General features: G+C 44.7%; 1 protein-coding gene across 6 annotated transcripts; it reads left to right on the top strand.

Moving 5' to 3' along the window:
• Nucleotides 1-36,880: 36,880 nt before the first annotated feature.
• LOC100381825 (ARM repeat superfamily protein) lies at nucleotides 36,881-55,727 on the top strand. 6 transcript variants are annotated; one of them, XM_008674876.4, is made up of 21 exons: nucleotides 36,904-37,273; nucleotides 37,509-37,573; nucleotides 42,030-42,236; nucleotides 42,554-42,628; nucleotides 42,707-42,822; nucleotides 43,110-43,224; nucleotides 43,331-43,459; nucleotides 43,859-43,906; nucleotides 44,310-44,509; nucleotides 44,604-44,800; nucleotides 44,935-45,227; nucleotides 45,328-45,477; nucleotides 45,555-45,989; nucleotides 46,090-46,239; nucleotides 46,708-46,780; nucleotides 53,034-53,161; nucleotides 53,711-53,908; nucleotides 54,005-54,139; nucleotides 54,234-54,359; nucleotides 54,467-54,613; nucleotides 55,098-55,727. In XM_008674876.4, exons 3-21 carry the CDS (start codon nucleotides 42,096-42,098, stop codon nucleotides 55,245-55,247), a joined length of 3,006 nt encoding a protein of 1,001 aa, XP_008673098.1. In that variant the 5' UTR covers nucleotides 36,904-37,273; nucleotides 37,509-37,573; nucleotides 42,030-42,095; the 3' UTR covers nucleotides 55,248-55,727. The 6 variants fall into 6 exon arrangements, with proteins under 6 accessions (XP_008673100.1, XP_008673099.1, NP_001308302.1 ...); XM_020549837.2 differs by having other exon boundaries at nucleotides 37,191-37,273; nucleotides 44,310-44,490; nucleotides 44,916-45,227; XM_008674878.4 differs by lacking the exon at nucleotides 37,509-37,573 and having other exon boundaries at nucleotides 36,881-37,273; nucleotides 44,310-44,490; nucleotides 44,940-45,227.
• Nucleotides 55,728-72,089: the final 16,362 nt, after the last annotated feature.

Below are 72,089 nucleotides of genomic sequence, written 5' to 3'. Positions count from 1 at the left end.
CCTAGGTTCTCTGTTACATAAGCAAACTAGGGAAAATAATCTCAATCACTGTTTATTTATTTCTAAGGCCTTTCTGATTTTCTCTAAGTTTTGGGCAAAATAGCTTTAAATGAATAAGCACATCATAATTTCTAATGCTGGGGTTCCTACTATTTTTAAACAGTGTCTAAATGAGGTTTAAACATCTACAAATTTTCTTAAGTTCAGCACAGAAGAAAAACTAATTTTCCTTAATTAAACAAGGTTTAGTGGGTTTCTGTTTTAGTTTTAAACTCTAAAACTTTGAACAGAAAGTATAAGGTCTAGTATTTTTAAATGATAGATTATAATATTCAGGAGCTAGCAAAATTGGTTTGACAACTTTTTATTAAGATTTCATCAAGTTATGGATTTTCTAAGTTCTCTGGTTATTTAAAAGAATAACAGAATTGGTTTAAATGGAAATCCACTTTGCACTGGGGTCCCTGGCGGGTTTTCTAAGTTTTCCTCGCGAATCAGTCCTTAGGTTACTATTCACATGAGTCACTGACGTTACAGAAAACCCCTCGGGTTGTACAAATCCTAACCCGAGGTCCTTCTTCTACCTTAAACAGTAACCGCGGCGGAAGAAAGGGCGGAGGGGCTTACCGGCGGCGAGATTGCTCCGGTGAAGTGGTCGAGGATGAAGGGGAGGTTTCAGGGATCACAACGGTGTGCGGAACGTCGTCGGAGATGGCCAGAGTCGGTCGATCCACGCGCGCAGGCGGGGATGCTCGTCGGCGGCGAGGAGACCGGCCTGGTCACGGCGAGATAGTTCAATCAAAAGGGTCAGTGAGGTCCACGGGATGCCAGAGAAGATATGAGCGCAAAGAATTGGGCGGGGACTCACTAGACAGCTCGGTCCACATGCGGCGGCGAAAGACCGAAGTCCGGTGAGGTCGATCTCGGGCCTCCGGTGAAGTCTGGTTGGGTCCGAGGGCTTGGCGAGCTTCACGGGCTACTGGCGGAGCTAGCCGAAGCACTGGCTTGCCCAGAGGGTGGCTGGAGTGGGCTGGCCACGGTGGCCGAAGCTCTGGCGGCAATGGCGGGCGGAATTAAGCTCGCCGGAGCTAAGGAAAAGTGGTTGGCCGGTGAGGGTGAGTGTGGGGCGAAGAGAGGTGCGCCCGGGGAGACTTTATAGGCGCGGGCGGGCATGGCCGAGGGCGTGGGCGCGCGGCGGACTTGACCGGACGCCGGGGTGAGCGCGCGCGCGGGTTGGGCGAGCTCTGGCGTGCCGACCAGGGTCGAACACGTGTGCCCGTGCGTTCTGCCCAAGCTATGGCGCGTGTGGTCGCTCATCTGAGCCTGCTCTCGCCTTAGTCAGTGCACAAAACCTCTTCTCCTCCCTACAAGCTACCATTCTTGTGTGGGGGTCATAGGATTTTGCCTACTGGTTGCAGAGATATGGAGCCAGGAAATCTGGTCTGTCTCCCTGCCCAAACCCGAGGCAAATCCAAGGTTTTGTCGTGTCTAGGGCTCGCGTCCCAATGCCATCTTCTGGCACACGACAGAGGGGTTAGTTAGACACAATTTTGTCAATGGGGCCATTAGGATTCGAGTTAGGGATCAAGGTGAACATCCCTGATCTTTGGCTCAAGGTCTGAATTTCAGAATTCTGAAATTCAGAAATCCCATTAAGTCCCCACATGAGAAGCTTGATTTGGGGTTTTATTTGAGTTATTTTGGCTAAGTTTTCTCAACATTTCTTGTTGCCCATTAAATGTACTTCAATTTTTATAATTGGCTCAATTCATAATTTTAAACTTTTCATACCCTTTTTCTTATTTTCCTGAGTTTTGCTCATAGGGCTCACTTAGGGTCTTTAATTAGGGTTGCACATTCTTATCTTTTAGAAGTCTCAATTGTTTGATCATGATACTTTTAAGTATATACTTTGTGAGTTCTTTATTACTTAAGTTATTTTGATGCTCATGCTCTCTTTGGCTCACATAAAATAATGATTCTTGGTTTGTCATTTGAGAGAAACCCTAGGTGACACTGGGGTGTCACAGGTAACAGCTATCTTGGACTGGAAAGCACCAAAAGATGTCCGAGGAATCAAGAGTTTCATCGGAATGGCCGGTTATTATCGGCGTTTCATTGAGGGTTTCTCCAAGATTGGCAGACCAATGATAGCTTTGTTGGCAAAGAAGGTTGAGTTTAAGTGGACCCCAGCATGCCAGAAGTCCTTTGAGACATTGAAGGAGAAGTTGACAATGGCACGGTACTGATTCTGCTAGATGTTCACAAGCCATTCTCAGTGTATTATGATGCTTCGTATACCGGACTGGGATGTGTGTTAATGCAGGAAGGGAGGGTAGTGGCATACTCGTCCCGACAGTTGAAGAATTATCCTACTCATGATCTGGAATTAGCAGTCGTGGTTCATGCATTGAAGACTTGGAGGCATTATCTTTATGGGCAGAAGTGTGATATCTACACAAATCACAAGAGTCTCAAATACATATTCACTCAGTCACTAGAGTTGATCAAAGACTATGATCTGGAGATTTATTATCATCCAGGCAAAGCAAATGTGGTTGTAGATGCTCTGAGTAGAAAGAGTCAAGTCAATATGTTGGCCGCTCACCCGATGCCATATGAGCTAGCGAAGGAGTTCGACAGATTGAGTCTCGGATTTCTAAACAACACCCAAGGAGTGACAATTGAGTTGGAACCCACTCTAGAGCAAGACATCAGGAAAGGTGAGAAGGATGATGAGAAGATCAACGAGATCCGGTAGCTGGTCATAGATGGGAAAGGCAAGGATTTCCGTGAAGATGCAGAAGGAGTGGTATGGTTCAAGGACAGACTGTGTGTTCCCGATATCAAATCGATCCGGGAACTGATTCTCAAGGAAGATCATGAGACAGCATACTCTATACACCCTAGCAGTGAGAAGATGTACCAAGACCTGAAGAGAAGATTTTGGTGGTATGGAATGAAAAGGGAGATAACAGAGTATGTGGCTGTGTGTGACAGTTGTTAGAGGATTAAAGCAGAACATCAAAGACCTGCAGGTTTGTTGCAACCGTTGCAGATTCCTCAGTGGAAATGGGATGAGATCGGGATGGATTTCATAGTCGGTTTGCCCCGCACTCGTACTGGTTATGACTCCATCTGGGTAGTAGTGGACCATTTGACAAAGGCGACCCATTTCATACCAGTCAAGACCACCTACAACAGTGCAGTGTTGGCCGAACTATACATGGCCTGGATTGTGTGCTTGCATGGTGTTCTGAAGAAGATAGTATCAGATAGAGGCACTTAGTTCACCTCTCATTTTTTGCAGCAGTTACATGAAGCCTTGGGCACACATTTGAAGTACAGCTCAGCTTACCACCCACAGATAAATGGCCAAACAGAGAGAACCAATCAGATTCTAGAGGATATGTTGAGGGCTTGTGCTTTGCAAGACAGGATCGGTTGGGACAAGAGATTACCATATGCAGAATTCTCTTACAACAATAGCTATCAAGCCAGTCTGAAGATGTCACCATTCGAAGCGCTCTATGGGAGGAATTGCAAAACTCCATTGCGTTGGGACCAACCCGGCGAAAGACAGGTGTTCAGACCAGATATTTTGCTTGAAGCCAAAGAGAACATTAGAATGGTCCGAGAAAATTTAAAGGCAGCGCGGTCCAGACAGTGAAGCTATGCTGACACCCGAAGAAGAGAACTCAGTTTTGAAGTGGGAGGCTATGTCTACTTGAAGGTGTCACCCATCAGGGGAACCAAAAGGTTTGGAGTCAAAGGCAAGCTAGCACCTCGCTATATTGGACCGTATCAGATTCAAGCAAGGCGCGGAGAAGTGGCTTATCAACTCAGCTTACCAGAGAATCTGTCAGTTGTGCACGATGTGTTCCATGTGTCTCAGTTGAAGAAATGCTTGAGAGCGCCAGAAGAGTAGTTGCCAGAGGATCTTGAAGTTCAAGAGGATCTGACTTATATTGAGAAGCCAACCCAAATTCTGGAGATCAGGTCACTCGAAGAAGTACCATCAGGATGTGCAAAGTCAAATGGGGTCACCACTCAGAAGAAGAAGTAACCTAGGAAAGAGAAGATGATTTGAAAGCCAAGTACCCTGAGCTCTTTTCTAGCCAGCCCTGAATCTCGAGGGCGAGATTGTTTTAAGGGGGATAGGTCTGTAACACCCTGATTTTGGGGGTATAAAATTTCTTTCTATTTATCACCAAAAATCATGTGTTACTCTTCTTTCTCTCACTCTAGATTTTCTCTCTCTCTCTAGATTCTTTCTCTCTTTTTCCTTTTGAGTAGAAATAGCTTAAACTAGTGGAGGTTAATTATTTATTTTTGCCAAAACCTTATGGGTCATGACATGTTGTATCATGCTGAGCTTAAAATATTCTTTGAAGTGTTGCACAAGTTTGAATTTATTTGAATTTAAAACCTAGTTTGAATTTGGATTTGAAAACCCTATAGAAAAGGAATTAGAAAATCCAGAGAAAAAGAAAAGGAGAAAGCAGCCCAGCCGGCCCAGCTCGGCCCAGCCAGGCCGCGCGCCCGCACCGCCTGACAGGCGGACCCCGCCTGTCAGCGGTAGTTCCCCCTCGCGCGCGCCCTCCCTCTCTCGCTCGCTGCCCAGTGGGGCCGATCTGTCGGCGCCAGTTTCCTTCACCCGCTCGCTCCCTCTCTATCCCTATGTCTCGCGGGCCCAGATCGCCAGTCACCGAGCCGTTGCCCCGAGCGCCCCTTTCCTCTCTCTCTCTCTCTCTCTCTCTCTGTGTGTGTCGTGGGCCTGCCTTGTTAGTTCCGCCTTCCCCGCGCTTGCCGTGGACCGGCGCGTGCGCACTCGCGCACGTCGCCGGATTTCTCGGCCACGACGCCCGCCCACGCGCCCAGCTCCCTTCTTAGAGCCCCGCTAGTGCCCCGCGCTCGCCCCTCACCTCATTTCGCAGACCCTCGCCCTCTCTCGCGCTCTGTCCTCGCCGCCAGACGCCGCCGGAGACCCGCGCCCGCGTTCTCGGCCAACAAGCTCGCTGGAGACCGCCCCAAGCCTTCCTGAGCTCCACCCCGAGGTGAGACACCCGTCCCCGTGCCCAATTTCCCCTATTGTGCCCTGTGTTCGGCCAATTTCACCTTCACCGGTTCTCGGCAGCGGCGGTCCACCGTGCTCGCGCGGTGGCCGGCCGATTTAGCCCGGTCTAGTTCACCGGAGTAGGTCCCTGTGTTGTCCCTGCCTCTGCTAAAGTTAGCCAAGGCCTTAGCCCGGTCTAGTTCACCGGAGTAGGCGGAGAGGAGCGGCGCCGCCTGCAGCCATCTGTTTCCCCCTGGTCTGATCCCCTCCGTTCGATTCAGATCGAACGGCCCAGACCGCGGGATACCGCTTCGCGCACGCGCGCCCTGGCGCACTGGCCCGCCTGTCAGCGCCCAAAGGGCCAAACCCCTTGGTGTTGGGCCCGCTCGGTCAACGCGCTCTCCCCCTCTGTCGCTGACACTCCCTGGCCCACCTGTGAGCATTCGCCAGCCCCCGCACGCGCGCCCTCGGCCGTCGGTTTCTGATCTAACGGTTAGATTCACCCGATACCCCTTCGTGCGGTAGTTTTCTTAAAGAGACCCTCGGTTTATTGGAAATCAACCCAGCCTTTTTCCTGAGTACCTCTCCGTAAGGACCTGTTCGTGGAGTGACCACCCGGGATAACAGTGCAACCATGAGGGTAGAATGGGACGCCCTTAGCTGATTAATTAGATGAACCTAGGGGTATAGTTGGCTTTGCCGGAGGGCCATCAATGGGGGTCGGGGCGTAGTGCTCGCTCTGCCAAGGTTGGGGTGCAGAGGTTCTTTCGATTTGGTTTTGTTAGTCACCCACATTGGGGAGGTGTACTGCGTTTGTACGACTGGCGAAACCTAACAAGCAGCTATGCACCAGGGGAGTATTTGTAAAGGCTACATAGTGTATCCCTGGCCATTCACCTTGGTAGTGAAGATCGGGTCTGTACAACCCAGGCTGGAAAGGGATCACGACTTGTGGGTAAAGTGTACGACCTCTGCAGAGTGTTAAAAACTGGTATATCAGCCGAGCTCACAGTTAAGAGCAGCCTTGGGATCTTCTTTGATTAGAAGAACTTTGGATACTTATATGATGATGGTTGATAATGATGTTATAAAATCTGATCTCTGGTATTTCCTCTTTTGAGGAGGTACTTTTGGGTAATAACTGGGTTTATTACTAAAACTTGGCTCTACTAATAATAACAAATACTTGACCAACTAAAAGCAACTACTTAACCTCAACTCCATATATAGCTAGTCCACTTTAGTCAAATGGGACATTTGCTGAGTACGTTGATGTGTACTCACCCTTGCTTTACACACCACCCCACCCCAGGTTGTCCCCAGTGTACCCAATGCTCAGGAGGTGATGCTAGCAACATGGATGACTTCGAGGAGTTCTAGGAATATGACGAGTTCTAGTTCTTTCTTAGTGGAGAACCCCTAGTCAGCTGCCTGTGTAGGCTTAGCATCTACGTTTTGTATTTCTGCACTTTGATAATTATGTTGAACAATGGTAATGTAATAGACTCTGTGGATGTCTTGGACATCTTGATGTAATAAAATACCTTTCCGCTATTTATTTCGAGCATTGTGTGATGATGTCCAATTATGTAATCGCTGTGTATGTGAGTTTCTGATCCTAGCACGTACATGGTTCGCATTCGGTTTGCCTTCCAAAACCGGGTGTGACACTCATGCTACTTGGAGATGGCAAGGAGTTGTACCGACACATCCCCTCGGGATTTTTCCAGTGGTGCATACCCATCGGTCATGGACAAGAACTGTTAGGTGAAACCCAATGGGGCTTAGGGGCACCACACGGTGCCCCGAACCCTCATTGGAAACGCCTTCAGGCAGGGGTTTTACTGGCCAACTACGGTTGCCGATGCCACCAAGATCCTGCGATCCTGCCGAGGATGCCAGTTCTACGCAAGACAGACACACATGCCAGCTCAAGCCCTATAGACGATCCCGATTACGTGGCCCTTCGCTATGTGGGGCTTAGACCTCGTTGGCCCTTTACAAAAGGGGTCTAGGGCTTTACGCACCTACTGGTCGCCATCGATAAATTCTCCAAGTGGATTGAGGTCAGACCCCATGCCAGCATCAAATCTGAGCATGCGGTAGCATTCTTCACGGACATCATCCATTGCTTCGGGGTCCCCAACTCCATCATCACGGACAACGACACACAGTTCACAGGGAAGAAGTTCCTGAGTTTCTGTGTTGACCACCACATCCGTGTGTACTGGTCAGTCATAGCTCATCCAAGGACAAATGGGCAAGTAGAGCATGCCAACAACATGATCCTACAAGGCATAAAGACCGAGAATCTTCAATGAACTAAACAAGTTCGGCAGAAGATGGCTCACTTAGCTCTCCTTGGTGATCTGGAGTTTGAAGACAACCCCGAACTGGGCCACGGGGTTCATGCCATTTTTTCTAGTCTATGGAGCTGAGGTTGTCTTGCCCACAAACTTAGAACCTAGTTCCCCGAGGCTGCGGGTGTTTAGTGAGAGTTACAACCAAGTCAACTGTGAAGACTCGCTCGACCAGCTGGAGGAGGCTCGGGATGTAGCACTTCTTCACTCGGCCAGGTACCAGCTGTCGCTCCGACGTTACCATGCAAGGCTCGTCCGTCATTGGGGGTTCTAGGAGGGTGACATGGTGCTTCGGTTACAACAAGACAACCCAGGGCGCCACAAGCTTACTCCCCTTGGGAAGGACCCTTCATCCTCACCAAAGTGCTGAAGCCTAGAACGTACAAACCATGCAACGAGCAAGGAGAGGTCTACCCCTAGAGTTCCAGAACTATTTGTACTCAAAACTTTCATGAATAATAAAACCTGGCCTTCAAGTGAGGCTCAACCCTGTCTTCAAGACCGAGCTTCCCTCGAGGGCTGGAAGGGGGAGCCCCTTTGTGTCATTCTTCTCGCAGTTTTTTCTTTAAAAACAAGTTTTGTGCCCTCGCCCTAGTCAAAAAATGGAACCCTAAGGAACGAGAGACATCACAATTAGAAAGGATAGCTGAGTCATGGGAGCACCTATGATAGAGTAAGACCCGGCAGGAGGGGACGACACCGACGGAACCACCGCATCCTCGAAGTGACACGCCAACGCCGAGCCCAGCTCCTCGACAGCGTCGGTGAGCCTCTGCATCTCAGCCTCGACAAGGTTGCGCTCATCAAGGAGAACATAGCCCTCGCACACATGCTCGAGATTGATCTCGTAGTGGGAGGCGACTATGGCAAGCGCCCCGCTTCACCCCTGAGATAAACGGCCTCGCGGAGTTCGCTCCGCACGTAGATACTCAGGGATTGCATACGGATCCGCGAGGACTCACCCGAGGGGACATCCACAGCACGGAGGTCTCGGTTGAACTCTGCCACCGTGCCGGACAACTCCTTCAGCTCGGCCATCTTTTGGTCCACGACCTGAGAAAGCATCAGAGAGGTCTGGATGGAGGTGTCCAAATCCTTCTGGAGCTCTAAAGAAGAAAGAGACGTTGAGACATGGCCAGGAGAAACCCAAAATAAAATAAAATAAGGCAATAGGGCTTACCTTCCATTTGGACCCTCAGGCTTTAGCCCTCAGACCGCTCGTCCTCCAGATCCCTCGCAAGGGAGTCGGCGCAAAGAGAGGCCTCGGTGGCTTGACGCCGAGACTCGTCTCGCTCATCGGCCAGCACCCGAAGGTTCTCCTTCAGTTGCCACACTTCCTCCTCCAGTGGAGCCACTTTCTCCCTCAGCGATTGCGCCTCCCCCTCTAGAAGCACCACCCTCCCGCTTGCGGCCGCGGCCTCATCCTTTAACTCCACGCATAGCGATGACAGGTCTGCCGCCTCAGCACTCTTCAAAGCCAGCTACTCGTTTGATCGACACAACATGGCCTCATGGCGCTGCAGCACGACCCATACGTCGCGCTCATGACGGAGGAAAATCGACTTGGCCACAGACTTTGCCATAAGCCCCTATGAGGAAAAAGAGCCACATCATCAAACCACTCGAAGGGAGGAATCTCTAGCGCTAAGGAACGATCACCTTACTCCGACCAAATTTGCTTCTCCCTCTGCATCGTCAAGGACGAAGTAGGGGTTGCCCTTGGTGTCCGTCCACGTCAGGGTCGGCCCTCCCCACGTCGAGAGGTCCGGGCCGGCACGGACGAGGTTGCCACTCGCCACGACAATGGGGCGGGATGGTATGCTCATCGACCGTTTCCTCGGGTTGCCTCGAGGGACCGACCTCCTCAACATTCACCGCCTCTGGGCTTCTGGCGGCATCTAGAGTGTTGGGGTTGGCGCATAGGAGGTTTGAGACAGTGGGCGACGCCACGGTCGATGTTGCGTCCTCCACCCCCGTCCTTGCCTATGCCCTGAGGTGCTTCTCCGATGTGTCTCGGGCCATCATTTTCTTGCGAGTCTGCTTCTTGTCCACATCTTTCTTCTTCTTCTCCTTAGTGACAAACCGACGCGCCTCCCGACCAGCCACATCCACCAGAACTAGGTGTCTGGTGGTTCGATAGCCCCGCAACCCCCGCGAAAGAGACGAAAGGGGTGAGATGAGAGGGAAAGGACTGGAAGCAGAAGGAGAAACCGAATAATTCACCAGAGACACATAGCCTTGGTCGGTACGCATCGGGACGAGAGTGGTGTAGTCAGTCCTCCCCACCATCCCTTTCACCCGCCATAGGAGCTCATCGGTGAAGAGGGCGGTTGAAGCCATCCGGGAGCTTTCCACGAAGGCACCAACGTCATCTTGTCCAGACGAAGTCGGCACTCGGTCAGCGGCACTACCCTTCTTCGGTGGAAGGCGACGATGGCCCCGGCCATAGTAAGACCGCGCCCCGAAGCCTCCGAAGGGTGTCCAACAGTGGCTCCATCTGGGCCTAAGGCTCCCGAGGGGAGTCCCACCGCCGCAAAAACAACGCGCTGTGTATATGCCGGCAGTCGCCCATCATCGTTGAAGAGTTAGAACCATCGACCCTGCCACCCCTTGTTTGATGAGGTAAGGGTGGCAGGGATGTACAGCTGCCCCCGGTCCGAGCGCTGCAGGAGCGTGCAGCCACCAGCCGGACCGCGTGGCGCACCTTCTTCACGTTGGAGGAGAGGGTGAGCGCCTCTGCGTGGAAGAGGTGGAGCTACAGGTCCCAATGGGGCTCAATTCCAAGGTACCCTTCACAGACGACGACGAAGATGGTCGCCTGCGTGACGGAGTTGGGGTTGAAGTTATGGAGCTCCACCCCGGTAGTAGTGTGGGAGCGCCCGCATGAAGCGACTCGCCGGCACCCCGAACCCCTGCTCATGGAAACCGGTGAAGCTCACCACATAACTGATGAGGACATCACTCCCATACAACCAATGCACGGATTGACAACACGAGCACGTGCACGACATCTAAATCTCCATGTTCATTCTAACCTAGTCAATTATGTTTTAGAGCTTACGCTAGGTGCTATGGATGTTTTAATGATTAGGAACCTTGGAGAGGACCAACAAGGACTTGAGAAAGGCCAAGATATCAAGGAGGAGAATCTAGGACATTCACAACAAGAGAAAGCCAAGTCCGACTCAACCTCGTCTCCACCTCAAAGTTCAGGATCAGTCTGCACTAAAACGAACGCCCAGGAGGTATCCGAACTCCAATTAGGTTGGGCTTTATATGGATGCAAAGCTAAGGAGATAATCTTTCCAAGCCAACTGGAACCACCTTAAAATTCATCCAGAACCAATGGGAATCGTCGAAACAAGTCAGCATTCAGATTCTATTTTGGTGATGCGACACCGCCTGTTGGGCTGTTGGGTCGTATATTGTGTTGGAGCCCATTAGGGTTGCGACCAGAGGTCCCGCACGCCCCTAACCTCTATTTTACTAGTAGCCGCCACCACATTAGGGTTTGAGTTTTGCTTAGATCATATCTGTCATCGAACAATTCGTCGTTCATTGGTTTGTGAGACCCCAATTTGTAATCAACAAAGTTTTGGTTGCGTTGTACCTGTTCTTGCTTGTGTTATTAATTGCGCTTACAGGGATAAGCCTTCGTGGCGAGGTCACTCATGTGTCACGGGTGATGACCAATAGAGTGGTGGTGTAGTGATTGTGAGGATCCGTTCGCTCGAAGCCATGAATCATCAACGTCGAGATCTCCACCCAATCAAGTTATCATACCTCATGGAAGATCGGGCCTTATCCTCTATCAATAACCCATTAGCGGGGATGGCTCTTGCTCGTCGCTCGGCGCAATACACTTATGTTGCGGGCCATGGGAGTGAGGGCGAAGCAGCCCCGCGTCCACCAACACCTCCAGGTCCTCGTCGACAACCGAGGAAATGGACCACGGGTCGCGAGGAGGAAGAACGTTGAACTTCTCAACCATCGGGGCTAAGGAAGAAGAGGAGAAGAGCACAAGCGTTTTCGCGGCGAAGGTAGAAGGTGGCTAGGGCAGGAAGGCAAGAGCGGGAAGTAAAGAACCAAAGAGCCCCTCTCGGGTGAATTTATAAGGGCGGGCGGAGTCGCCGAGGCGTGGGCCGAGCCATCCCGAGTCCAAACTAGGAATGGGCTGGGTCTCTTCGAATTCCACGCACACGCACGATGCAACGGTCGGCCTGCAGGCTGAAGCGTCCCGTCGCATTAAATGCCCTCTCTTCCTGACGTTAGCCAGCCAGCGCCGCTTCACATAACGCATCAAAAGGTGTGCCTCTCTCTCTCTCCCTTTGCCTCCTTTTTCCACTACTTCGCAGGTAGAAGAAGAAGGCGCCTCCACCTCAGGCTTCCTCCCTCGAAGAAAGAGGAGAGACATCACCTACTGCTTAGGGGTTTGAAGGTCGAGCCCTCAGCAAGGCTCAGGAGACTACTCCAGAACATATGGGCTCCAGGCCCGTTACTGATCAGGGGTTCAAAGTTTGGCCCCTCAGAAGGGTATCACAACCGCCCCTAAACATAGAGTCAAGGATTATTCCTTTAGAAGGCTTGGGGGCTACTATCGGGTATGATAATTAGGGGTACCCAGATTACGCCCCTAAAACGCGCTTAAAATCCTAAGAACTCCATCAAGTTACGTCCCCCGAGGGCAAGGAACCAAAATCTCGCCTCGCCTAAGGTCCCCCTAAGGAGTCTTACTAAAACCCCACCTCGCCCAAGGTCCCCCTCAGGGGTCTTCCAAAAAATTCTGCCTCACCCGAGGCCCATATCGAGCAGGACAGAAGCTCGGGAGAATCTCCGTCCCGGTCGAGGCTCCCTCACCCCAGGACAACCATGCTTGTCTTGTCCGAGCCCGCCTCAGGCGGTAAAGACAAAGCTCACCCTAGGGTTGTTGGGAGACATCCGCATTCAATGTGTGCATCTACCTCACGTTGGGCTGCATGTGAATCTTTCAACAGGACCGCGATCTTGTCAAAGATTCACCTACATCATTATGTGTGCGCACGCTGCCTGACAGCTCCTGACGGGACGCGTAATACGACAAGACGCGGACCAAGACCTCAGACACTAGTTCCATCTCACCCGACGCTAAACTCAATCTCGGGCACAAGCTCCACCTCGCCCGAATGAGGCCTCGACTACCTGCTCCCCCATGAATCCCGTGGAAGGCAACTCCGTCGATTGTGGCACGTGTCATCAAGTTTCAAGACAAGGCTCGATAGCAACCTCGAACAGACCTCCACCTCGTCCGAGCACGGCTCTTACCTCAATATCTATGACAAAGGACTTCCCAACGTCATAAAAACAACGAAGATGATGCACCCCGTAAGAGCCTTTCTCCCATAACGAACACTGTGTCAACCACTACGGTATGAGCAACTCCATGCCAGGAGAGCTCGGATACGTAATCGAGCCCTGGTCCTCGCCCTCGATCTAAGCGAAAAACAAGCAAGTACAAGTCAACAACAAAGTACCAGGCCATACTGTCTACAAGACATGAAGACACTCCTTCACGACATGTAGTCGGCTCCCATCTACAAGGTGGCTCTCCCTGGGCCTATAAATAGGATAGTCCATGGCTCCACAAAGGGTGGGGGCGAACACTTGACAGTTTTCTCCTTCATTTGGTATTGGCACCTGCCTCGATCACTCCTAGGGACTTGGGGTCCTCACCTCTCCCGCTGTTCTTGTATCCCCTACTATGAGCATTTTGGTGTGAGTAATATAAGCCTCATCCCTTCTCTTCTAGAAATAGGGCCCTTCATAGCCCAAACCAGGATAAATCGCTTGTGTCAACTCACATCACCATCTGGGTCCGGGGCACGCGACACTATTTCACTGGTTGGTTAGGCCCACGGGTCCGAACAACGACATATAGATAAGGTGAGACCTACTACTACTTCGCTAGTTGTTTCAACCTACTCAACAATCGAAACACAACAACGTAGAGCCAAGAAGAGCTCAACAACACATATGGTTGATTCCTTCAATTATTTTAGATTCATACCACTTGCTTGTGTGTATCTATACAAAGTAATGTTTTATGTACATGGCCCATGTGTCACCTACCAAAAAAGTTGCAAAGAAGCTTTTAGCGAATGAGGATGCCAAAAACAATGATGAGTGTTGTTTTGTTGATGCCGCATCTAAACCTAGGTACCTGCCTTTACTATGTACAATGTTAGGTGTTAACTATTCTTAATAGCCTTTGATTGAAGATTGAGCAAGGGTGGTGCTTAACCGCAAAAGAGGGGACATCTTGCTTTTGTTCTCGTAAGGAGGATACAAAGGATATGTGATGATCAGTTGTATATGTTTAGTTCTTAACATTATATGTTCGACAAACTTTCCATCGTGATTAGGTTTATCTTTTTACATCATCACATTCAAAAACTGCATGCTTTGGTCACTCTTTTGTCAAGACTGTGCCACGTACGTTTTACTAGTCAGTTGCCTGTGCTTTGCTAGGGTTTCTGTATATCATATAGATAAACATTAATTAGATGAGATACGTATTCGAACATGATTACATTTTTTTGATTTTCCAAATATTAGTATTTACATATTTAAATTATCATTCCTTTCTAAACATAAACAAATGCATGGTCTGGTGGTAGGAGCTAGATGTTCAGAGCCAGAGGGCTGCATATTTGAGTCCTCAACACCGCACCATTTTTTTCGCAGGGCAGCGTAGGAGTGCGCTAGGCTGGGAGCCCATAGGACAGCGAGCGCGCGTCCTGCGCGGGAGTTCTTTGGGTGGGGGTGAAAGGGAAATGTGCCCTTGGACCATTTCTAAGTGTTTTGGTGATCTAGTGTCCAACACAAGTGCTTAAGTGTTAAACTATACCAAATGGTGGGCAAAGTGCAAATCAAGTGTAAAGGTATGTTTCTAAGACTTAGTACATTATTTTGGAGACTAATGTATTGTGTCTAAGTGCTGGAAACAGGAGAAATCAAGTTGGAAAAGAGATGGCTTTGTTCAGCCAAAGACAGCTCGGTCTGGGTGCACCGGACTGTCCGGTGCGCCATGCCGGCGTCTGTCAACTGGCTGCTCTCGGGAAGAAATTAACAGCGTACGGCTATAAATCACCGGACTGTCCGGTGGTGCACCGGACTGTCCGGTGAGCCAACAGCCGGCCGGGCCAACGGTCGGCCGCATAATCCGCGCGCGACGCGTGGCAAGAGCCAACAGTCAGAAGGGGCACCGGACTGTCCGGTGCGCCAACGGCTCTGAAACTCCAACGGTCGGCTTCGCTAAAGAAGGAAAGAAATCCGCACCGGACTGTCCGGTGCGCCAGGCGACAGAAGGCAAGAATTGCCTTCCTGGAATGCTCTCAACGGTCCTAGCTGCCTTGGGGCTATAAAAGGGACCCCTAGGCGCATGGAGGAGTACACAAAGCAACCTTTGAGCATTGTTGATCATTCACACTTCATTCTTGCGCACTTGTTCGACATTCTTAGTGATTTGAGCTTCGTTCTAGTGAGAACCTCGAGATATTGTTTTGAGCTCAAGTCTTGATCTTGTGTGTGCGTATTTGCTGTGGATTTGGGTGTGTTGCTTCCCTCTCTTACTCTAGTGCTTCATTTGATTCTTATTATAAGGGCGAGAGACTCCAAGTTGTGGAGATTCCTCGCAAACGGGAAAGAGAAAAGTAAAGAAGAACACTGTGGTATTCAAGTTGATCATTGGATCACTTGAGAGGAGTTGAGTGCAACTCTCGTCCGTTGGGACGCCACAACGTGGAGTAGGCAAGTTTTGTACTTGGCTGAACCACGGGATAAATCCTCATGTCTCTTGTGCTTGTCCTTATTGTGTCTATTGTGCTTCACAAGAGTTCTCCTCTCCACTCACTTGATTTCATTGATCTAACTCTTAATCAAGTTTGTGGTGTTAAGTTTTAAGTTTTACAGGATCACCTATTCACCCCCCCTCTAGGTGCTCTCAATTGGTATCGGAGCCGTTCTCTTCAAGAAAGGGACTAATCGCCCGAAGAGATGGATCCTAAGGGCAAGGGGATGGTGGTCAATGATAAGGAGAAGGAGTCCTTCGTCAATGATCCAAAGGATGACAAGCCTACTGACTCAGGCTCGGGTCACAAAAGAAAAGACGGGAGAAAGAAGAAAACAAGGCGCATCAAGGAGATAGTCTACTACGACAGCGACGAGTCCTCCTCTTCCCAAAAGGACGACGACAACGACTACGAGAAAAAGAAGACGGTTAATTCAAACTTTTACTTTGATTATTCTCGTATTCCGCAAAGTTCCAATGCTCATTTGCTTTCCATTCTCCTCGGTAAACCCCCCCCCCCCCCACTTTGATGGAGAGGACTACGAATTTTGGAGTCACAAAATGCGTAGCCACTTGTTCTCTCTCCATCCAAGTATATGGGAGATAGTAGAAAATGGAATGCACTTTGATAGTACGGATAGTCCCATGTTCATTAATGAGCAAATTCACAAAAATGCACAAGCTACTACTGTTCTTCTAGCTTCATTGTGCAGAGATGAATACTATAAGGTGAGCGGCTTGGATAACGCCAAGCAAATTTGGGACACCCTCAAAATCTCACATGAGGGGAACGATATCACCATGCTCACCAAGATGGAGTTGGTGGAGGGCGAACTTGGGAAGTTCGCAATGATCAGGGGCGAGGAGCCAACTCAAACGTACAACCGGCTCAAGACCCTCGTCAACAAAATAAGGAGCTATGGAAGCACGCGATGGACGGACCACAACGTCGTCCATCTAATGCTAAGGTCTTTTACTGTCCTTGATCCACATCTTGTGAACAATATTCGTGAGAATCCTAGGTACACCAAGATGACGCCCGAGGAGATACTTGGAAAGTTTGTAAGCGGGCGGATGATGATCAAGGAGGCAAGATACGTTGACGATGCGTTGAACGACCCAATCCACGAGCCTCAAACCATTGCTCTCAAAGCAACAAGGAGCAAGGAGGCGCTACCTAGCAAAGTGGCACAAGTTGAGGCGGCCGAGCTTAACGATGAAGAAATGGCCCTCATCATTAAGCGTTTCAAGACGGCGCTAAGGGGTCGCAAGGAACATCCAAACAAGACCAAGACAAAGGGGAAGCGCTCATGCTTCAAATGTGGTAAGATTGGTCATTTTATCGCTAATTGTCCCGATAATGATAGTGGCCAGGAACAAGGGAACAAGAGGGAAAAGAAGAAGGCTTACAAGAAGGCTAAGGGCGAGGCACACCTTGGAAAGGAGTGGGACTCGGATTGTTCGTCGTCCGACTCCGACAACGAAGGACTCGCCGCCACCGCCTTTAACAAGTCTGCCCTCTTCCCCAACGAGCATCACACCTGCCTCATGGCAAGGGAAAAGAAGGTAAGCACTCATAATACTAGTACTTACGCTTCCTCAAGTGATGAAGAATCTAGCGATGATGAAATAGACTATTCATGTTTATTCAAGGGCCTAGATAGAACTAAGGTTGATAAGATCAATGAACTAATTGATGCCTTGAATGATAAAAATAGGTTATTAGAAAAGCAGGAGGATCTTTTGTATGAAGAACATGATAAGTTTGTAGAGGCACAAAAATCCCTCGCTTTAGAAATAAAAAGGAATGAAATGCTTTCTTGTGAATTGTCTACATGCCATGACTCTATTTCTAGTTTAAAGAGCATAAATGATGACTTGAATGCTAAGTTAGAAATAGCTAGTAAAACAAACTCTCGTAAAGAACATGTTATGATTTGCAATAGATGCAAAGATTTTAATGTTGATGCTTGTAGTGAACACCTAGTTTGCATCTCTAAACTAAATGATGAAGTGGCTAGTCTTAATGCTCAACTTAAGACTAGCAAAAATGATTTTCATAAACTAAAATTTGCAAGGGATGCCTACACGGTTGGTAGACACCCCTCAATTAAGGATGGTCTTGGCTTCAAGAGGGAAGTCAAGAACTTAACAAGCCATAAGGCTTCTATCTCCGCCAAGGAGAAAGGGAAGGCCCCTATGTCTAGTAGTGCTCAAAAGAACCATGCTTTCATGTATCATGATAGGAGACATTCTAGGAATGTTTATAGAAGTTATGATGCTTTTGACTCTCATGCCATGATTGCTTCAAGTTCTTCTATGATGTATGATAGAAGTTTGGCTAGGAAAAATGTCATTCATCATGTGCCTAGGAGAAATGCTCATGTATCTAGGAAAACAAGTAATGAACCTTCTACAATTTATCATGCTTTAAATGCTTCCTTTGCTATTTGTAGAAAGGATAAGAAGGTGGTTGCTAGAAAATTAGGGGCAAAATGCAAGGGAGATAAAACTTGCATTTGGGTCCCTAAGGCTATTTGTACTAACCTTGTAGGACCCAACAAGAGTTGGGTACCTAAGACCCAAGCCTAAATTGCCTTGCAGGTTTATGCATCCGGGGGCTCAAGCTGGATTATCGACAGCGGGTGCACAAACCACATGACGGGGGAGAAGAGGATGTTCTCTTCCTACGTCAAGAACAAGGATCCCCAAGATTCAATCATATTCGGTGATGGGAACCAAGGCAAGGTGAAAGGGTTAGGAAAAATTGCTATTTCATCCGAGCACTCTATTTCTAATGTGTTCTTAGTTGAGTCGCTTGGATATAACTTGTCTGTGAGTCAACTTTGTAATATGGGATATAACTGTTTATTCACAAATGTAGATGTGTCTGTCTTTAGAAGAAGTGATGGTTCATTAACTTTTAAGGGTGTACTAGACGGCAAACTTTATTTAGTTGACTTTGCAAAAGAGGAGGCCGGTCTAGATGCATGCTTCATTGCTAAGACTAGCATGGGCTGGCTGTGGCATCGCCGTTTAGCACATGTGGGAATGAAGAACCTTTACAAGCTTCTAAAGGGAGAACACGTGATATGTCTAACTAATGTAACCTTCGAAAAAGACAGACCTTGTGCAGCTTGTCAAGCAGGTAAACAGGTGGGAAGCTCTCATCATGCCAAAATTGTGATGACAACATCAAGACCCCTGGAGTTACTTCATATGGACCTCTTCGGACCCGTCGCCTATCTAAGTATAGGAGGAAGTAAGTATGGTCTTGTTATAGTTGATGATTTTTCCCGCTTCACTTGGGTATTCTTTTTGCAGGATAAATCTGAAACCCAAGGGACCCTCAAGCGCTTCCTAAGGAGAGCCCAAAACGAGTTTGAGCTCAAAGTGAAGAAAATAAGAAGCGACAATGGGTCCGAGTTCAAGAATCTTCAAGTGGAGGAGTACCTTGAGGAGGAAGGAATCAAGCACGAGTTCTCCGCTCCCTACACACCACAGCAAAATGGCGTGGTAGAGAGGAAGAACAGGACGCTACTAGACATGGCGAGGACGATGCTTGGTGAATTCAAGACGCCCGAACGGTTTTGGACGGAAGCCATGAGCACGACTTGCCACGCCATAAACCGGGTCTATCTTCATCGCCTCCTCAAGAAGACTTCATATGAGCTTATAACCGGTAACAAACCCAATGTGTCTTACTTTCGTGTATTTGGGAGCAAATGTTACATTCTAGTGAAGAAAGGTAGGAATTCTAAGTTTGCTCCCAAAGTTGTAGAAGGGTTTTTGTTAGGTTATGACTCAAATACAAAGGTGTATAGGGTCTTCAACAAATCATCGGGTTTGGTTGAAGTCTCTAGCGACGTTGTATTTGATGAGACTAATGGCTCTCCAAGAGAGCAAGTTGTTGATCTTGATGATGTAGATGAATAAGACGTTCCAACGGCCGCAATGCGCACCATGGCGATTGGAGATGTGAGGCCACTAGAATAAAAGGAGCAAGATCAACCTTCTTCCTCAACAACGGTGCATCCCCCAACTCAGGAAGATGAACAGGTTCATCAAGAGGAGGCGTGTGATCAAGGGGGAGCACAAGATGATCATTTAATGGAGGAAGAAGCACAAACGGCACCTCTAACCCAAGTTCAAGCGACGATTCAAAGGAATCATCCCGTCGACCAAATATTGGGTGACATAAGCAAGGGAGTAACTACTCGTTCTAGATTAGTTAATTTTTGTGAGCATTACTCCTTTATCTCTTCTATTGAGCCTTTCAGGGTAGAAGAGGCCTTGCTAGATCCAGACTGAGCGTTGGCCATGCAAGAGGAGCTCAACAACTTCAAGAGAAATGAAGTTTGGACACTAGTGCCTCGTCCCAAGCAAACCGTTGTGGGAACCAAGTGGGTGTTCCGCAACAAACAAGACGAGCACGGGGTGGTGACAAGGAACAAGGCACGACTTGTGGCAAAAGGTTATGCCCAAGTCGCGGGCTGTTCCAAATGGATGTGAAGAGCGCTTTCCTCAACAGGCCAATCAAGGAGGAGGTGTACATGGAGCAACCCCGTGGCTTCGAGGATGAACGGTACCCCGACCACGTGTGTAAGCTCTCTAAGGCGCTCTATGGACTTAAGCAAGCCCCAAGAGCATGGTATGAATGCCTTAGAGACTTTTTAATTGCTAATGCTTTCAAGGTTGGGAAAGCCGATCCAACGTTATTCACTAAGACTTGTGATGGTGATCTTTTGGTGTGCCAAATTTATGTCGATGACATAATATTTGGTTCTACTAACCAAAAGCCTTGTGAAGAGTTTAGCAGGGTGATGACTCAAAAGATTGAGATGTCGATGATGGGTGAGTTAAGCTATTTCCTTGGGTTCCAAGTGAAGCAACTCAAGGATGGGACCTTCATCTCCCAAACGAAGTACACGCAAGACTTGATCAAGCAGTTTGGGATGAAGGACTCCAAGCCCGCAAAGACTCCAATGGGAACCGACGGACACACCGACCTCAATAAAGGAGGTAAGTCCGTTGATCAAAAGGCATACCGGTCTATGATAGGGTCCTTACTTTATTTATGTGCTAGTAGACCGGATATTATGCTTAGCGTATGCATATGTGCTAGATTTCAATCCGATCCAAGGGAGTGTCACTTAGTGGCCGTGAAGCGAATTCTTAGATATTTGGTCGCTACGCCTTGCTTCGGGATCTGGTATCCAAAGGGGTCTACTGTTGGGACCATGCTTCGTCGCCGAAGGTCCTGCAGAAAGAAACAGCTTCGGCTGAAGCTGTCTGCACGTGATGCCGAAGGTTGCTGCTCATGAAGCTTCGGAATTACAAACCGACTTAAAAGTAGAATGACCTTTTAGTCCATAAGTGTTTGAGTCGTTGTTGTAAACTTTTATGAGGGGCATGATTGTAATTCCTCACAGGCTGTGTCCTGTGCCTATAAATAGTGAACAATATTCCTTTACTGTTCACGCATTCCTGTATTTTGCAATCGCATTATTCGGGAATTAATCTTTGCCAAGGCTGAGGTATAAATGTATTTAATATTTGAATACATTAAGTTGATATAATATGAAAGTGATGTTGTTCATTTATAATTTATTTGTCTTTGATGCTTCGTATTTCATATTATTTTATATAATCTACTAGAATTCAATTACGAAGATTCAACCTTCGTAATTATATTATCCTTAACCTTCGTCCGAAGTTCATTAAATCCTTAAAGGAATAATGCTTCAGCGGACGAAGAGCATTAACATTTAACATTTCATGTTGCCTTGTTCTTAACTCATAGCATTTGAGAACGAGTCCCCAACATTGGCGCCCACCTTCGGTGAATTCACTTCCACTTTTCTGAGCTGATGGCTTCGTTCAATATTCAAGCTGGAGCTGCTTCGGTTCCGAAGTTGGTACTCCCAATAACGGGCGGTTCATGTTCAGAACCAGCCAACAAGAAACAGAAGAAGGAAGCACAGAGAAGAGTACAACATGTCGGGGTGCAAGGACCCTTCATCAAGTCAAGATGGTCTCACATTCCTATTACCTTCTCCCAAGAGGACCTTCAACTCAAGGATTACCCACACAATGATGCTATGGTTATCTCTTGTGTTATCAAAGGATTTCTGGTCCACAATGTTTTGGTTGATACAGGCAGTGCAGCTGATATCATATTTGCTAAGGCCTTCAGACAGATGCAAGAACCCGAAGATAAAATTCTTGATGCCACACATCCCCTCTGCGGCTTCGGAGGAAGGCAGATTGTAGCACTCGGCAAAATCTCCATTTCAGTGGCCTTCGGATTCATTAACAACACAAGGACTGAGCAAGTTATGTTTGATATTGTTGACATGGAGTACCCTTACAATGCAATCATTGGTCGTGGTACTCTTAATGCCTTCGAAGCAATTCTGCATCCAGCTTATCTTTGCATGAAGATACCTTCGGACCAAGGGCCCATTGCAATTCATGGAAGTCAAGAAGCTGCCAGAAGGGCCGAAGGAAATTGGACAGACTCAAAAGCAATCCATAATATAGATGGAATTGAAGCTTGTGAGCAATACAAGTTCAGAAGGGAAAAAGCTGCTTCGGCTGACCAGCCGAAACCCATGCTCTTATGTGAGGATATAGCAGAGCAGAAGGTGCTGTTGGGATCTCAATTGTCCGAAGAGCAGGAGAAAACCCTGATAAGATTTTTGTTCAACAATAAAGATGTTTTTGCTTGGTCAGCTAATGATCTTTGCGGAGTTAACAGGGATGTTATTGAGCACTCGCTCAATGTTGATCCATCTTTCAGACCCAGGAAACAGAGGCTTCGGAAGATGTCTGATGACAAGGCCGAAGGTGCTCGGAATGAAGTAAAAAGACTCCTCAGTGCCGGAGTTATTAGAGAGGTAAAATACCCAGAATGGTTGGCTAACACTGTTATGGTGAAGAAGGCCAATGGTAAATGGAGAATGTGCATCGATTTTACTGATCTCAATAAGGCCTGTCTGAAGGATGAGTTTCCATTGCCAAGGATAGATTCTTTAGTCGATGCAGCAGCTTCATCAGAACTTATGAGTTTGCTGGATTGCTATTCAGGCTATCATCAAATCTGGATGAAGAAGGAGGATGAACCAAAAACCAGTTTCATAACCCCTAGTGGGACATACTGTTACCTTCGGATGCCTGAAGGGCTTAAGAATGCTAGAGGAAGCTTCAGCAGAATGACAGCAAAGGTTCTCCATTCTCAGATAGGCAGGAATGTACTAACTTATGTTGATGACATCATTGTAAAGAGCACGAAGCAGGATAACCACATTGCTGATTTACAGGAGACCTTCGCTAATTTTAGACAGGCTGGTCTAAAGCTGAATCCAGAAAAATGTGTCTTCGGAGTAAAGAAGGGGAAATTTCTTGGTTGCCTAGTTTCAACAAAGGGAATTGAGGCCAACCCAAGTAAAATCGAAGCTATACTTCGAATGGAGCCACCAAGTACAAAAAAGGGGGCTCAAAGATTGACAGGAAGGCTGGCATCTCTCAATAGATTCATATCCAGATCAGCAGAGAGAAACTTACCATTCTTCGAAGTGCTGAAGTCAGCCGAAGTCTTTCAATGGGGACCAATCCAGCAGAAGGCCTTTGAGGAGCTGAAACAGTATTTGATATATCTAACAACACTAACTCCACCTACGTCAGGGGCTCCTTTGTTATTATATGTGGCAGCTTCGCACTCAGCGGTAAGTGCAGCACTTGTTCAGGTGAAGCTTGAAGGCCAAGTTAAGAGGCAGGCCCCAATATATTTTGTATCCGAGGTTCTTAGTTTATCAAAGAAAAATTATACAGAGTTGGAGAAGGTACTGTATGCTGTCTTGATGGCCTCCAGGAAGCTTCGGCACTATTTTCAAGCTTACAACATAATTGTTCCTTCTTCACAACCTCTGAAGGATATTATGAGGAACCGAGAAGCTACTGGAAAGATTGGAAAATGGGCTGCAGAGCTCAATGAATTTTGTATTGAATATGTTCATAGATCTTCGATTCAGTCCCAGGCGTTAGCAGACTTCATTGCTGACTGGACGCCAGGGGCTCACGAGGAAGAAACAAATAAAGACGCCGAAGCATGGACAGTGTTTTGCGATGGGTCTTGGGGAACCTTCGGAGCGGGAGCGGCTGCTGTGTTGGTTTCACCTTCCAAAGTTAAAACTTGTTACGCGGCAAAACTTGATTTTAGTTGCACAAATAATATCGCTGAGTATGAAGCTCTGCTTTTGGGTCTTCGGAAATTAAAGGCAATGGGAATCAGAAGGGCCATCCTTAAAACTGATTCCCAAGTTATTTCTGGTCATATTGACAAAAGTTACAAAGCAAGAGATCCGAAGCTTGAAAAGTATCTAGATACAGTCCGAAGGATTGAAGCTTCCTTCGAAGGTTTCTCTGTCAAAAATATTCCTCGTGGAGAAAATGAATACGCTGATCTATTGGCTAAGTCAGCAGCCCAGGGGCTGCCTATACCTTCGGAAGTATTTTTTGAAACAATAAAAGCACCTTCGGTCGAGCTTCTTGAAAGAGCAATCCTTAACATATCCCCTGTTTATAGTGAAGATTGGAGAACTGAGATCATCTCTTTCCTTCAGGGTAACTTTCTTTCAGACGACGAAGCTTATAACAGGAGAATAGAAGCAAGAGCTCGACCATATGTCATAATAGAAGGGGAGTTATACAAGCGCGGGGTCTGTTCCCCGTTGCTCAAGTGTTTATCCAGATCCGAAGGTATAGAATTGATGAAGGAAATACACGCAGGCCTGTGTGGATCTCACATTGGATCTAGGCCTTTGCTCGGGAAAGTTTTTCGCCAAGGATTTTATTGGCCGAAGGCAGCTTCGGATGCAGCGGATTTAGTCCAAAAGTGCGAAGGTTGTCAGAAATGTGCAAGAGATAAAAAACAACCTTCGTCTTTAACTCAATTAATACAACCCACTTGGTCGTTGCAAAGGTGGGGTCTGGATTTGCTAGGTCCATTACCACCAGCACAGGGGAACTTAAGATATGTGGTGGTGGCAGTGGAATATTTTTCCAAATGGATTGAGGCGAAGCCCTTAGCCACAATAACTTCATTTACTATTCAAAAGTTTTTTTGGCAAAACATTGTTTGTCGCTTCAGAGTGCCGAAGGCTATCACTGTGGATAATGGGACACAGTTTGATTCTGAAGCCTTCAGAGAATTTTGTAATCAAATTGGCACGAAGATCCATTTTGCATCAGTCCGACACCCAGAGTCAAATGGACTTGTCGAAAGAGCCAATGGGATCATAATGACAGGAATAATGAAGTCAATCTTCAATCAGCCCAGGGGAAAGTGGCCAGACGAGTTAATTAAAGTGGTGTGGAGTCATAACACAACCATGTCAAGATCAACAGGCTTTACACCCTTTAAACTATTGTTTGGTGACGAAGCAATAACCCCAGAAGAGGCCAAAACAGGATCAATAAGGATAGTAGCTTCGGTAGAGGGCGAAAACGAAGCTGATTATTCTGTAGAAAAAGATGCTATTGAAGGGATCAGACTTCAAGCCGTGGAAAACATCAATAAATATCAAGCTGAAACAATAAAATGGCGTGATAGAAAGGTCAAGCTGAAGAATATTGAACCAGGACACTTGGTACTTCGAAGAGTAGCTAACCCTGAAAACAATAGGCAAATTACAGCTGAAGTGGGAAGGCCCTTTTTTGGTAATATCTTCATCAAGACCCGGTTCCTACAGATTGAAGGATATGGACGGCAATGACATTCCTAGATCGTGGAATGTGGATGAGCTTCGGCGATATTATGTTTAGTTCGATGTAATTTTTTATATTCTTTTTTGTGGCACCCTTTTCCTTTCCAAAGGGGGAGAAAGGTTTTTAATGGGGCCACAACGTATAATTTTTCTTTTTCCTTATTTCAATTCTATAAGAGAGATATCCCCCAAAAATGTAAATGTAAAAGCTGAGAACGCACCTTCGAGTGCAAAGGAAAAAGAAAAGAAAACAGGAAGAAGCTCCTAAGGGAAGCTTACAGCGAAAAATAAACGCTGATTCCGTCGAAAGTAAAAGGCGAAGAAGCTCCTAAGGGAGGCTTACAGCGAAAAATAAACGCTGATTCCGCCGAAAGTAAAAGGCGAAGAAGCTCCTAAGGGAGGCTTACAGCGAAAAGTCAACGCTGATACACCGAAAAGTAAACGGTGAAGCCGAAAAGTAAACGGCAAAAGATTTTTATCATTCTTGAGGGGATGAAGGACCGTACTCATGGTTTTTTGAACATGTGTCCTAATATTCATTTGCACATTACATGCCATCATGTCATTTGCATTCATAAACATCCATTTAGACATATATAGAATCATCATTATGCTACACAAAAAAGACTGGTGCTTCAGAAAATAAGGAAAAGATTCGAAGGAAAAATTTTCTATGCTTCGTTGTGTACGAAAAGAAGGGAAGGTGTTTTTCGCCTTTGGCTCAAAAGAGAAGTTTCGTCCACAGCAAAGCAGATTGAATATGGACAAGGGAAACAGGATATATTACAAGGTATGTACAAATTTACATAAGTTATTCCATATTACAAGAGTTTCTCCAAGAATTTTTGCAGGAAAGCACATTATAAGCAACTTTAAGCTTCAGCTAAGGCTTCGTCTTCAGTTTTGTCAAGCTTCAGCATTGTCAATCTTCAGCTTCGTCATCCTGTATAGACCAAATAAGCAGAGTAAGAAAGGTACAAATTTCAAAGGAGAAGGTAAAAGTAATAAACATAAGTTTCTTACCGGTTTAAGGTGGCTTCGAGCTTCGTCGCCTGCCATTTTCCGCCCGCCACTTACCCAGATCTGGGTCATGAATCTATTTCCGATACTTCTGGCTAAGCTTGGGATATCCATCAAATCTGAAGCTGACAAGCTGAAGTTTGGTCTGTTCACAATGCTCCCATGTGTGCAGCTAGCCTTCAAAAAAGCCGTAGTTGTGCCTCGAGAAGCTACCAGGGCGCAGAAGTCGGCGTGCCCACCAATAACTTCGTCAAGGGCGTCAACTTCGCCTTCAATATATTCTAATGTTCTTGGCAGATTCTCAGCTGAAGTTGTAAATTTCGAAGAGCTAGCTCCGACAGAGTGAAACACATCCTTCAGCCGCTGCACACATCGGCTGCCGAAGCTTAAGCATTTCTCCTGAAGTTCTTTGAAGGATTTCTGCAAATTTGAGTATTTATCCACTTCAGCTTTCAGGCTTGCTTCAAAATATTTCTTTTCTTGCTCGAATTTTTCTGATTGTCGGAGCAATTCATTCTTTAATTTGTCATTTTCAGTTTGGACTTCAGCCAAAGAGCCCTCCATGGTTTGAATAACAAAATCCTTCTTTTCTAATGCACCTTCGTGCTCTTTGACCATGACTTCAAGGTTTTGGATTACGAAGTCTTTCTTTTTCAGATTGGCTTCGTGATTTTCAACTTTTTCAGCCAAATCTTGAATAACGGCTTTGTTTTTCTCCTCCTCCAGATCTTGTTGCATTTTTAAAACCTTGCTTAATAATATGCTCTATCGAAACGATCTTCGTTAGAACACGACCTAAAAGATAATAATAATGGTAATAAAATAACAAAAATATTCGTTACCTTGAAGTTAGCATACAGCAAGCTTCCGGCGATATGTTGTCGTTGATAACGGCATAAGTCCGCTTCCAGCTTCGGCAAGCCAATGCTTTTGGAAAGGGTTCTAACAATTTTGGCCTCGGTGCGGTTCCGAAGGCATCTTAGTTTCCCTTCGTTGACCCCACCAAATAGCATAGCCCCTGATTTGTATCCGCAAGATATGGCATATTTTTTCAACTCCTCCTTTTCGGCGTCTGTTAATTCTTGTCCGAGCAAATCTTGAAAGTTAAAATTTTCTTCTTCTGAAATTTCATCAATCTACTCTTTCCCCTTCTCAGTTGCCGTATTCACTGCAGCCACAGTAGCTTCTTCTTCAGTCATTTTCAGGAGTATATTGTCAATAACCTCAAGTGTGGCTTCCAGGTTCGACTCTTCGGTGGCCCCGGCTTCGGCCCCGGTAGCTTCGGCTTCGCCGGTTTCAGCTTCAGTAGTTTTCATTCCAGTAGCTTCGGCTTCGGCAGTTTCAGCAAAAACAATTTTTGACACCGTTGCCGGTGGCGGCGTCTGATGGATCACATCTGTTACTTGAATAATTCTCCGCTTTTTCGGCTTCGCAGGACTTTCTACTGCCAAAGCTGCCTCGTCCTTCTGAAAAACTTCGTCAGTTCCAGTGCCAGCGGACTTAGCCTGAAAGGCAAAGGTTCAATCATTACCTTCATAATTTCTTCTACTTCAACAGCAGAAGGAGAAGCAGAAGTATCTTCTTCTCGGACCGGCGTTCCCGGCTCTGGGGATGCACTTTTTCTCTTTTTTGTAGTGGCCACCTTCGGCTCAGGATTTAACTCTTCAGCGCTAAGATTTTCAGAATCTTTCTTTTTCTTTTTGGCTACCTTGACGACCTCTTCGTCAGTAGCGCTGGCAATCCTTTTTCGCTTCGGGCCCCCAGCATCTCCACCCAGTCGACCATAGTCAGCGTATTCAAATCCTATGGCATCAAGTACCCTGTTCAGCCTTCGTTTAGGCCGAGTGCCGAAGGCCGCTGTCATCAGTTGATCCTCTTTTTTAGAGTAATTCCCAAGAATTTCATTACTCATTATTTCAATTGTATCAAGCCATTCTTGGCAGGGTACTTTAAAGTATTTCTTGAACTTATAATGGTAGGGCAGTCGGACGAGTTCCCCCTTCTTCTTTTCCCCTTTAAGCTTCGGCATTGTCCACTCTTTCATAGTTGGAAAAACCCTGAAGGCCAGGAATTCCTGCACTAAATCTCTAGTGCCAATATGTTCTGCAATAATTTTGAATTCGCCCAGTGCAGCCCAAGTTGGACCTTCTACTTCCATTCTGCATCGGGGTCTTGTTTCTCCGGAGGTTAGCTCAAGAGGGCTCTGAACCAGCTTCTCTTTGTCTTCGTCAACTTTGACATAAAACCATTCTGATTTCCAGCCTGCCGGCCATTTGCTTCGGTAGCTGATCATGGGAAACTTCGTGGTTTTCTGATAAGCAAAATTATAGCAACCAAAATTTTCATGCAATCCATCTTTTCTGGCCTTAGTTTGGTAATGCAGCTCATGAACTCGACAGAAGCTGTCGGCAAATGGCTCCACCGCCTGGCTTCGGAGAGCCCAGATATAGACGCTGAGCCTGACAATCGCGTTGGGAGTCAGTTGGTGAAAATAGATGCCAAATCTTTGCAGCACATCAGAGATCATCCTATTTAAGGGAAATCTCAATCCAGCTTTTAGGAAGCTCTTGAAAATGACTATTTCATCCTTTTCTGGCCTCGGGGTAGTTTCTTCCCCCCCGAAGCGAAGTAGATTCTTCTCATTCTCACTGAAATAACCCGACTTCACCATCTTGGAGAGGTCAGCCTTGGAGACAGTCGACTTTCTGAAGTCCAAGTGGCTGGGCTTGCTTGGCACGGCAATATGGTAATCATCATCGGGATCAGCTTCCTCAATATTTCCTTCTTCTGCTTCGGCAGCAACTTGTTCTGTCTCGGCAGCAGTCTGCTCTGTCTCGGCAGTACGGATTCCTTCCGAGGTCACCAGTCCGGATCGTTGCATCGCTTCGGAGATAGGAACAGTCTCTGCTCCTTCAGCTTCGCCTCCCTCGCGCTCAACTCTAGCGGTAGAGCGCACTCTGGCCATTTAATTTTGAATTTCTTGGGAACTAAAAACTTTTTCTTCCAAAGCTTTTTCTTCTGACGAAGTAGGCTTTGAACCGGAGCTTCGTCTGATTGCGAGAGTCAAGCTTCGGCTATGGTTAAAAAAATTTGCAGCAAAACAGTGCAATAGCAATGAATGTTGTGGTAACTTCACACCTACCCGTCTGTTTATATAGTACTGCAGGTAAAAAGGTGAATCGCCGGGATTTTTACACCGGGCAAACAGCTGCTCACACCCACTGCGCGGTGGACCGCAGAGATCAAATAGTAACCCTGCAGGGTGGGACCGCTACGCACTTGGAAGTTGAATCGTTTCTCGACAACGAGCTCAGAGAAGGTGTTTTTCGGACCTTCGGCTTCCTGAAGCCTAAGAGACTTTTTTTTCACGGATCAAGCTCGTTACGAAAAACGATCTAGCACCGCGAAGGGGCTACTGTTGGGACCATGCTTCGTCGCCGAAGGTCCTGCAGAAAGAAACAGCTTTGGCTGAAGCTGTCTGCACGTGATGCCGAAGGTTGCTGCTCATGAAGCTTCAGAATTACAAACCGACTTAAAAGTAGAATGACCTTTTAGTCCGTAAGTGTTTGAGTCGTTGTTGTAAACTTTTATGAGGGGCATGATTGTAATTCCTCACAGGCTGTGTCCTGTGCCTATAAATAGTGAACAGTATTCCTTTACTGTTCACACATTCCTGTATTTTGCAATCGCATTATTCGGGAATTAATCTTTGCCAAGGCTGAGGTATAAATGTATTTAATATTTGAATACATTAAGTTGATATAATATGAAAGTGATGTTGTTCATTTATAATTTATTTGTCTTTGATGCTTCGTATTTCATATTATTTTATATAATCTACTAGAATTCAATTACGAAGATTCAACCTTCGTAATTATATTATCCTTAACCTTCATCCGAAGTTCATTAAATCCTTAAAGGAATAATGCTTCAGCGGACGAAGAGCATTAACATTTAACATTTTATGTTGTCTTGTTCTTAACTCATAGCATTTGAGAACGAGTCCCCAACATCTACCTTTGACTTAATTGGATATTCAGACTCTGACTATGCTGGATGTAAGGTCGATAGGAAGAGCACATCGGGGACGTGCCAATTCTTAGGAAGGTCCCTGGTGTCGTGGAGTTCTAAGAAACAAACTTCTGTTGCCCTATCCACCGCTGAGGCCGAGTACATTGCCACAGGACAGTGTTGCACGCAACTACTTTGGATGAGGCAAACCCTCAGGGACTTTGGCTACAATCTGAGCAAAGTCCCACTCCTATGTGATAATGAGAGTGCTATCCGCATGGCGGATAATCCTATTGAACACAGCCGCACAAAGCACATAGACATCCGACATCACTTCTTGAGAGATCACCAGCAAAAGGGAGATATCGAAGTGTTTTATATTAGCACCGAGAACCAGCTAGCCGATATCTTTACCAAGCCTCTAGATGAGTCGACCTTTTGCAAGCTGCGTAGTGAGCTAAATGTCTTAGATTCGCGGAACCTGGATTGATTTTTAGCATACATGTGTTTTATGCCTTGATCATGTTCCTTAATGCATTTTGTTGTTTATTTATGGTGCTCAAGTTGTACAAGCACTCCCCGGACCTCACAGGTCCATTTGCAAGTGATGCACATATTTAGGGGGAGATGTGCTAAAACTTGACCCTTTGAGGCTAACTGTGTGCTTGAGTTTGCTTAATTTAGTCTCAAAGGAGATTTGAAAGGGAAAAGGTGGACTTGGACCATGCAAGACTTCCACTGCACTCCAATGAAAGAGTAACTGATTCCAAGTTCATCCTTGTACTCTTATTGCCTTTTTACTCTTAGTTGAAGATTTTGGTGAGGCAATGGGGTTAAAAGGCCAAGATTGATCCTGTTTTGGTGCTTGATGCCGAAGGGGGAGAAAATAAGGCCAAAGCAATAAATGGATCAGCTACCACCTGAGAATTTTGAAAATGTTAGAATAGAGCTTTTGGTTTGTCAAAAATCTCTTACTGTCTCTATTGTCAAAACATTGGTCTCTTGTGGGGAGAAGGTTTGATTATGGGAAAAAGGGGGAGTTTTTGAAATCTTTGATCAATTTCTCTTGGAACAACTCTCTTTATGTCTCAACAAGTGTGTTTAACCTAGAGATAGGAAATTGAGGTTGATTTGCAAAAACAAACCGAGTGGTGGCAAAGAATGATCCAAATATTCCAAATTTGAATCAAAACAAATTTGAGTTTTCATTTGCCTTGATGTTGCACTTCTTTTAGTTGCTTTTTATTGTGTTGGCATAAATCACCAAAAAGGGGGAGATTGAAAGGGAAATGTGCCCTTGGGCCATTTCTAAGTGTTTTGGTGATCTAGTGTCCAACACAAGTGCTTAAGTGTTAAACTATACCAAATGGTGGGCAAAGTGCAAATCAAGTGTAAAGGTATGTTTCTAAGACTTAGTACATTATTTTGGAGACTAATGTATTGTGTCTAAGTGCTGGAAACAGGAGAAATCAAGTTGGAAAAGAGATGGCTTTGTTCAGCCAAAGACAGCTCGGTCTGGGTGCACCGGACTGTCCGGTGGTGCACCGGACAGTGTCCGGTGCGCCAGGCCGGCGTCTGTCAACTGGCTGCTCTCGGGAAGAAATTAACGGCGTACGTCTATAAATCACCGGACTGTCCGGTGGTGCACCAAACTGTCCGGTGAGCCAACAGTCGGCCGGGCCAACGGTCGGCCGCATAATCCACGCGCGACGCGTGGCAAGAGCCAACGGTCAGAAGGGGCACCAGATTGTCCGGTGTGCACCGGACAGTGTGTCCGGTGCACCAACGGCTCTGAAACTCCAACGGTCGGCTTCGCCAAAGAAGGAAAGAAATCTGCACCGGACAGTGTCCGGTGGTGCACCGGACTGTCCGGTGCGCCAGGCGACAGAAGGCAAGAATTGCCTTCCTGGAATGCTCTCAACGGCTCCTAGCTGCCTTGGGGCTATAAAAGGGACCCCTAGGCGCATGGAGGAGTACACAAAGCAACCTTTGAGCATTGTTGATCATTCACACTTCATTCTTGCGCACTTGTTCGACATTCTTAGTGATTTGAGCTCCGTTCTAGTGAAAACCTCGAGATATTGTTTTGAGCTCAAGTCTTGATCTTGTGTGTGCGTATTTGCTATGGATTTGGGTGTGTTGCTTCCCTCTCTTACTCTAGTGCTTCATTTTGATTCTTATTGTAAGGGCGAGAGACTCCAAGTTGTGGAGATTCCTCGCAAACGGGAAAGAGAAAATTAAAGAAGAACACCGTGGTATTCAAGTTGATAATTGGATCACTTGAGAGGAGTTGAGTGCAACTCTCGTCCGTTGGGACGCCACAACGTGGAGTAGGCAAGTTTTGTACTTGGCCGAACCACGGGATAAATCCTCGTGTCTATTGTGCTTGTCCTTATTGTGTCTATTGTGCTACACAAGAGTTCTCCTCTCCACTCACTTGATTTCATTGATCTAACTCTTAATCAAGTTTGTGGTGTTAAGTTTTAAGTTTTACAGGATCACCTATTCACCCCCCCCCCTCTAGGTGCTCTCAGGGGGCTACAAAGCAATGAACGCGGCACAGGCAGGGGTAGGCACGACATACGAAATATTATTCCCACTTAAATGTAGTAGAGATTTTGGATCGACATTATAGGTAGGGTTGGCAGCAGGTTGGGTAAGGTGCGAGTAAGCCATTTACCCGCCTGATAGCATAACCACACCTCTACTCTTTGCCTATCCCCAGAAGGGATTATGGGTAAAATTCCTCGCTCGTGCTCGTACCCATGGATATTCGGACAACCCATCACCCCATGCCCCGTTGGTGCCTAAGCGCTACTCTCTTGTGCGACCGTGTATGTAACACCCACGTACACTCCTGGACCAGCGATACTTACTCCTGGCAGCTCTCTAGGATCATATATTATCCCACAGACCAACACAAGTCTTTTCTGCGCACTTTGTCCTCACTTATGCGCACCCGAGAAATTTTTCCGGTCGATCACCCATCCCGAATTACTCTAACCCAAGCACATTTAAATTGGAGGTTCTTTTGAGATAGACTTCCGAAAAAGAAGATGCACCTTGTTGATATGAGTACTCTATTAATTCTATTAAGCCTTAGGCCAGGATATCACCATCCCACTAGGGCCAGGATATCACAATCCACCCCCTTAGAAGACCGACGTCCTCGTCGGTCAACCTCAATCCAAGAACCTCCCTCTTGGCCACATCTGTGTGTCTAGTGTCGTCATATGCCTTGTGATAGTAGATGCGACCCGATCTTTCGTGAGATACGATAACTTGATTGAGTGGAGATCTCGACGTTGATGATCTAAGGCTCCGAGCGAACGGTTCCTCGCAATCACTACACCACGGCTCCGTTGGTTATGACCCGTGACACACGAATCACCTTGCCACGAAGGCTTATCCCTGCAAGCGCAATCAAGAACACAAGCAAGAACAGGAAAGAAAACGCAACCAAAATTGTATTGATTACGGGATGGGGTCTCACAAACCGATGACGGCGACACTGTTCGATGATAGAATTGATCTAAGCAAAACCCAAAACCTAATGTCGCGGAGGCTGCTGAATAAATAGAGTATTAGGGCGTGTGTGACCCCTGGACTCGCCCCTAATGGGCTTCAACGCGATATACGGCCCAACGGCCCAACAGACGGTGTCGCAGCATCAAAACAGAATCTGAACGCTGAATTGTTTCGACGATTCCCGTTGACTCCGGATGAATTTTAAGGTGGAACCAGTTGGGTTGGTTAGATAATCTCCTTATCTTTCCAACTATATCAAGTCCGTCGCAATCGGAGTCCGGATGCATCCTAGGTGTCCATTTTAGTGTAGACTGGTCCTGGAACCCGAGATGGAGTCGCAGCCGAGTTAGGCTTGATCTCCTTCCTGTTGTGGCCGCCCTTGCTGCTCCTCCTCAACACCTTGGCCTTTCCCAAGTCCTTGCTAGTCCTCTCCAAGGTACCTAATCATCAAAACATCCATGGCCCCGAGCGTAAGCTCTGAAACACAATTGACTAGGGTGGAACGTACCTGGAGATTTAGTTGTCGTGCACGAGATCGTGTTATCGGTCCATTCATTGTATGTATAGAAGTGATGTCCTCATCACCTTGCCATGCCATGTGACCAATCTGGGCCCACATGCGCCATGCGCCATGCGCCATATACCCTAACCCCTAACCCACATACGCCCGTGAAACCGTGAGGGTTGGCTCTGATACCACTTGTAACACCCCGTCCACTCCCGGACTGGCGGTACTTACTCCTGGCTGCTCTCTAGGATCATATATTGTCCCTACAGACCAACACGAGTCTTTCTGTGCACACTTTGTCCTCACTTATGCGCACCCGAGAAAACTTCTCAGTCGGTCACCCATACCAAATTGCTCTAAGCCAAGCACACCTAACTTGGAGGTTCTTTTGAGATTGGCTTCCGAAAAAAAGATGCACCTTGTTGATATGGATACTCTATTAATTCTATTAAGCCTTGGGCCAGGATATCACCATCCCACTAGGGCCAGGATATCACAGCGTCATAGACTCGCAGCGAGGGCTGAGGTGAGGGGCAGATATAGGAAACGAGGACCAACGAGTCAGGGCTAGGTGGAGGACTATGGAGCGACAAGGTAGGACTGGCTAGTGCCTAGGTAGGGGCGGATGGGCAAGGGGCCAAGGAGTCCTCATCATTGCTAGGCAACCGAGTGGGGGAGTCCCGACGTGCCACTGCCACAGAGGAAGAGGAAGCCAGCAATGGGTGTCTGTTTCGCACTGCAGAAAGCGAGAGAGTGGATAACTGGAGAAGGGGCGACGCCGATGAACCTGGTGGCCAGTGGGTGCTTGTCGGCGACGTGCCCTGTTGTTGCCGCCGATCACCCTGGACAGGAGAGGAGGATTGAGGAATCAAGGAATGAGGATAGGGGTTTAGGGACGACGTTTAGGCTGATATTTTAATGACATGGACCCGTAGAATTATACTGGTAGCAGGCATTAAGTGCAAGCGAGATTTTATGTCTGTGTCCTACGTGGGCGATTTTTTGTCCATACCCTTTCTCTTAGGTGTCATCGGGTATAAAACCTCGAGATACCTGTGCCCACAAGCAGAATTGCAATATCTCTACTACTTATTAAGGCTGCAAGGGTAGTCGACCATTCCGTGTTCTGCCACCATTCTCATTTCTTGTTCTGCGTTTCTCATTCCCATATTCTGTTCTGTCTTTCTCATTCCTCCCTCCCCGCAAAGCCCATTCCCATTCCCTCGTGGGTACATCCCACGTCTAGCTAAAATTAAAAAAACACACATGTCCTCAAGGGGATTTGAACCCGTGACCTCTCAAGCAAAGGCCAAGAGTAGCTACCGCTACACCACATGTGTGTTTATGTCTACATCTATGATAGAAAACACATCTACTACATCTCTCACCAAACTCACTTGCTACCCTTGCACAATGCGTAGTAGTAGATAAGTATCATCGAGATTCTTGAATTATATTTTTGGATGGAGGTAATATTATTTAAAGAAGAACTTTGTATGCAATTTTTTGTTTGAATAATGTATTATACTTAATTTCTCTTTTTGCATGTGTGATCTTTTTTCTTCGTAATATTTTTTCCATGGATCAGAATAGTGAGTCATTTTCATAAACCAACGACAAACATTAATCCATGTTTCTTACTTAAAACTCCGAACAAACACCATCAGCAGGAGGCACTCGCGTTGGCGTCGCTCATCGATGACGAGAAGAAGCTTGGCGACTGTCAGTTCGACCTCTAGAAGCAGTCCTACGTGGTCGCATGCGTCGCTGTGTACGACAAGCTCCCACGAAGCCACTGTTTGGACGCGGTCCAGAGCAGCTGCACCGCGCTGTCCATCGTTAAGAGGGGGGCCTCATGGTTGTCGCCAACGTCGACGACTGTTGGGTTGTTCTGGACACCGCATCCGACGACGATGCCATCACGCCATCCAGCTCATCGTCCACCTAAAGCCCAACTTGCTACGTAAGTCGCTACTGACCGGACATGAATTCTTGTGCATTGGGACGATGCTGACGTTGTGTGAGTGTCCTCGAACATGATGTATGTAGTGGAGTAATGCATCCGGTGATGCAACGACCAAGTGTACTACCTCACTGATGAGCCCGGGGTGCACTTCGTTTGGCAGCCCAACCAAGAGTCATCGGTACTCGTCATGTCGTGCGCGTTTGACGACTACTATATCGAGAATCGTGACGTCATCTTGGCGCTGGAGGTGACGCAGAGGAGGATCGACAACAGTGACCAGTTCGTCATCCTCGCCATCGTCAGGGTAGCTTTTGTGTGGGTCTGACTTTAATTCTCTTCGCAAACACACACACTTACCTTTTTGTTTAAGCAAGAGCGTATGGTGGTGCGTGTCTGATGACTAACGATGTACGAGAGAATTTCTTCCGGCATGTGTGGAACGTGCTCTCCAATGATAAGACCATACAAATCGTGGCATATATCGAAGACTGCATGATACTGATGGTTGCAATGTATTGGTGAAACGACTAGATTAAAATAACAAAATTTATGTATGGCTAGGATCACAAATTGATTATGAAATATTTTTTTCATAAAAATATAATACATATTTTGTATATAAGTTATCGTAGTATACTGGTTGCATAGTCGAAGGATTAATACTATTCTCACTTACGCTAAAATATCATGTGCCTTGAATTTATTATCATTTGTGGTTTCATTGTTCGTGGAAAAAACTATCATATATTGCTTATTTTATGTGTAGGGCATATATAGTGCGTCTAATTTTCTAGTATAGCTTGGAATTCGATGGAATTTGTACAGGAAGGAAACACACGAACACAACGCGAGCGCCAAAATAGCATAGTCCCGCCGCCGCCCCGTAACCCGCGCGGCCGACCCCAGCTCCGCCTCCTCCGCTCGTCCGCTCATCCGCCGTCTTCCGTTCCTCCACTGCATGGCCTCCACCCTCCGCCCGAGCACCTCGGCTCCTCCATCCTGCGGCCCCACGCCTCGGCTGCTCCGCTCGTCCAGCCTTCGGCCCCGCGCTCACCGCGGCCGCCGTATCTCCCGTCATCTGGCCATCCACAACGGTGATGTGGAGCACGTGGTATGTCGTGAAGGGCTAAAGGCAGTTTCATCTCTGGCGTCACGGTGAGGGAATGCCACAACGTGGCGGACGCCACCGCCGTGGTGCTCCCCTTGCGACGCCTAAGCTACTTCTTTTGCAGGTACGGGCGACCTAGCTTGCATCTGTTAATTGGTTTATATGTTTTGCCCGCAAGATGTGTACAATACTCAAGTCGCTACATTCTGGACGTTTGGTTGCTTTGTATGAATAGCAGTTCAATTGTTTTTCAAGATTTAGGATCTGATTTGGTTGGACTCTCAGGATAGTATAGCAATACAGATGCAAATAGGTGTGGAATGATATTAGGATTTGATTAACATTTTGAAAGGACCTAGGAAATAATCCGGTTGAAGATTTCAAGATGATGCAGACCTGGACACTATCATTGCAAGCAAGAATTGTGAGTGTTGCTGCCAATCTCACCGTTCGTTAAAAAAAATGTGTACCTTTTTCATTAATAATATAAGTGTCCTGTACTGGTCTACGTTGGACCCACCTTTTCTTCTTATTATATTGATGCGCAACTCGAGAGAAAAAAGTAATGCCCTAGAAATTGTCTATTCAAATGAGTTCAAGGTTCAATATCACCTGTAGTCCCGAAAGTTCAGGGTAATATTTATTCAATTAGGAAACTAGATGACTCATAATACCATTTGCTCATTACATATTGCCAAGTACACCAAATGAACTTTTTGGACAGCACTTAATAGTTTTCTCATACTTTATAGAGCTGCCTCTAAGGCCAGTTGTAGAGGAATTGGCAAGCCGCTTCGTGCCTGGCTGGTATTGCAGTTATTGTTCTGAACTGTGCGTATCTGTTTCATGTTCTAATATTCTGGCTTCTGCGCATGTAAAGAAAACATAATTTGTGGTTTTCTTTCTGAAGGAAGCTCTGTAGCAGTGGCCTTGCAGTTGCAGAAACTTTTTGAAGCTAATTCATATCCTTTTAATCTGGTAGCAGTGATTAGTCAGAGTAGGGCATCTAGCTGAGTGGTTGGATGGCTTGAGTAGCATTCCTCAAGTCCTGATTTTGACTTCCCGTTGAGTGAATTTTCAGTTTGAGGTTAAAAAAGTGCCCCCGTTTGTATGCCACAGTACAAGTCTAAGGTCCGGCCCCAGTCATGATCATTCTTACATGTGCTACGGTACCACTGAGTGGGGCAAGGGTTCGAGTGTTTTTTCGAACCGTGTGAGAAAATCTTCTTATGCAATGCTCGAGGCTATCTTAAGTTTTTTATGGTGTGTTTTGTTCAGTTTTTTGAACTTGCTTCTACTTTAAAAAAACAGAAGCTGAACTAAAGGGGTTTAGCTTTTCTAGTAGTACTTGAAAAACCAGTTTTTTTATAGTACAAATTTAAAAGCAGCTTGGACCTTGCTTTTTGCTGCTTATCTAAGTTTGATATATTAATAAAGAGATATGACAAATAGGAATTTAAATGAGATAAAAAATAATTAAATATTATAATAAATGAAATAAAAAAATATTTTTTAGAAAATATAAAAACTGGAATTGTAAAAATGAATTATTAATTCAAAGAAGAGATATGGCAATTGGCAAATAGAAAATAAAATGGGACTAAAAATAATTAATTGTTAGAATAAATGAAATAAAAATATATAGCAAGTGGTGTCTAATTTTATTTGTAAAAAAATTAGGAACACAAATGTGAAATCAATTTTTTAATTAGATACATTGATTAAGAGATGTAGTTAAACAACACAACAGTTTGAACCAAATGACCTTTAGTTTTTTACAGCGGACAACTCATAACATTTTTTTTACAGCTCACAGCTGAACCAAACGCATCCTTGGACTACTGTTGGCTTTTAATTTTGTTAATATATTTTGGACCCAAAACTGAATATTTTTTTGAACCCGCAAAAGGCTTGCGTGCCATTCATCAGAAGGAAGAAAAGGTAGTACATAAAAGCGGGGTCACTAGCCTAAAGCGGCCAGTGGAAACCCGCCCATAGTGAAAAGCCTATAGAGGCCAGAGAGGCAGAGACAATCCACCCAACTGCAGAAAAGAGAAAGACTAACAACAGATTAGAGAGGCAGCCGTGGCCCGTCTAATAGTTCTCTAAGCCCCGAAGCCCCAGCCATACACCATAGTTTGCCTTCATTTGAGATGGACTGCAGGACAGTCCTCTCTTTGGGCCTAGCCCCATTGATAACACAATCATCCCGATGCTTCCATAGTTCCCACATCGTGAGGATTATCAGGGATTTTAGCCCTTTTCTCATCCCTTTAGGGACTACTTTTGCTGATCTGCACCACCAGGATGAGAAGCTTGGCTTATAGCTGATAGGTTATGAACAAACGAGAATTACTGATAAAATTTTCTGTACAAGGTGTGGTCATTTATCAGTGGTGCTGACTTGCGAACTATTACAAGTATTTGTTCCTTCTCATCCGTGGTCTCTTTTTGGAAACAAATAATATCACACACTGCTGTCTCATAAGCACACACTCTGCTGACCGATTCTGGGTTCTGCCGTATCACAGAAACAGCGAATAGATAGGCTGCAGGTGCAAGAGTTGGTACCAGTGAAGCTGATGCATCTTAATTTGTTCTGACCACATGTTTAGTAGCAGCAGCACTATCAAATGCTTCTTGCCATTTATAATACGTAAGAATATGATTTTGTATTGCATATTTCTTCAGGGGACTACTGAGGATCTGAAACGTGCAGAAGCACAACAGGACACTGTAAAACAGTAGAAGTAAGCAAGTAGCCCTCATATAGAGGGCATTTTTAGCTAAATTATTTAGAATGGATCAATTGCAATTTGCAAATATGCATCAGTGATCAAATGGACCAAATCACTTTGTAGTAAGCATTAGATGGACTTGTGTGGCTGGTCAGTGCTGGACGTTGTCATGGACCTTCGATCCATGGGGATAGCTGTCTTCTCCGGCGAGGTTATACCCCTCTGCCGCAGGCTTGGTTCTAGGGTAGCAACCCTAGGCGCTTGAGAGGGTCATTGCAAGAGAGAGAGATTGGTTTGATAATGGTCTTGCTTGATTTATTCCCTGCTGCCATGCGGTTTATAAATAGCCCTATGGCTAACCAACTTCTCCTACAAACTCTCAACTAACTCGTACTTTCTTGGACTTATATGCTGCTAACCAACTCTCCACAATTCTCTCATCTCAATCTTATTCTCTAGCCTTATCCCAGCTCATCTCAATCTTATTCTTTCCTTTCCTACGGGTGCAGACTGCATGGTGGTGACCGCTCCCTATGATGCCCATGACATCTCCCCCTCCCTTGAGGACCAACTCGTCCTCGAGCTGCCATAGACTTACTTGACACGACTTAAGGTTAAGCCTTTTACATCTCGGCTTACCTTTATTATTTAAGACGAAAATACAAAATAATTGTGGAACTAAAATATAAATTTGAACTGCAGCTATGTCCTCCTGTCCTCCTGGATCCCAAGGAAAGAGCTGAACTGCGGACTTCACGTTGGATGAAAGGTGAAGGAGGAACCAGCCCGTTCTTATGTCGGGTCTGTCCAGCACCAAGGCAGTTGCCCGAATGATGGAGACGACCCTCTTTGGCCGTGCAGGGGGGCTGCATACCCAGATCTCGACTTATGCAGGGGGTTCAAAAAGTATAGACGAGACCTGGTGGTTGGGCGCGCAGGCTGCGAGTTGGTGCAGCGATGAGCTGATCAGCAAGTGCAGCTTCCGCACCGCCCGCCTAACAAGGAAGCCGCGCACTGCGGCTTGCAGGCGCACCACGGCCTGCTCATGTGATGACGGCCATGTGGTGGCCCTGGAGGCCACAACAAGGTGCTTCTCCCCACGAAGGGACTGTACCTGGCGGCGTGCCAGGAACCCTCGCGCTGCCACCTGAAGCCGCACCGCTGCTTGGAGTTCCTTCTCTGTCTTCTCCTTGTAGCGGTGGAACATCACAACGAACTGATCCCACTTCTCTGCGAAACGGCCAAAACTCTCTTCGAGCCGAGTGAATACATCTGGAGTTGGAGAGGGCGGGTGGGAGGACGTTGCGGCGGCTGGTGGTGGTGAGGATAACCTGGAGCTGATACCAGGTGTCATGGACCTTCGGTCCATGGAGATAGCTGTCTACTCCGGCGAGGTTATACCCCTCTGCCGCAGGCTTGGTTCTAGGGTAGCAGCACTGTTTTTAAGGCGTCGCCTAGGCGTCGCCTAGGCGACGCCTAGGCGTCCGGGCGGTGGTCTGACGCCTAGGCGCCTTGCCCGCCTACCTCGCCTAGGCGTCGCCTAGGCGCCGCCTAGGCGTCTAGGCGGTGGTCCAACGCCTTGGAGCGCCTTACCGCTTTAAAAACCATGGGTAGCAGCCCTAGGCGCTTGAGAGAGAGAGATTGGTTTGATAATGATCTTGCTTGATTTATTCCCTGCTGCCATGCGGCTTATAAATAGCCCTATGGGTAACCAACTTCTCCTACAAACTCTCAACTAACTCCTACTTTCTTGGACTTATCTGCTGCTAACCAACTCTCCACAATTCTCTCATCTCAATCTTATTCTCTAGCCTTATCCCAGCTCATCTCAATCTTATTCTTTCCTTTCCTGCGGGTGCGGACTGCATGGTGGTGACCGCTCCCTATGATGCCCACGTGCAATCCGATCTTTGATTGGTACTGTTGCTTTGACCGCAGTAGTGGTTTGTCAAGTGGGTCGTGAAATTAGCGCTTGGCAATGAGCGATAGTGGTTGATTGAGGAGCGTTTGGCATGTTGCAAATGCTGCAATGCAGTAGATGGCATCGATTTAGTTTGTTTGCTCGTTGGGACATGCTTGAAAATTGTGATTGATCCATGGACCATGGGCTGTGATTTGACTTAGAACTTTCTTATTTATCAGGGTTTGGTACAAGTGGAGTGGCCCATATGTTGTGCGGAGGAGCACTGGTGAAGCCTAAGAACCCTTATGTCGATGGGCGTGGTCTCAAGGGAGGTGTTGTCAGCATGCGAGAGGCTCTGCTTCATTTGCCCGTCACTGCGGACGAGGTCCCGCCATCCGGTCAAGCGCTACAAGAAATTGCTTGCAGAAATCTTCCCTCGGACACAGGTCACATCTTTTACAGATGCTCAAAACTTCTGGTCATATCTACTATTTCTATAGCCTACCTATCATTACTCTGTATCAGGCATAATATAATGTTGCATGGTTTGAGATTCTCCATTACACTTATTGTTTATATTTAGCTCCTTCCGTAACACATTCGACCTCCACAAAAGTATTTGTTGTAGACGTGGAGATGATTATTGTAAAATTTATGTTTTCACTATATTTTCAATAATGGACACATAACTATAAGAACCTTTGTTTTGGCAACTCTCTACAATGTGAGCACTATCTACAAAAGTCCTTATTCTTCTTTTCAGGATGAAGAACCAAATGATCGCAAGATAGGGAAACTGTGCGAATATATTTCAAGGAATCCTATGCGTGTTCCAAAGGTTTATTTCTTTTTATGCCTTGCCCGTATAGTTTTATGTGTAACATGAGTTCAATAACGAAAACTGTTTCCGTTACAGATTACATTTTACTTAGAGCAAAAGTGCTACAAGGAATTAAGGGCTGAGCGCTATGGTTCAGTGAAAGTTGTTATTGCAATCTATCGAAAGGTGATATGTTCTTGTCAGGAGCAATTGTAAGTTTTTTCTACTTATAAACATAGCTGCATTTTCTCCTTTGCATATGTCATGGGTTTCTAGTTTCAAACCATTGGAATTTACTATCTTCAACATCCATTTATTATTTTTCTTCAATGATCATTATTTTTTTCTGACAACATTTGAATTTGTAATTGGAGCAAAAAAATACTTATTTTTCTTATAGGAAACATGTTTTTACTCATTTGTACTGGAGCTTTAATAAGAAAGTGTTGCATCGATAAATGAAATTTGTACTGTAATGAGTGAAACCATTGCTTTGCAGGCCACTTTTTGCCAACAGCTTGCTAACAATTGTAGAGACATTATTGGAGCAAAATAGACAGGATGACTTGCGGAAATTGGCATGTCAAACACTTTTTGACTTTATAAATAATCAGGTATTTAAACATTCTTGTAGCATCAATTTGCAAAATGGATGCACCATGTTTTAATGGTCTCTTTTTAGACTGTTTTGACTCGTGGAATATTAACTTCTCATTGTAGGTTGACAGTACTTACATGTTCAATTTAGAAAACCAGATTCCTAAACTATGTCATCTGGCCCAAGAGATGGGTGAAAAGGAGAAGATATGCATTCTTCATGCAGCTGGGCTACAAGCTCTTTCATCTATGGTATTTGTTTCTCTTGTTATGCCATGTGGCCTTGGTGTGCAGCTGTTTGGTTCAAGATTAGCTTGTCCTGCATTTGTATTTTCATTGATAGGAGAAATTCATAGTATAATGTGATATTTTTAAAATATTCTTTCTTTCTCATGCACCATCTATTCAAGGTAATCAATTCAATCCCTTCTATCAAGCAGTGATCGTGGACCTGCTTGAAAGAGGAGGATTCTTTTTGTCAAACTTGAACTAAATCCTTTGGATCTCAACCCCCCTTCCTCTTATAAAAAGGTCAATAATGTTCCAACAAAGTTAAACAAAAAATATCATTTCATTTTTCGTGCTGCTACATTTGCATTTTTTCTGTTTTCCCAGAATTGTAATGCCTAATGTTGATTTGTGTGCTTGCAGATTTGGTTTATGGGTGAGCATTCCCATATGTCTGCAGAGCTTGATAATGTAAGTGTGTTATTTTGCCTCCCCCTTTAAGCTGCTTAGTTGATTTTGGTAAGAAGTGAAGTAAACACTTGTTAGCCCAACCAAAGCCTTTATGTTTGGTGATTCTGAATAATTCAGTAACCCATAGTAATTTCCAGTATTTCATGTTGTAAATAGATCTAGAGTTCTAGATAGGATACCTTATGGTGGCCTAGCTTGGACATATCCTTTGTGGTTCGTAGCCCTGTAAATTTTGTCCAAATCACGCAAGCTGAAGCATTTGGCCATTCCCTTTGGTTATTAACTTGTAATATCAATCCCTTCTGGCATCATAGAGCAGGAAGCCTGGAAGTGTAGAATGTTGTGTCATTATAGTTACCACTGCTCCTCTATTCTTAGCCACTGCTGTTCAATGATTTCACAGGTTGTTTCTGCAGTTCTGGAAAATTATGAGAGCCCATATGCAAATGCTGATAATGATGCCGCTATTGAGGATAGACGAATTCAGTGGGTGGATGAAGTGCTCAAAGCTGAAGGTCATGAACCTCCTGCTGTTACCATTTTGACAAGGGTTCCTTCATGGAAAGTTATTAGAACTGTTCACGGTGAATTAAGTTTGACAATGTAAATAAAGTTCAGGCATATGGAATACTTGTAAAGTTTTATACTGTATCAGATTTATCTAATATATTTTCTCTTCTAAATCATTTTGTCACAGAGAAGAATCAACAAGTCCAAATTTTTGGTCAGGGATTTGTCTACATAACCTTGCTAGAATATCCAGGGAAGCAACAACAGTGCGACGAGTTCTGGAAGTTATATTTCGTTATTTTGATAATAACAATCTGTGGTCACCTTCTAAAGGATTTGCACTGTGTGTCCTACTGGATATGCAGATTGTCATGGAGAAATCTGGTATTCATTGTTTCCTCAATCTTCTTATTTGATTCATATACATTTTGCACTTATCTGTGATATTTATATAATCTCTATAGGCGTTCTTGTCTTCAACCATTGCTTATTCTGACAGATTCATCATTGCATGCCAGGACAGAATGCTCATATATTGTTGTCTATGTTAGTCAAGCATCTTGAACACAAGAATGTATTGAAACAACCAGATATGAATCTAGATATCATTGAAGTTACTTCACGCCTTGCTGGGCACTCCAAAGCTCAGTCTTCTACAGCACTAATGGCTTCAATAAGTGATATGGTCAGGCATATGGGTAAAAGCATGCAATCCTTGGCCAGCGATGCAGGTCCTGGAGACAACATGGTCAAATGGAATAGCAGATATGGGAAAGCTGTAGATGAATGTCTTGTTCAATTGTCTAGAAAGGTCATTTTTTCTAAATATATTTTAAGGGTGTATTTTTTCATTTATAGCTCTACAGCTGCAGTCTATGGATAATTTGTTCGATTATTTTTATCCTCTTCAGGTCGGTGATGCTGGACCTATCCTTGATACATTAGCTGTAGTGCTGGAAAACATTTCAAGTTCTATGATTGTTGCACGGTCTACTATCTTTGCAGCATATCGTACTGCTCAAATAGTTGCATCATTGCCAAACTTGTCACATCAGAGCAAAGTAAGTTGGTTAACGATATTTTTCTGCATCCTCTACTAACTATACCAGATCTTTAGGTGACATACTACACATTGTAGGCATTTCCTGAGGCATTGTTTCACCAACTGCTTTTAGCAATGGTCTATCCGGACTGTGGGACACATTTAGGAGCACATCGGATTTTCTCTGTTGTTCTTGTTCCCTCTGCTGTCGCTCCGTGCTCATTTTCAGACACTTCACGGACAAGGAAGATTGATCTCCGAAGGACATTATCTAGAACAACATCAGTGTTTTCATCTTCTGCTGCTTTGTTTGGGAAACTTAAAAGAGACATGCTTTCATTTCGTGAAAGTCCGCTCCATGATAATACAAAGCTACTACCCATCAGTGAGGATGCAGATGAGATCAGCGCAAATGATGCAAAACTATTCAAGTCACAGACTATTCAAAGGATGGCTAGTACAAAAGATATTTCTCTTCCCTCTTCCACAGATGCAAGTACTTTGAGTGAACAAACTCCAAATCAGGAAAAGGTCCATGTTAGATTTTCCTTTTTGTCGCTAATAGGATCCTCTAGTAACTGTGATATTTCCTTTCTCATTAGAATAAAAGGTATCATTTAATTACATGCAGGATGCTGTCACCCTTATGCTCAGTGTTCGTCAGGCAAATCTTCTTCTTTCCTCGTTATGGACTCAGGCACTGTCACCTGAAAATGTTCCACGGAATTATGAAGCAATTTCTCATACTTACAGCTTGATGCTATTGTTTTCTAGAGCCAAGGTGAGATGGCACATTACTCTGCTTTATATCTGAAACAATGGTGTGTATTTGACTTTACTCTTTGTTGCTATGAGACAAGGTCATAATGCTGTAAACATTATTGCGTAATTTATTACTTGGTATTGGGAATCCATTTTACTTTTCACATTCAACACCATTTACAAAGATCCATGACTAAATACAGGAATCTGTTACTCAAAGGCAAAGCGAACTAAAACTATTATAGCGCTATCCATAAGATGTTGGATTTATTGCACTGCCAATTACATCATAATCAATTCTCTTTCAAGGACTAAAGTCAACAATTTTTATCTCATTTGTATGATTTACTAGATTGTTGATTGAGGGTGAACACATGCAACTGCAATCTTAACCTGACATAGTTCCTTGTTTCCCTCCCTTGCCACTGCCCCCTCTGATTTGATTTGTTTAGTACTTTAGTTCGTAGCTAACCTATTCTTACCGCAGGGCTCAGGTGCCGACGTTTTGGTTGGTAGCTTTCAGCTTGCTTTTTCATTAAGAAGTGTTTCGTTACAAGCAGGTACATTTCTCTCTTATACAGTTCATTATCTATTGAGTCAGTATAGCTCTTTTAGCATCTTTAGCTACGTGGTTGTTTGGTTGCCTTCTGTCATGGAGGACATTCAATTCAGTACAAATACATCAACATAGCCTTTTAGTCCCAAGCAAGTTGGGGTAGGCTAGAGTTGAAACGCAACAAGATGTCACCAACAGGAGAAAGAGAGAGAAAGGGGAGGGGAAAAGCTTTTGAGAGCAAAGGCCTAAATCACGGTTCGGGCACGTGGATAGCTTCTTTCCAAACACTTCTATCCAAACACAACTCCATTGGGATATTCCATTCCTTCAAGTTCCTTTTGATTGCCTTCTCCCATATCAAGTTTGGTCGACCTCTACCTCTCTTCACATTATTGTCCCGTCCTATGATACCTCTATGCACCGGTGCCTCTGGGGGTCTCCGGTGGACATGCCCAAACCATCTCAACCGGTGTTGAATAAGCTTTTCTTCAATTGGCGCTACTCCTAGCCGATCTTGTATGTCATCGTTTCTCACTCGGTCCAATCTTGTGTGCCCACATATCCAACGCAACATACGTATCTCTGCGACACTTAGTTGTTGGATATGTCGCCTCTTAGTAGGCCAACACTCAGCCCCATATAACATAGCATGCCTAATCGCTGTCCTGTAGAACTTGCCTTCAACTTCTGTGGCACTCTTTTGTTGCATAGGACTCCTGATGCTTAACGCCATTTCATCCACCCCGTTTTGATTCTATGGCTAACATCTTCATCAATATCACCATCTCTCTGTAGCATCGATCCCAAATAACGGATGGTGTCCTTTGGTACTACCTGACCTCCCAAACTTACATCTCCATCCTCACTAATTGTAGTACCAAAGTCATATCTCATATACTAGGTTTTGGTCCTGCTAATTCTAAATCCTTTTGACTTTAGGGTCTGACGCCATAACTCTAGCTTTCTATTTACTCTTTCCCGGCTTTCATCTACTAGAACTGCATCATCAACGAAAAGCCTGCACCAAGAGATATCTCCTTGTATATCCCTCGTGACCTCATCTATCACTAAGGCAAATAGATAAGGGCTCAAAGCTGAACCTTGATGTAGTCCTATGTTAATCGGGAAAATATTTGTATCACCATCAGTTGTTCGGACACTAGTCACAACCTTGTCATACATGTCCTTGATGAGCGTAACATACTTTGTTGGGACTTTATGCTTATCCAATGCCCGCCACATGAGATTCCTAGGTATTTTATCGTAGGCCTTTTCCAAGTCGATAAAAACCATGTGCAAGTCCTTTTTCTGCTCCTTATATCGCTCCATGACCTGCCTTATTAAGAAAAATTGCTTCCGTGGTTGATCTTCCGGGCATGAATCAAATTGGTTCATGGTGATATACGTCATTCCTCTCAGGCGATGCTCAATAACTCTCTCCCATAGCTTCATAGTGTGGCTCATGAGCTTAATCTCTCGATAGTTAGTATAACTTTGAATATCTCCCTTATTCTTGAAGATTGGTACTAATGTACTCCTCCACTCATCGGGCATACTATTTGATCGAAAAATATGGTTGAACAACTTGGTTAGCCAAACGATAGCAATATACCCAAGGCATTTCCACACCTCTATTGGGATACAATCTGGGCCCATCGCCTTGCCCCCTTTCATCCTCTTTAAAGCTTCTTTGACTTCTGATTCTTGGATTCCGCGTACAAAGCATCTATTTAAATCATCGAAGGAGTCATCCAACTGGATAACTATAGTCCCATTCTCACCATTGAAAAGATTGTTAAAATACCTCTGCCACCTCTGTTTGATGTCTTGTACTTTCACCAAGAGTTGATCCATCTCATCCTTAATGCATTTAACTTGGTTGAGGTCCCTCGTCTTCCTTTTCCGAATCCTAGCTATCTTATAGACATCTTTCTCCCCTTCCTTTGTACTTAGTCTTCGGTAAAGATCATCATAGGCTCGACCCTTTGCCTTACTCACAGCTCGCTTTGCAGCCTTCTTTGCCATCTTATACCTTTCTATGTTGACCGCGCTCCTGTCATGGAACAAGCTCCTATAACATTCTTTCTTCTCCTTTATTGCCTTTTGAACATCCTCGGTCCACCACCAAGTATCCTTAGATTCATCGTTGCTCCCTTTGGTCACTCCAAACACCTCTGACGCCACCTTCCTAATACAAGTTGCCATCTTCACTCACATGATGTTTGCATCTTCTTCGGACCAAGCGCCCTCCACAAAAACTTTCCCTAAAAACTTCGGATGTCTCCCCTTTGAGTTTCCACCACTTCGTCCTCGCAATTTTGGCTTGTTTAACCCTATGGGTACTGATCCGAAAACAGAAGTTAGCCACCACAAGATTATGTTGGGGCATAACACTCTCTCCAGGTATCACCTTACAATCCAAACAAGCTTGTTTATCTTCTCTCCTTGTGAGCACGAAGTCGATCTGGCTCAAACGATGGCCACTGCTAAAAGTCACCAAATGAGAATCTCTTTCTGAAGAAAGTGTTGGCTATCACTAGGTTGTAGGCTACAACAAAGTCCAAAATATCCTCTCCTTGATTCTTACTACCATACCCGAAACCTCCATGATCCAGCTCATAACCTACATTTGTTGAATCTACATGACCATTGAGATCTCCTCTTATGAAAAGCTTCTCATTGGTGGGTACCGTTCTAACCATGCCATCTAAGTCTTCCTAGAACTTCCTCTTCTCGCTCTCACTGAGACCAACCTGAGGGGCATAAGCACTTATAATGTTAAGATTACATCCCCCAAAACTAGTTTGACTAGGATAATCCTATCTCCCTGCCTTTTGACGTCCACAACTCCATCCTTGATGGTCTTATCAATCAGGATACCTACTCCATTTTTGTTTGCCATTGTTCCTGAGTACCATAGTTTGAAACCAATGTTCTCCACCTCTTTCGCTTTTTGCCCTTTCAATTTTGTCTCCTGGATACATAGGATACTAACACGCCTCCTTCTCGCTGCATCGACTAACTCTCTTAGCTTACCTGTAAGGGACCCTACGTTCCAGCTACCTACACGGATCCTAGTCGGCTCAACTAGCTTCCTTACCCCTCGCACCCGTTGAGACAGATGCGAAGACCCTTGCACATTTGTCACTACACCCGAGCGCCGATGTAGCGCGCCACTAAGGAAGCGACGACCCAATCCTTGCTCACTTGACACCGCATCCAGATCACGACACGACGCGCCACCAAGGGGGTGGCGTCCCGGCCCTTGCCCATTTAACACCATACCCGGGTTCCTATATGGCGCGTCGCTAAGAGGGTTACACGTCAATGGTTTTCTATTGAGTGTATCTCCATTTTGAGTGGCTAAGTTTTTATAGCTGGCTTGCCACGCCTAACACAACCCTCCTCCTTGTACCTGGACTTGGGACCAAGCTATGCTGCACCAACATATGCTGAGACAACAAAGGCGGAGTTTCAATGCAGTACAAATAATTGAAAATATTTTTTATACTCATTAGACCAACTCCAGCAGACTCCCTCTCCGTATCCCTAAAACGCGCGGCCAACACATTCTCTCTCCTCTCCGTATCCGTCTCCGTTTCCAGCAACACTCCCCATCCCACTCCGCATGCAGTCTATGACACCTGGGGCCCGCCAGCAGGCGCGCGCGCACGCAGAGAGCTGCGGAGAGGAGAGAGAAAGCGTGGAAATGGGGAGTGCAGGTACAGGCCGTGCGTTTTGCGGAGAGGGATGCGGAGACTGCTGGAGAGCGAAACAGTGCCTGCGACCGTGTAAAAAAGGGATACGGAGTGGGATAGCCAGTCCTGCTGGAGTTGGTCTTAGAGGCACATATAACTTGATGTGTTTCATATGAGTTCATGAAATCCACCAGAGCACTGCAATCTAAATAATGATCAAAGTGGCAGGATCTGGGGGTTTCATGCATCATGTATATTGAGTTGCATGCACCAACCAATTCAACCCAAATGTTTAAGCTGACAAAAAACTTAAGCTGATGCAGAGAGGTGGGCAATTCACTTGTATTCAAACAATATATAGTAGTAACTAACTTTGTTTCCCATGCTGTGTATATGGAGATAGTAGTGACATGATTCACTGATCATGTCGGAGTAGAGAACATATCTACTGGCAACAGAGAATAACCTGAGCCTCGGAAATAAAAGTTGTGTCTATTGTGGAAAGCAAACATAAATGAGGAATAGTATTTAAAAGGAACATAGCTTGCCTTGACGGGGAGACTTCAATAGTGGTTTGAGTAACCTACCTTGATGAAGACTTTAAACATTTGGGCTCGATGGCTGCCGGACAGATTTAGTTCATTGGCCCAAACAGTTCTGATTTTCCTTTCTCATAAAAGACTATGCAGATCAAGACACGATAGGGATGAGTCATGAAAGTCCATAGACTGCTTAATAAAAAAATTGCATTGACAAGATTGTCTTTAACTCGATTTCCTGATATTAATAGAGTTGTGAGGGCCAATGATTTCAAGTCGCCTGGTCGAACCCTGGGACCGACCAGGCGACTAGTCGCGATTAGGCGACGACTAGGGCGACTAGTCGACCCCTAGTCGGTCCCTGGTCGTTCTACACTAGTAGCTATACTTATATAGGTATATATATAAATATACATGTATACATTATATAAATTAGAGACTGCAGTAGTGCAGCAGGCTGCAGGGCTCCAGGAGAAGGGGCAGGGACGCAGGGTGCTGTAGCCGCCGCCCGCCGGTGTAGCCGTCGGCAATCAAAGTCCAGGACTGCAGGGGCGGTGCAAGAGAGGAGAGGAGACATGCAGAGAGCCAGAGACTGTTGGTTGGTAGGTTAGAATAGGAGAGGAGACGTGCAGTGACTGTAGATGGGCTAAAAAGGCCCAATAACTAAACCCTAGCCGGGACGACCAGGACACATAAGTCGGACGACTAGTCGCCCTAGTCGACGATTAGTCGGACGACCAGGACGACTAGGTTGTCTGGTCGAGTCGTCCAGCAAATCGTGTACTAATTACCGACCAGCCTGACTAATCGCAATTAATCGCAATTAGTCGGACGACTTGAAATCATTGGTGAGGGCTGTCGTATAGTAAGGTGCTATGTGGGTGCTGTTGGTGCAAAGCATCTGTTTCATCTGTTGGTGCCTTGCGTTTTCATCCGGCATTTTTGGTTTGGGCTGCTGCAAAAAACTTGGGCTTTAGAGCCTATGTCCCCAGCAGGAGGGTTCTCTTTTGATGGTTGGTGTTCTAAAGCCAGCGATGCTGTGCTTGACTGGTTCATCATGGTCTGAATTATATAATCATCTTTTTTTCTCTTCTCTCTCTCGAATATGCAGGAGAGCTGCATATCATTGTATTAAAAGAGAAAAAATGATCCTGCACAATTATACCCACATTAGCTGAAATTTCAGTTTATTTTATCGAAGAACCTTAAAAAATGGTAGGGATCTCCTGCAGTTCACTTAAAAAAAACTAACCTATTTTATAAGGTGAACTGGGCCCAAAAACCATACAACTGCACTGTTAATTAAGGAAAACCGGCAAAAAATACGGCAAACACAATTGCCCAGGTGACTCACCCAAAACAAGATGACGGAGTACACCAATTCACAGTTTCAGATTGCTTGTTATAACTATGACAGTTTAATTTGGCAGTTGAAATAAACGTTCCTTCATGTAAGATTGTGCCTAAAGTTTCACATGGTGGCTGTGATACTTATTCAAATAGGATGTTGCTGTTAGAGAGGACAGCACTAACCAATTCAACCCAAAAACTTAAACTATTAGAAGAAGGTAGGTAATCCACTTATACACTTTAACACTCCCACTCACGTGCAGCCCGAGAGAAAGGTACAAACATGGAAATAGATGGGCGGAGGCACAAATAAAGCCTCTGTCAGGATTTGAACTCGAGAGCTATGACTTTGATACCATGTTAGAGTGGACACATTGACCAATTTAACCCAAAAGCTTAAATTATTAGGAGAAGGTAGACAATCCACTTATACACTTCAGCAGTTGCTAGCATGTTGCGCTTCAATGGCAACTCAGAATCAAAGTACTTAGCACTTAGCAATTGCCTTTTTCATAGATTTCCTCACAAGTCACAATACTTGGGAACTAAGGAACTTAGAAACACCTCGGCAACTATGTTTCTGCCAAATATTTTTCCACATGGATGTTTCTTTCACTTTAATATTTGTATATATTTATTGATAATTTAATTCTATGGACATGCTCTGCAGGTTTTCTTCCACCTTCACGCAGGCGCTCTCTTTTTACTTTGGCAACTTCAATGCTTGTGTTTTTCTCGAAAGCTTTCAACGTTCCAGCGCTCATTCCAGTTGTGAAGCATGTGTTGACAGAAAGTACAGTAAGTGAAACACAGTTCCTTGCTTCATTAGTATTTGGTGAAGTAATGTATGTGATCTGTACAGTTGACAAAAGCTCACAGTAAATTCTGGCACTGTATATCCATATAAAGACATGTATGAGGCATTCCCAAAAACAGTACACTGAACACTCAAATCCTAATCCAAACTGACAGATCCCAGGCTCTGGACCATCAAAGCTCTCCTTTTGCTATCAGGCCTGGGCCTGCAAAGCTCTCCTTTTGCTATTAGGCCTGAGATTTCATGTTCGGGGTCTCAGGATGTAAGGCCCATACTGAAGTTCTTATTGGATCTGCCAGGGCATCCCTAATTGGGCCAGACTGGCTTGTTTTTCTTAGCTCTGACTTTAGAAGTTATTGAGTCAATTGTTGCACTTCTTTCATTGAAATCCAGTACAGAACTATTCAATCTACTGCTTACATGTTCTGTTATAAATTGATCTCTATTGAGCTGTTCAGCAGCATTGGATCATTGATCCAAGAAATATGAATATATATTTCATCGATTATTTTCTATGCGCCTTGTTGCAGGTTGATCCATTTCTTTGTTTAATAGAAGACTGTAGATTGCAGGCTCTTGATAGTGCTGCTCAGTCTTGCAAACTCTATGGTTCAAAAGAAGATGACGATCAAGCTCTGAAATCACTCTCGAACATTGACATGAATGAACATCAGTCAAAAGAAACATCAGTGTCTCTTATACTTGATAGCTTGGAAGATCTGTCAGAGGTACTGCACAAAAGATTATGCTATATATGCTATTCCTCATGCTGTGAACCTTTTACTTGCTTATTTGATAATGCTCTGATGTTATTCACTCTGCAGTCAGAATTGTCTACTATTAGAAAACAGCTGATTGAGGAATTTTCAGCAGATGACATTTGTCTGGGATCTCATTTTACTGAAACACCTTCGAAATCTGCAGCACAAAATGGAAAACTGCACCACAAATCTATGGAGGTGATCGGTCTTGTTCGTGATAGATAAGGAACAACGAAACACCTGTGAAATTTTATCAGTTTGTTCTTATATTACTATGATGGCACTTCTGCAGGTTATTCCATTCGGATTTGTTTTTGAAGATGATACTCTCGTTGAAGCATCTGACAGCTTAGTAGAACCTCACTTGCGACATCTGCCATGTAACAGCGTTCTTGATGTTGACCGGCTTCTTAATTCGGTATCTACTTATCTCCTGGTTCTTCTACATTGTTCAAAATGCTCTGGAAAAAGAGCATTTTTAATAGAAGTTAATAAATTCTAAGAAGACTTATATTTTATGTATAGGTTTTGGAAACATCTCAGCATGTTGGAAGGATGTCAGTTTCAACAGACCAGGATTTGCCTTTCAAGGAGGTAGCCAACCAATGTGAAGCACTTCTGATTGGGAAGCAGCAAAAGCTATCTATCTGCATGAGTGTTCGTGAAAAAAAGGTTAGAGATCGTGAGCAGCTTGAGCTGTCCACACAGCTGCCAGTAGTTTATCATTGACAGTTGCACATTAGTGAACTGAGTACATTTTGCAGTGTCACAAAGTGACGGAAGCAATTTTTCTTTAGATATAGCTGGCATTTATTTTTCTTTTGCATTTCCTTTCTTAAAAGTTGCAGTTTTGATGTTCTATCTGATAGGTAAATTTGAAATGAGATATTGAGATTCACCGCAGGAGGAAACTAAAGGCATGTTTGGTTTCCTACCTAAGGCGCCACAATCTGCCTAACCTTAGGCGCTCGAATTGAAGAACTAAGGTTAGGCAGAAAAGTTTGGCACATTGTGGCGTCTTAGGCACCAAACCAAACAACCCCTAAATGTTTCTTTCTCTTTATTTAGGCATAATAAAAGTTAGTGACACCATGCAGTTCTTTCTCTATCTGCACCCTTATATTGTGCATGTGCTCACAAGGTTCTTAACTTTCAGGATGGTGAATCATCCATCGAGAAGTCATCTCAGCAGGATCCTCAAGCATATACGTTTCTCTGCACAGCTGATGAACAATGGCACCTCAATTCCTGTAAGCTGCCAGTGCTGTGTCCCTATGACCGGTTCCTTGCAACGTCTGGGTGCTAAGATGATCTCTTCTGGTACGCGGACCTTTATAACTATGAATGTGTTCAGTGGACTCCTAAAAATTGGCGGTTCCAGCTCATGCATGCCAAAATAGGTGCCCTACAAACTGATGTCCGTCGGGCCAACCCAGATGAGCCCATGTGTGCGTGCCAGATGGCATCATTTCCATCATATGTAAATTGTTCCCTCGTTTGTAAAGGCTAGTTGAGAGCTAAAATATCAGAGGGGGTTGGAGGAGTTAAAATCCATTTCTTATTCAAAATTGAATAAGGAGATTTTAGCCCCTTTAACCCCTCCGGTTTTGTGGCTCTCAAACTAACCTTAAATGGTTCGTCTACCATGGGAAATACATGGTTGATTCTGGCATTTTTGAGGCCGGAGCGAAAGTTACTATTGAAGCCCCTTCTATATCCATGAGTGTGTATATATGTCTATATGTATAATATATATACTTTTATATGGAAACTTATAAACACATAATTATTGATCTCAAATAGTTTTTCAGTAAATTTAGTTTTAAAAGTTTTTTTTGGTAAATGAAACAATTACAGACTCAATAAATAAGATTTAATATGCAATAGAGACATTAGGATAACAATCTTTGGTATGCTCAAAAAATTCCTATAGCATACACTACTCATCTAAAACTCTCTTATCTTGGCCTTTCAATCAATTGGTGTCAGACAAAAATTTCGGCTTTTGAACCCTATATACAATAATCAATGATTAATCTGTGAGATTAAAAAAATACACATCTATACAATACAATGATTGGTACACAATACACTGGCTACAGGCATCTAACGAACACACTTAGCGTGTTGTCGCGTCGTATTAGCAGTCTACGCTAATTTGTTTTCTTTAAGACTACGATTCATTTTTTATATTTCCAACAAGCTACAATTAACGAATAGCTAACGAATAGACTACTGAATGATTACTAAACTAAAACCAGTTACTATAATTTCATAGCATAAATCATATAGTTGGCACATAATTAGGAGCCATATAGGTGGTGCATCATTTAGCTTATTTCATTTTTTTGATAGAACCACCTTTTTCTCATGCTTTTGTGCTCATCATTATCTTGTGATGAATGATGTGATAGAGAATTAACCAATTTTATTTCACAATCTAAACGAAAAGAGATGATTAATCGCTTTAAGGTCTGTTCACAAGGTGCGTTTTCAACCCAAACTTGTGCGAAATACATGCCCATGAACCTTTATGGGTCCAACTGACGGTGTCCAGAATCCGAATCAAATAAAGTTACACCGGTTTTGACCCGTTAGCCATTGTCATCGTATAATACACCAGTGTATTGTAGGTGCCTGAGAGTAAGGATGGATTCGGATGTTTGGAGATTCGAATTATCCGTATTCGTATTCAGATAAAGTGCTAATATGGATATCTGTATTCGTATTCGGATAAAGTGCTAAGATGGATATTCGTATTCGTATTCGATTTTAATATGGATGTTAAATAGACATATCCTAATTCATTTCTTCTCTATCCGGTTTAAGATTTGTATTCGACAACATTCGACAAAACCGTGAAATATCCGATATTACTCGTATTCGAAAGAAAAAAATATTCAATAAAATCAATTTAAACTTACTTTTATTACTAATTACAAGTGATTTTAAACATTAAATAATATACTAAAAACTGAAGTACACCATTTAAAATGTTAAAAATATTTATATCATAAACAAATGACTGTGTTAATTTTACATTACTATTGATATACAATGATAAATTTTAATAATATTAAAAAGTCTAATTTTGAATACATTAGATTATTGGAGTTTTAGAGTCCAAAATACAAATATACTTAATATACAAAAAGATTATAATTAGAGTCCAAATATAAATATACCAGGTATAAATAATTTATTTAAAAATATGATATTCAACTAAGTTTCAACTAAATAATGTATATATACTATTGTTCATAATTTGCTTGTAATGTGATTTTTATCAACTATAAATCCATGGATAACACAAATTAATACTTGTTATGATGCTATGTTCTAAATCAAGTAAGTATTCGAATATAAATCCGAATTTAAACTATTCGTTTTGTATTCGTATCCGATAGTATTCGTATTTGAAAGGGAATTAGGCTTACACCTATTTCCTAAATGATTTTGGTGGTTGAATTGCCCAACACAAATAATTGGACTAACTAGTTTGCTCTAGTCTATAAGTTATACAGGTGCAAAAGGTTCACACTTAGCCAATAAAAAGACCAAGAAATGGGTTCAACAAAAAGAGCAAGGGATAACCGAAGGCAGCCCTGGTCTGGCGCACCGGACTGTCCGGTGTGCCACCGGACAGTGTCCGGTGCACCAGGGGACTCCAAGCCAAACTTCACACCTTCGGGAATTTTCAGAGGCGCTTCGCTATAATTCACCGGACTGTCCGGTGCTACACCGGACAGTGTCCGATGCTCCAGAGGAGAGCGACTCTGAACTCGCCAGCTTCGGGAATCCGCTCCGCTATAATTCACCGGACATGTCCGGTGCACACCGGACTGTCCGGTGAGCCATCGGAGCAACGACTACTTCGCGCCAACGGTCACCTGCAGAAGCAATTAATGCGCGCCAGAGCGTGCAGAAGTCAGGCACGCGCGAAGTGGCGCACCGGACACTCTACAGTACATGTCCGGTGTGCCACCGGACATCCAGGCGTGCCCAGCAGTCAGAGCTCCAACGACCTGGTGACGTGGCTGGCGCACCGGACAGTGTCCGGTGGCGCACCGGACTGTCCGGTGCGCCATGCGACAGCAGCCTCCACCAAACGGCTAGTTTGGTGGTTGGGGTTATAAATACCCCCAACCACCCCACATTCAAATCATCCAAGTTTTCTACCTTCCAACTACTTACAAGAGCTAGGCATTCAATACAAGACACACCCAAGTGATCAAATCCTCTCCCAATTCCACAAAAGCTTTAGTGTTAAGTGAGAGTGATTTGCTTGTGTTCTTTTGAGCTCTTGCGCTTGGATTGCTTTCTTTCTCATTCTTTCTTGAGATCAAACTCACTTGTAATTGAGGCAAGAGACACCAATCGTGTGGTGATCCTTGTGGGAACTTTGTGTTCCAAGTGATTGAGAAGAAAAGCTCACTCGGTCCGAGGGACCGTTTGAGAGAGGGAAAGGGGTGAAAGAGACCCGGTCTTTGTGACCACCTCAACGGGGAGTAGGTTTGCAAGAACCGAACCTCGGTAAAACAAATCCGCGTGTCACACTCTTTATTCGCTTGCGATTTGTTTTGCACCATCTCTTACGGACTCGATTATATTTCTAACGCTAACCCGGCTTGTAGTTGTGATTAATTTTGTGAACCTCGTTTTGCCCTATTCACCCCCCTCTAGGCGACTTTCAATTGGTATCGGAGCCCGGTGCTTCATTAGAGCTTAATCGCTCGAAGTGATGTCGGGAGAACACGCCAAGAGGGAGATGGAGACCGGCGACAAGCTCATCGGCGACAAGCCCACTACAAGTCACGGGAAGGCTTCATCGGAAGAGTCCCGCAACAAAAAGAAAGGGAAGGAGAAGAAAGCCTCTTCCCACAAGTCGCATCGGAGTGGCGACAAGAAAAAGAAGATGAGGAAGGTGGTCTACTACGAGACCGACACTTCATCACCTTCCACCTCCGGCTCCGACACGCCATCCATCACTTCTAAGCGCCATGAGCGCAAGAAGTTTAGTAAGATCCCCCTACGCTACCCTTGCATTTCTAAACATACTCCATTACTTTCCGTTCCATTAGGCAAGCTGCCAACCTTTGACGGTGAAGATTATGCTAGGTGGAGTGATTTGATGAAATTTCACCTAACCTCACTCCACAAAAGTATATGGAATGTTGTTGAGTTTGGAGCACAGGTATCATCCGTAGGGGATGAGGATTATGATGAGGACGAGGTGGCCCAAATCGAGCACTTCAACTCCCAAGCCACAACCATACTCCTTGCCTCTCTAAGTAGAGAGGAGTACAACAAGGTGCAAGGATTAAAGAGCGCCAAGGAAGTTTGGGACGTGCTCAAGACCGCGCACGAAGGAGACGAGCTAACCAAGATCACCAAGCAGGAAACAATCGAGGGGGAGCTCGGTCACTTCCGGCTTCGCAAAGGGGAAGAGCCACAAGACATGTACAACTGGCTCAAAACCTTGGTGAACCAAGTGCGCAACCTCGAGAGCAAAAAGTGGGATGACCACGAGATGGTTAAGGTTATTCTTAGATCACTTATTTTCCTTAACCCTACTCAAGTTCAATTAATTCGTGGTAATCCTAGATATACACTAATGACCCCCGAGGAAGTAATCGGGAATTTTGTGAGCTTTGAGTACATGATCAAGGGCTCAAAGAAAATCAATGAGCTAGATGATCCCTCCACATCCGAAGCACAACCGGTCGCATTTAAGGCGACGAAGGAGAAGAAGTAGGAGTCTACACCGAGTAGACAACCAATCGACGCCTCAAAGCTCGACAACGAGGAAATGGCGCTCGTCATCAAGAGCTTCCGCCAAATCCTCAAGCAAAGGAGGGGGAAAGATTACAAGCCCCGCTCCAAGAAGGTTTGTTACAAGTGTGGTAAGCCCGGTCACTTTATAGCAAAATGTCCTATTTCTAGTGACAGTGACAGGGGCGACGACAAGAAGGGGAGAAGAAAGGAGAAGAAGAAATACTACAAGAAGAAGGGTGGCGACGCCCATGTATGCCGCGAGTGGGACTCGGACGAGAGCTCCTCCGACTCCTCCTCCGACGAGGACGCCGCCAACATCGCCATCAACAAGGGTCTTCTCTTCCCCAACGTCGGCCACAAGTGCCTCATGGCAAAGGACGGCAAAAAGAAGAAGGTTAAATCCAAATCCTCCACTAGATATGAGTCTTCTAGCGATGATAATGCTAGTGATGAGGAAGATAATTTGCGTACACTTTTTGCCAACTTGAACATGCAACAAAAAGAAAAATTAAATGAATTGATTAGTGCTATCCATGAGAAGGATGATCTCTTGGACTCCCAAGAGGAATTCCTTATTAAAGAAAACAAGAAGCATGTTAAAGTTAAAAATCTTACGCTCTAGAAGTAGAAAAATGTGAAAAACTATCTAGTGAGCTAAGCACTTGCCATGAGACTATAGACAACCTTAGAAATAAGAATGCTAATTTGTTAGCTAAGGTTGATTCGAATGTTTGTGATGTTTCAATTCCCAATCTTAGAAATGATAATGATAATTTGCTTGCTAAGATTGAAGAATTAAATATTACTCTTGCTAGCCTTAGGAATGAAAATGAAAGTTTGCTTGCTAAGGCTAAAGAACTTGATGTTTGCAATATTACAATTTCCGATCTTAGAGATAAAAATGATATATTGCGTGCTAAGGTTGTTGAACTTAATTCTTGCAAACCCTCTACATCTAGCATTGAACACACTACTATTTGCACTAGATGTAGAGATATTAACATTGATGCTATTCATGATCACATGGCTTTAATTAAACAATAAAATAATCATATAGCAAAGTTAGATGCTAAAATTGTCGAGCATGACTTAGAAAACGAAAAGTTTAAATTTGCTAGAAGCATGCTCTATAGAGGGAGACGCCCTAGCATTAAGGACGACATTGGTTTCCAACAGGGAGACAATGTCAAACTTAATGCTCCTCCTAAAAAATTGTCCAACTTTGTTAAGGGCAAGGCTCCCATGCCTGAAGATAACGAGGGTTACATTTTGTACCCTGCCGGTTATCCTGAGAGCAAAATTAGGAGATTTCATTCTAGGAAGTCTCACTCTGGCCCTAACCATGCATTTATGTATAAGGGTGAGACATCTAGTTCTAGGCAACCAACCCATGCTAAGTTGCCTAAGAAGAAAACTCCTAGTGCATCAAATGATCATGACATTTCATTTAAAACTTTTGATGCATCATATGTATTAACTAACAAATCCGGCAAGGTAGTTGCCAAATATGTTGGGGGCAAACACAAGGGGTCAAAGACTTGTGTTTGGGTACCCAAAGTTCTTGTGTCTAATGCCAAAGGACCCAAAACCATTTGGGTACCTAAAGTCAAGAACTAAACTTGTTTTGTAGGTTTATGCATCCGGGGGCTCAAGCTGGGTAATCGACAACGGGTGCACAAACCACATGACAGGGGAGAAGAAGATGTTCTCCTCCTACGAGAAAAAACCAAGATCCCCAACGAGCTATCATATTCGGGGATGGAAATCAAGGTTTGGTCAAAGGATTGGGTAAAATTGCTATATCTCCTGACCATTCTATTTCCAATGTTTTTCTTGTAGATTCATTAGATTACAATTTGCTTTCAGTTTCTCAATTATGCAAAATGGGCTACAACTGTCTATTTACTGATGTAGGTGTCACTGTCTTTAGAAGAAGTGATGATTCAATAGCATTTAAGGGAGTGTTAGAGGGTCAGCTATACTTAGTAAATTTTGATAGAGCTGAACTCGACACTTGCTTAATTGCTAAGACTAACATGGGCTGACTCTGGCATCGCCGACTAGCACATGTTGGGATGAAGAATCTTCATAAGCTTCTAAAGGGAGAGCACATTTTAGGATTAACAAATGTTCATTTTGAGAAAGACAGGATTTGTAGCGCATGCCAAGCAGGGAAGCAAGTTGGTGCTCATCATCCACATAAGAACATCATGACGGCTGACAGGCCACTGGAGCTCCTACACATGGATCTATTCGGCCCGATAGCTTACATAAGCATCGGCGGGAGTAACTACTGTCTAGTTATTGTGGATGATTATTCTCGCTTCACTTGGGTGTTCTTTTTGAAGGAAAAATCTCACACCCAAGAGACCTTAAAGGGATTCTTGAGACGGGCTCAAAATGAGTTCGGCTTGAGGATCAAGAAAATTAGAAGTGACAACGGGACGGAGTTCAAGAACTCTCAAATTGAAGGCTTCCTTGAGGAGGAGGGAATCAAGCATGAGTTCTCTTCTCCCTACACGCCACAACAAAATGGTGTAGTGGAGAGGAAGAATAGAACTCTATTGGACATGGCAAGAACCATGCTTGATGAGTACAAGACTTCGGATCGGTTTTGGGCCGAGGCGGTCAACACCGCCTGCTACGCCATCAACCAGTTGTATCTACACCGAATCCTCAAGAAGACATCATACGAACTCCTAACCAGTAAAAAGCCCAATATTTCATATTTTAGAGTCTTTGGTAGCAAATGCTTTATACTTGTTAAAAGAGGTAGAAAATCTAAATTTGCTCCTAAGACTGTAGAAGGCTTTTTACTAGGATATTATTCAAACACAAGGGCATATAGAGTCTTTAACAAGTCCTCTGGACAAGTTGAAGTTTCGTGTGACGTTGTGTTTGATGAGACTAACGGCTCTCAAGTAGAGCAAGTTGATCTTGATGAGATAGGTGATGAAGAGGCTCCAAGCATCGCGCTAAGGAACATGTCCATTGGGGATGTGTGTCCTAAGGAATCCAAAGAGCCTCCAAATGCACAAGATCAACCATCCTCCTCCACGCAAGCATCTCCACCAACTCAAAATGAGGATGAGGCTCAAGTTGATGAAGGAGAAGATCAAGCAAATGAACCACCTCAAGATGACGACAATGATCAAGGGGGAGATGCAAATGATCAAGACAAGGAGGATGAAGAACCAAGACCGTCACACCTAAGAGTCCACCAAGCAATCCAACGAGATCACCCCGTCGACACCATCCTCGGCGACATTCATAAGGGGGTAACTACTAGATCTCGTGTTGCACATTTTTGTGAGCATTACTCTTTTGTTTCCTCTATTGAGCCACATAGGATAGAGGAAGCACTTCAAGATTCGGATTAGGTGGTGGCGATGCAAGAGGAGCTCAACAACTTCACGAGGAATGAGGTATGGCATTTAGTTCCACGTCCTAATCAAAATGTTGTAGGAACCAAATAGGTGTTCCGCAACAAGCAAGACGAGCATGGTGTGGTGACAAGGAACAAAGCCCGACTTGTGGCCAAGGGATACTCCCAAGTCGAAGGTTTGGATTTCGGTGAAACCTATGCACCCGTAGCTAGGCTTGAGTCAATTCGTATATTATTGGCCTATGCTACTTACCATGGCTTCAAGCTTTATCAAATGGACGTGAAGAGTGCCTTCCTCAATGGACCAATCAAAGAAGAGGTCTATGTTGAGCAACCTCCCGGCTTTGAAGATAATGAGTACCCTAACCATGTCTATAAACTCTCTAAGGCGCTTTATGGGCTCAAGCAAGCCCCAAGAGCATGGTATGTGTAGGAAACGGGTGACGCCTAAGAGGGGGGGGGGGTGAATTAGGACTTCTAAAACTTTCGCTAAACTAGGCCACAATTAAATCCTTAGAGCAAAACCTATGCAAATAGTCAAACTAGAATGTGCAAACTAGGTTTTGTCTAAGTGTTGCTATCTCTACCGCAAAGGCTAAGTTTCAATCTACACTAGATATGTATGAATACAAGATTGAAACTTAAATGCTTAATATAAATGCAGAAACTTAAAGAGCAAAGTAGAGAAGCAAACTCTCGTGGATGACGCCGGTATTTTTACCGAGGTATCCGGAACCGTGCAAGGTCCCGACTAATCCTCGTTGGTGCCCCTACGCGAAGGGAAGCCCACGCGAGGGCCAAACACCTCGGTCGAGTAACTCCGTAGAGAGCCACGGGCCTTCTCCACACGCAAGTGGTGCTCCGCTTCCGGCTCCTCTCGGACGCTCCCCGCCGTCTCCACTATGGAGCTTCCGGCCGAAACGCCGTGGGCCTCGTTCCCTCCGGTACACGGTGGCGGCCGTGACACAAACGCGGTTGTCACGGTCTCGCAAGACTCTCGCCCCACTCGGTACAATTACAATGGCTCACGCAAGAGCCGAGGGGTTGTGAGGTTTATCTAAACTCACTCAACAATCTAGGGTTCACCTAGAGCAAGCGCTAAAGCGGTCTAACTAACCTAAGCACTTCGCAAAGCACCTACGCTAATCACCGAGTGATTCTATTAAGCACTTGGGTGTTTGAGCACTTGGAAATGTCTACAATATGCCTTGGTATGTTGCTTGGGCTCCCACACCTTCAAATGGTTGATTGGATGAAGTATATATAGGCCCCAACTCAACTAGCCGTTGGAAAGCAGACTGTTGTAAGGGTGGCACACCGGACAGTCCTGTCAGCCAACGGTGCGCCAACTGTGTGCCAACAGTGCGCCAACGGTGAGCCAACGGTGCGCCAACGGTGCGCCAACAGTGTGCCAACGCTGTGCACCCAACGGCTAGTTCTGACACACCGGACAGTCCTGTCAGCCAACGGTGCGCCAACTGTGTGCCAACAGTGCGCCAACGGTGAGCCAACGGTGCGCCAACAGTGCGCCAACGCTGTGCAGCCAACGGCTAGTTCTGACACACCGGACAGTCCGGTGCACCAACTGTGTGCCAACGGTGAGCCAACTGTGTGCCACCGGTGAGCCAACTGTGTGCCACCGGTGTGCAGCCAACGGCTAGTTCTGAGCTAGCCGTTAGGTGCACACCGGACAGTCCGGTGCCTTCTCTCAGAAAACTCTGTTGGCTGTCCTGTGCGCCAACTGTGTGCCACCGGTGAGCCAACTGTGTGCCACCGGTGCGCCAACTGTGTGCCACCAGTGAGCCAACTGTGTGCCACCGGTGCGCCAACTGTGCGCCATCGGTGAGCCAACTGTGTGCCACCGGTGCGCCAGCTGACAGCCCATCTTCTAGGTCTTCTGTATTTTATTCTTGGGCTCCTTTGGTCTTGAGTCTTGGACTTCTAAGCTCTTTTTATGTCTTCATTTGAGGTGTTGCATCCTCAGTGTCTTAGTCCAATCCTCTTCGCATCCTGTGAACTATAAACATAAACACTAGCAAACACATTAGTTCACAGGTTGTGTTAATCATCAAACACCAAAACTCATTTAGCCAAATGGCCCGGGGTCCATTTTTCCTTACAGTATGAATGCCTTAGAGATTTTCTTATCACTAATGGATTCAAAGTCGGAAAGGCCGATCCTACACTCTTTACCAAAACACTTGAAAATGATTTGTTCGTATGCCAAATTTATGTTGATGATATTATATTTGGGTCTACTAACAAATCTACATGTGAAGAGTTTAGTAGGATCATGACACAAAAATTCGAGATGCCAATGATGGGGGAGTTGAAGTATTTCTTAGGATTTCAAGTGAAGCAACTCCAAGAGGGCACCTTCATTAGCCAAACGAAGTATACTCAAGATATTCTAAGCAAGTTTGGGATGAAGGATGCCAAACCCATCAAGACACCCATGGGAACCAATAGGCATCTCGACCTCGACACGGAAGGTAAGTCCGTGGATCAAAAGGTATACCGGTCGATGATAGATTCTTTACTTTATTTATGTGCATCTCGACCGGATATTATACTTTCTGTATGCATGTGTGCAAGATTCCAAGTCGACCCTAAGGAAGCTCACCTTACGGCCGTAAAACAAATCTTGAGATATTTAGTTTATACTCCTAAGTTTGGGCTTTGGTATCCTAGGGGATCCACATTTGATTTAATTGGTTATTTGGATGCCGATTGGGCAGAGTGTAAAATTAATAGAAAGAGCACATCGGGGACTTGCCAGTTCTTGGGAAGATCCTTGGTGTCTTGGGCTTCAAAGAAGCAAAATTTCGTAGCTCTTTCTACCGCCGAAGCCGAGTACATTGCCGCAGGCCATTGTTGCGCGCAATTGCTTTGGATGAGGCAAACCCTTAGGGACTACGATTACAAATTAACCAAAGTTCCTCTTCTATGTGATAATGAGAGTGCAATCCGCATGGCGGATAATCCCGTTGAGCATAGCCGCACTAAACACATAGCCATTCGGTATCATTTCTTAAGGGATCACCAACAAAAGGGAGATATCGAGATTGCATACATTAATACTAAAGATCAATTAGTCGATATCTTTACCAAGCCTCTTGATGAACAAACTTTTAACAAACTTAGGCATGAGCTAAATATTCTTGATTCTAGGAACTTCTTTTGTTGATTTGCACACATAGCTCATTCATATACCTTTGGTCATGTCTCTTTCATGAACTATGACTAATGTGTTTTCAAGTGAATTTCAAACCAAGTCATAGGAGTATTGAAAGGGAATTGGAGTCTTCGGCAAAGACAAAGGCTTCCACTCCACTCCATAACTCATCCTTCGCCGTCGCTCCGAGCAACTCTCCAACTTTGGTATAATCTTCACTCTTATGTCTTTTTACCGAAGGAGGAGAAAGTAACAAAAAGGGCTCTAATGACTCCGTTTTTGGTGATTCATGCCAAAGGGGGAGAGAGTATTAGCCCAAAGCAAAAGGACCGCACCACCACCCTAATTTTACAAATTTTCAATTGGCAATTTCAAATTGGTATCTTATTGTGTTAAAAAAGGGAAGAAGTTAGTATTTTCAAAAATAATATCTTAAAACCCTCTTTTATTGAGGGGGAGTTTTGTTTAGTCAAAGGAAAAGCATTTGAAACAGGGGGAGAAAATTTCAAATCTTGAAAATGCTTCGCAAAATCTTATTCATTTACCATTGACTATTTGCAAAAGGACTTTGAAAAGAATTTCCAAAAGAATTGGCAAAAACAAAACATGTGGTGCAAGCGTGGTCCAAAATATTGAAATTAAAGAAACAATCCATGCATATCTTATAAAGTATTTATATTGGCTCAATTCCAAGTAACATTTGCACTTATATTATGCAAATTAGTTCAATTATGCACTTCTATACTTGCTTTGGTTTGTGTTGGCATCAATCACCAAAAAGGGGGAGATTGAAAGGGAATTAGGCTTACACCTATTTCCTAAATGATTTTGGTGGTTGAATTGCCCAACACAAATAATTGGACTAACTAGTTTGCTCTAGTCTATAAGTTATGCAGGTGCAAAAGGTTCACACTTAGCCAATAAAAAGACCAAGAAATGGGTTCAACAAAAAGAGCAAGGGATAACTGAAGGCAGCCCTAGTCTGGCGCACCGGACTGTCCGGTGTGCCACCGGACAGTGTCCGGTGCACCAGGGGACTCCAAGCCAAACTTCACACCTTCGAGAATTTTCAGAGGCGCTTCTCTATAATTCACCGGACTGTCCGGTGCTCCAGAGGAGAGCGACTCTGAACTCGCCAGCTTCGGGAATCCGCTCCGCTATAATTCACCGGACATGTCCGTTGCACACCAGACTGTCCGGTGAGCCATCGGAGCAACGACTACTTCGCGCCAACGGTCACCTGCAGAAGCAATTAATGCGCGCCAGAGCGCGCAGAAGTCAGGCACGCGCGAAGTGGCGCACCGGACACTCTACAGTACATGTCCGGTGTGCCACCGGACATCCAGGCGGGCCCAGCAGTCAGAGCTCCAACGGTCGGAACCCAACGGCCTGGTGACGTGGCTGGCGCACCGGACAGTGTCCGGTGGCGCACCGGACTGTCCGGTGCGCCATGCGACAGCAGCCTCCACCAAACGGCTAGTTTGGTGGTTGGGGTTATAAATACCCCCAACCACCCCACATTCAAATCATCCAAGTTTTCCACCTTCCAACTACTTACAAGAGCTAGGCATTCAATACAAGACACACCCAAGTGATCAAATCCTCTCCCAATTCCACAAAAGCTTTAGTGTTAAGTGAGAGTGATTTGCTTGTGTTCTTTTGAGCTCTTGCGCTTGGATTGCTTTCTTTCTCATTCTTTCTTGAGATCAAACTCACTTGTAATTGAGGCAAGAGACACCAATCGTGTGGTGATCCTTGTGGGAACTTTGTGTTCCAAGTGATTGAGAAGAAAAGCTCACTCGGTCCGAGGGACTGTTTGAGAGAGGGAAAGGGGTGAAAGAGACCCGGTCTTTGTGACCACCTCAACGGGGAGTAGGTTTGCAAGAACCGAACCTCGGTAAAACAAATCCGCATGTCACACTCTTTATTCGCTTGCGATTTGTTTTGCACCCTCTCTTACGGACTCGATTATATTTCTAACGCTAACCCGGCTTGTAGTTGTGATTAATTTTGTGAATTTCAGTTTCGCCCTATTCACCCCCCTCTAGGCGACTTTCAGTATTCGTATCCGTATTCGAATTAAAATATGGTAAATAGTGACATTCGAATTCGTTTTCATGCGTATCCGATCCGAATCCATCCCTACATGAGAGATAATATTGAAGGATAGAACGAGGGTCGTAGGTTGGAGGTATGCTGAGTTTAGGTACTACTTAGCTACTAGCATGTAGATGACACGTAGATGATTTATAGAGGATTAGCTACCATAGATGATTTATAGAGGTTCGTGTTATAAGATATATAACACTCTATGATTTCTTTATGTATGGTAGGTTGAGTATACCATAGACGAAGAATATAACATGCTCAGATATCACTGCCTCACGAGCATCTAGCTCTCTCTTTTTTAGTTTTGGTGAGAATTCTAGCCTATGTGGTCTCTGGTCTCTATATCACATCTGATTGTCTTTTCGAGACACTAAAAGGTTTAGACTGACCTGAACCCCTGCTATGTTGCTCTACCTCTCTTTTATAGATTTAAGGATGAAAGAGAGATACAACCATGTTGGATAGTGGGTCTTGCATAGCGGAAACCCAACTAATATTATCTTATCCTAGATGTGAGTCGTACATGGTACATGTTCGGGTCATACCACAAAGTTAAGTTTGTCATGCAACAACAGCAAATATGTTCTATCATAGTGGTAGGTACATAAGCTACACGATAGTCAGTAAATGGTATCGTAGTGGTAGGCATTGAAGCTACACGATATAGTTAGTAAATGGTATAGCTGATTGTACTTTATAACACTTACTGGTATGCTAGTATGTGTAGTTGTGGCAGCAAGGACTATGGAATACACTGCACGGTGCCTCGATGTACGCCTGCTATTAATTATGGTGGCTACAAGAACATTAACACGTACTGCATCTACATGGTAGTCTTAGGTGCGACCATAATGCACCTTCTTGACCATGCTGTCGTCCATCATATTTGATATGGACATAAGTCTTATCTCAACTATCCAATACCAAGTGGTCATTCTGTGTAGGGGCATACATGGCACTAGGATCGTCCTGTCCTATGGGCTTATACTTTTGAGGTTGCCTTGTCCTTGGGCATTTGAAGGTGTCCAAGAGGTCTAGTTAAGATTGGTTCTTTATGCCCCCCCAACCTTAGGTTAGATCCTAGCTTGTAGAGCCTCGGGAGACTAGGAGGGTCACTTAAATCGAGAGGGCCCCATGATCTGGTTCCTACATATTGGGTGTAAAAGGCTAGGAGAGCCTTAGAGATCATGGGGAGCCAGTCTCTAGCACGGGACCCAAATCGAGTTGGAGTCAGACATGGCCCTTGGGACAAGGGGTCCCGTGGACACGTGGCTGACGCCAGACAAGCCTTTTTTAGGTTTCCTTTTATCGATGAATCTTTCAGAAGGCGTATTATCTGTAGGAGGCATGACCTTCCTCGGACACTAAAAAGGAATTACAATCAAAAAATAAAAATATGTTGATAGTCGCCTAGAGGGGATGAATAGACGAAACCTAAAATTTAATCACTTACAACAAAAACTCTGATCCCAATTAGTTGTTAGAGAAAGAGGAAATAAAAGCAGAGTGGGGAGAGGAGATCTTCTTACAAAGTATTGTTCAAATGATTGCAAAATAAACTTAGAGAGCAACACTTAATGATTTGAATTAAGATCAAAGCAAGAGAACTTAGAGAGGGAGACGGAAGAACAAATCGCAAGCAAAAACACACAAAGAGACACCACAATTTGATTTATCAGAGTTCAATTCCAAACGAACCAACATCTCCATTGAGGTGTCCCAAGGGATCAGATCTCTTTCTACCCTCTCAAGTGATTCCAAAGATCAAACTTGAGTCATCTCTTTTCCTCAACTCAATTTGAGAGACCAAAGTCTCTGCAAGGCACTCTACAGACTCAAAGTTTCTTGCTAGCCTTTACAATTAATGGGAGTTTACAACTCCACGCACAAGTGCACAAGATCCTAGCAACACACTCTTCTCTATCGCACTCACACAAGGCACTATCACAAATTGCTCTAGAATGACCAGCACTTGCTTGATTCTATCTATTTGGCACTTGGGAGACTTTCAGGGGGTGTTTGGAATAGCTTTAGGTTCCAGCTACATTGTGCAGCTGTAGTTTATAATACCAATTTAAATATTTTTAAAAATATGTAAACAAAATGACTTATTTAAATGTCTTCTAAAAGCTTATAACTCTAGCTCCACGATTTTCTGGAGCACCTAATGACCTGCTCCACCAACTTCACCAAATTTCCTAGAGCTGGAGCTATCTCAAACAGGGTCTTAATACCTTTGGAGTGTTGCTCTAGCCTGTAGGAGTTAATTCACAACTCTTGTGTATTAAATGGGCTGGTTGGGGGTATATTTATAGCCCTAACCATCCAAAGAGTCGTTGGGGACAATCCCCAAAATCTGCACTTTCTGTGAACACCACACCTCCAACAGTATAGGTACAGTGCACCACCAGACTCCTGTCAGACTGCAAAATTAGTAGCCATTCTGATGGAACCAACATGTCAATGGTCTGGTGCATCACTGGACCCTACCATTTATGCCACCACGTCATCTAGCCATTGGAATAGTCGTTGGAACTAGAACTAGATGTTGAGTCATAATTGGCCCGGTGCGCCATGGCCTTCTGCTCATCAAAAATAGCCTCTTTGGGAAAGTGGTCTGGTGCACCACTGAACTGGTTTGGTGCGCCAAGCCCTAACTGTCCAGAAACAATCTTCTTTGCGAAGTGGGTCCGGTGCACCACCGGACTGGACTGGTACACCAACCCGCACAAGTCCAGACTTAGCCCTTTCTGCGTACTCGGTTTGGCGCACCATCGAATTGGTCCGGTGCACCGCGGACCATCTCACCTAAGTCATTTTAAAGCTTATCTTCTTGATTTCCATTTGACTGTCTTTAAGAGGATTCCTATGACTTAGACAAACATATCTAGAGACTGTCTAACTAGTCTAAGTCATAGTTCTTTGCCTTTTTATTTATCCAACTTATATTCCACTTCTAGCTCAACCTTGGCTTCAATTGCACCTTTTCCAAAATCTAAACTTCCAATCCTCTTAAGGCGCACAAAAACATTTCAAAGGGCATTTAGAACTTATCCAATCTTAGGAACTATTTATAGTTCACCTTATCTAAATTGTGCCCTTTTTAGCCTTGGTTTGAGCCATTGTTGCATTGAATACTTAAGTTTCACTCTTATGAACTTGCAATCATAGACTTAGCAGACTAGTTAGATCACAATATCCTTGTTGGTCATTAATCACCAAAAACAATATAGAAATAGAATATAGCCCATTTCTCTTTCACATGTGAGCAAGCTACACTATTTCTCCGACAAATATTGAGCATATGTCTCACCTGACCTAGTGCCCCATCTCTTGAAGATCTAAGGTCTCATATCACGATGCATCAGTACTTGTGGGGCTCGATTCGTCAACCCCTACATCATATTGAGCACAACCCCCTCTGCATCTGAGACTCTTTCGGCAACTCCAGTGACCACTAACGTGGAGGGGGAGAACACTGTCTACAACCTTCACCATGTCGTTGGTGTGATACTTCAGATGCACAATAGTAGTGGACGAAAAAAATCTCCTTTCCATTTTTGCCATATTTTTTATGGACATAGGACCGGGTTTAAAAAAATGGGATGAAAAATGAAACCGAAACATGTGGACATCTAAACACAGTCAAATAGTAACGAAGAAATAAAAAATAAATTAGAATCACATAATATAATATTCTCAAG

Source organism: Zea mays, chromosome 3 (genome assembly GCF_902167145.1).
Source record: "Zea mays cultivar B73 chromosome 3, Zm-B73-REFERENCE-NAM-5.0, whole genome shotgun sequence".
Taxonomy (NCBI): domain Eukaryota; kingdom Viridiplantae; phylum Streptophyta; class Magnoliopsida; order Poales; family Poaceae; genus Zea; species Zea mays.
The sequence above is the reverse complement of the archived record's forward strand: the minus strand, read 5'-3'. Positions and strand labels throughout refer to the sequence as shown.

Coding starts and splice junctions, on each gene's coding strand:
- LOC100381825 (XM_008674877.4), top strand. CDS start 42,096: ATGTCGATGGGCGTGGTCTCAAGGGAGGTGTTGTCAGCATGCGAGAGG. Junction 42,823..43,109: donor TGTTCTTGTCAGGAGCAATT/GTAAGTTTTTTC, acceptor ATTGCTTTGCAG/GCCACTTTTTGCCAACAGCT. Junction 43,225..43,330: donor TTGACTTTATAAATAATCAG/GTATTTAAACAT, acceptor TTCTCATTGTAG/GTTGACAGTACTTACATGTT.